The sequence below is a fragment of the Dipodomys merriami genome, unplaced genomic scaffold (genome assembly GCF_024711535.1).
Source record: "Dipodomys merriami isolate MVZ:Mamm:240054 unplaced genomic scaffold, mDipMer1.0.p SCAF_1, whole genome shotgun sequence".
Lineage (NCBI taxonomy): Eukaryota > Metazoa > Chordata > Mammalia > Rodentia > Heteromyidae > Dipodomys > Dipodomys merriami.
In genome coordinates, this window is record NW_027202270.1 from 41,977,657 (window position 1) to 42,032,829 (window position 55,173).

Sequence of the window (55,173 nt, forward strand, 5' to 3'; positions counted from 1 at the left end):
TTTTATGGCTAGGGATGTTGAACATTTCTTCATGTGTCTATTGGCCATCCTTCTTTCTTCTTCAGAGAAGCTTCTCTTTAAGTCTTTCGCCCACTTATTTATTGGGCAGTTGTTTCTTTGAGGATTTGTTGTTGGGTGGTTTAATTTTTTGAGTTCCAAGTATATTTTTGATATGAGACCTTTGTCCGTTGTATGGCTAGTAAAGATCTTCTCCCAATCGGTGGGCTTTCTATTGATCTTGCCAGCTATGTCATTTGCCCTGCAGAAGCTCTGCAATCTTATGCAATCCCATTTGTCCAACCTTTCTTTGATTTGTTGTGCTTCCGGGTCTCTATTCAGAAAATTTCGACCTGAGCCAAGGAGACCTAGGGTTTCTCCTATTCCATCCTGTAATGTTTTCAGAGTGTCTGCTTCAGACCTATAATTCTTGAAACTAAGTGTTGGTGGTTCCTCTGAGGGCTAGACTCTGGTGATACATGAAATCTGTGGCCTAAGGACTCCCTAAACTCAAATTTTCCTTCTAAATAGAATACTAACCATGGGGGTGGAGAAAGGGGGTTCAGAATATGGCCTGAATAAAAGCCAGTGATCTGAGGAGCAGGCCTTCAGATTCCTGGGCTATTCCAAGTGGAGAATCTGAAAGTGGCTAAATCATGAATGTGTCAGTCTGTTTTTCCTTAGGAAGGAAACATGGTAAAAATAAATAAATAAATAAATAAATAATATACTGGATTGTGAGGAAGGAAGAGACCATCTGCCTCACCAGCCAAGGCATCTTTATCAAGTTCATTACCCTCACATCCAGAGGCCACCCTAGCCAGGGTTGCAGTGACACCAGTGACATTTCTCATAGTAAGAAAAGCCGCTCCTGGGGATGAGGGAAATCCTCCTTGTAAGCCAACTTATCAGTCACCTGGCGAGAGGGAACTCCTTCCTCCCACAAAGGGTGGTACTACTCAGCCCAAGGCAGCACCACACAAGTCACAGCTTTGAAAACAGATAAATTCATTGCCATGGAGACCACTCCTTTGCTAGGAGGATTGTCAATCAGATAATTTGTGCATGCAGCAGAGTCTTATAGAAGTCTGATTTGGCTAGTACAAGCAATAGTTCCCAGCAGGTAACAGCTGGGAGGTTGTGGCTGGATGCTTATTCTCATCAGCTTGAGAGGGTCCTGACGATGCTATTCAATGACCCTCTGAGTCTGATAGGATGGAGCACAGTGTACAAGTGAGTCAAGTCAATCCCAGGTGGGCACCACTCGGTATCTGAGGCAGTGCTGGGGTCAGGTAGAAGACAGTAGGGGATAGATGCTCACAAAGAAGTCCAAGAGCAAAAACACAAAACGCAACAACCAGCTCCAATATTGAGCCAAGGACTTGAGGAAGCAGGTGTGTATAAGAGACCAGAGCAAGGTTCACCTGTGGGAATACCTCCCAGGAGTTTCTTGCAAAGATTTCTTTCTTTGAGTTGGTTAGGTGTTTCTATTAGACCTGACATAGAGCTTTAGAGTAACTTTTGCTCAAGGGCATCTTCAAGGGCCTGATAGACATTAAATATATGATAAACATATCCTCGTCAGACATTTTATAAACATATGTCTATAGCAAGAGTGATTACTGGCTATTAGGCCACTTATGCTGTGGGCCTTATCTCTTCAATGCATGAAAAATACATTGACTTTAAGATAAATTTATGTTTTCAGTGGCTGATACTACTCTGCTAGCTTCTTTGGACACCATTTTATCGATCTGAAATCTCTTTGTACATTCATATTTTATTTGTTGAAGGTCTTTTGATCTCAATTGTAGCAGAAGCTGTGAAGCATTCTTCTCTGTATTGGTCAGGAACTTTCTATACTTTAGATCTAGAGTGAAGCTCCAATAACAAATGGGAATTTAAAATAACAACTTTAAGAGACATTTAACTTTAGAAAAAAATGTAGGTGAATATTGTTATGACCTCAATGTAGGAAAGATTTCTTAAATAAGATACCAAATGTACAAACTATAAAGGAAAAGATTAGCAAAAAGCCATATTTTAGAAAATAACATCTCTGAAGAAAGATAAGAGGAATTATGATTGTTTCTCAAAAGCTAAAGCTTTAAGAGATGGTGAAATGATTGCACTGTTTTCCACAATGTGTTCAATGTATTGGCTTCATTCTTGAATGTGCCAGAAAATGACTTCACCCAGTTTCACCCACAACATGAACTTTCTAACTGGGATTTGAAAATGGCACCATAGTGAAGAGAGTGTGTACTTATAAGAAATGAAGGCAGTGATCACTTTCACTTTGTTTCACTTTTCCCTACAAAAGAAAAACCAAAAAAGAAATGGGAACAGCTACTGAAATGGATTTCTGAAGATGCCAAGTTCAATGTGCATTTTTGCTATAATGAGAACACATCCCATAGAGCACTGAGACTAGAAAATTTTTGCCTTCCTCGTACACAAATATTCCTGCTTATCCTTAAGACAGAGTGATAATTTCTAGTTTATTGCCAAAGTGAGTATTTCCTAACCAAGAATTTTCATTAGAATGTGAAAAATCTGATATGGAGAATCTAAATATATATGGAGAGACAGACAAGCACATCTTGCTGTTGATTTAGAATATCTGCCTGGGACCCCAGAGTCTATAATTTTAGGAATTATAACCCTGGATGGTTGCAATCTGAATGCCTGGTTGAGAATTAATGGGACAGACATTTGGGTTCCTGGCTGAAATTGAGAATTCTGCTTAACTGTAGTCCTCAGTCCTTACAACTGCTCTCCACTCCCATCTTCTTTCTTCTATTTGCAGTAAGCACACATGCAAATCAAATTGAACAAATGCTGTGCACCACATGGTAAATATGGGCTTTACCACTGATCTACATCCCCAAAGCAGGGCATGAACTTTTAATAGTAATTTTTGTTTTGACAAAAGCCTAATGGGTTTAAAAACAAATAAAATCCAGTCAGGTGTGGTGGTGCATGTCTGTAATCTCAGCCTCTCAAGAAGTAGAGGTAGAAAGATCTGGACCTAAGACTAGTGTAAGCAAAACCACGAGACCCTACCTGAAAAACAAACAGAAAACAAAGGGGCTGGGGGACATGGCTCAAGTGGCAGAGTAACTGTCTAGCAAACACAGAGCACTGAGTTGAATCCTAATATCACCATCCAAAGAAAGGGGGGAAGGAGGAGGAGGATGAAGCAGAAGATGAGGGGGAGGAGGAGAGAATTTTTTTTTACTAGCTACTAGGGAAACATATGAAATACACACTTTAAATAGTTTTCTAGTATTACTATGAACATTGTCTCCAAATAATAAGCCTATGTTGGAGAGTCTGAGTTAAACCATACTTGAGGAAATAGCCAACTACAATATTAGCTATAGGCTATGGAAACCTAGACCTCAATTAAAACTGCATCAAGAAGCTTACTTTTATCAACTTTAGTTTCCAATAATGGTCTGTAAACCAAGTGCCAGGCCTGTTGGCCACTAGGCCTGGGTAATGTTTTTATAGTTCAGAAATCATGAGTTTTCTTTCTTTTATCAACTTTTCATAACAAAAAAGTCTAGGGAGAGCTTGAATAGAATTAGGGTAAAAGAAAGCCTCAAAAACTTTTCTAATTCTAAGGACATTTATAGAATTAATTATTGGGACACTATTATATTCAGCCTATGTCACAATGGATGAAAATTCCTCATCATTTATTCTGCTTTAGCCACTGTCAGTTACAAAAAAATGATCTTGTTACTCTGCTACTACAGAGAGACTTGAGTTCAGGCAATTTTCTGTCAGCTCCACTCCTTGATAGTAAAAGAAGTGGGCTAAGAAAGTGCAGGTGTTTCCTTTTTGTTTCTCTAAATTTAAAAACTTTACAAACTCAATTTCAAACCTTAGGAGGTCAACATGTATTTATGAAGGGCCTACTACATGCTAAGCACTAGTCTAGGCAATAATAATACTATGGAAATCAGTACTCAGAAGGGACTTTCCACTTCAGCCAGGAAGGAGACTGGAAACCCCAAAGTACTCTACTAAAATGCTTCTGGGGTCTGGGAAGGTGGCTCAGTGGTAGAGTGCTTGCCTCCCATGCATGAGGCCCTGGGTTCCTCAGCACCACATAAACAGTGGGGGAAAGCCAGAAGTGGTGTTGTGTGGCTCAAGTGGTACAGTGCTAGCCTTAAGCTGAAGATCTGAGGGACAACACCCAGGCTCAGAGTTCAGGCTCCACGACCAACAAAATAAAATGCTTCTGAGGTATGATGATCTGAGGTCTTCCTACTCTCTCCCCCCCTTTCTCCTTTCCTTTTTTCCCTCTCTCCTTCCCTTCTTCCTTTTTCCCCTCCCCCTCTCTCTGTATCCATCCCTCCTTTTTTCCCTCCTCCTCTTCCTGCTTCCTCTCTCTCAATAGCTCTCAATCTGACTCCTCCAAAGTCAAAGTTAAAAGCTGAGGTTTTTCTCTGCTTCCTCTTTCTAGTGTACAATGTTGGTTCATATTTAATCGAAATACTATTCAAATTAGAAAATGTGCTGCAATCATAGGATTTTTTTTTCTTTTAAAATTGCCTATTAGAGCTGGAGACATAGCTCAGTGGTATAGTGTGAGGACCTGAGTTCAGTCTAACACACACACACACACACACACACACACACACACACACACACACACACACACACAGCGCCAATTAAATTTGAGAACCCACTTTTACATGAACAAACTAGGAGTAGAAACAAGTGTATTTTTTCTTTCATTTTCATGTTCCTGTTCTTTGACCTTTCAAAAACAAATGGTCCAAACAAAACCACAAGTCATGAAATAGATCACCTGTACCCCCAAAACTATCATGCTTTATCTTCTTGTTTCTGTACCCTGGTTTATCTAAGACACTGGTTTAACTTGTAATTTTATAACCCAATTCTGTTTTTTTATTGTTTTTCTGCTTAACTTCTCATGTGCTGGCCCAAACAGAAGCCTATGCCTATTTAACTATATTTGAGCTGGCAAAGTTTCACTTCTTTACACTGCTTTCACGTGACTGTTTCAGTAGTAAAATGAAAAGGAGAAGGAAAAAGTATGCACTGCATACATATATATGCATATATTAAGATAATTTCTGATAGCTCAAAAATTGAATTACTGGCAGGGGGGAGATGGGAAAAGAAAAAATTGAATTATCCTAACAGATCAGAAATTATTTTTAATACAATAAGAAAAAGTTATTGGGCTATAAACATAGCCCACATTTTTTGAAAAGCTGGAGTAAATGAGAAATCCAGTTACTATAAAAGAACTATATCATAGTTGTTTGTTTACAGGGGTAAGAATTTTATTTCTTCCAAGGGCTATTTGGATATTTATAATATCATCAAAGGCCATACAAAATTATTGAAATAATTGTCTTATCTTCAGGTAATAGAATGATAGAAAATAATGGAATTTTAGTATTAGAAAGAATATTAGAAACTCTCTACCAACTTCTTTTCTTTATTGCAGATGAGGAAATATATAGACACTTATCAACTCCTTTTCTTTAGCCCTGCCAGTGAGTGCTATCAGCTGTTTTGTAATATCTCTTAACCTGATGCCACATTTTCACTGCCATCAATCCAGAGTAGGTCTTCATTTCCTTATGCCTTGATTCTTTCCAAAGTCATCATACTCTTTTTCCTGCCTTCAGTCTCTCAACTAATCCTAGGAAAGATTCCAGATCACACATCCAAAGACACTCTGATCATTATGACATGTTCCTCCTGGGTGTTTGGGGGGGATGAATGGGAATGTAATGGTTTTACTGTGGCCAAGGGATAAGGTCCAAACTAACTAAAGGAACTTCTTACAGGTTGACACTAACTTAACTTCCAGTAGTCCTCTATAAGTCAAAGCTCACTAAGTTCTTGAGTTAATCTTCCTATTTTCTGTTTAGCTTAGAGATAACTGAGATGCTCAGAACTTTTTTTTTAAACTCAGGTTCAAGGGAAACAAAACCATTAAAAGTGAAGAAGACAAAAGAACAAACAAGCAATCAGGAATAAGATGTATGCTTTTTTCTATAGTTTCAGTTCTCCTTTTCTCTTGCTAATTTTCATATCCTTTAGCCTATCCTTAGCTGCGATTTAGCTTACTGTGATTTTTCTCAGTAAGCCATATAGTTTTGCATCTTCACTGAAAATGCCAAGATAATAGAAAGATATTATAGTTGCCAGGCAGAACAGTTAAAAGCACAAAGCAAGATTTTTTTTTAAAAGTGCTTGTAGAGATACTAAGTGGGATCAGGCTATAAACATTTAAATTTGAAATCATTTTTATTCCAGAAGGCTAATTACAGCGCTGCTTCAGTTGTCAAAGCGGGGCACTGTATATGGGATCTCTTCATTGCAGGAAGTTCTGGAAGTCTTCCACCAAATACGGATTCCTCTAAGAATGGTGTGGGGATATCCCCACGGTCTTCCCCACAATAGAAATACAAGCCATCACCCACACAGCCCTTACTCTAAACCCAGATCTGGTACTGAACTAAAGCTTTACCCTTTATAATCTTTTGATTTACAAAGTCAAGGTCACACCACTGAGGTCAAGGTGGGAGGCAGGATTCGACCCAGTTCAGCTTCTTTTACCCTCGCTCCTGGGCAAAGACGAAACTAACCAGGAGAGGACTGGCAGGTCACTCCAGGCTGAAGATTAAACAGAAGGTTGAGGGACCTGAGCCTGAGTCAAGGAATTGGAAGGGAAGCCTAGAAACCCCACACAGCGGCCGCCATCTTGCGGTAGCAGGAGGAGGGGGGCAGTGGGCCGGAAGTCCCGCGCTGAGGGGGGGAGAGGGGGGTAGCTTCTGGGCAGTGCCCGACGATGGGGCGTGGTCTGAGGGCAGGGTCACGTGGTTAGGCATCTCAGACTGGAGGCGGGGCCTGAGGGCGGGGAATTAAGGAGAATGGGCGGTACGCGAGAGAGTCTTAGGTCAGGGGCGGAGTCTGGGAGCGGGGCGGGGATGTGCGGCTCGAGGGTTGTGGGCGGGGCCTGCAGGCGGGGCATAGGCTAAGTAGTTTAGGCCTCGAGGCCAGCCCGAGCGGGGCCTGTGGGCGGGGCCTGGAGGTGGAGCGGGCTCTGAGACAGCAGCAGGGGCGGGTCCTGAGGGCAGGGGCGGGACGGAGCTGACAGGGCCGCAGCGGCTTGCCCAGCTCGCATTCTCCGAACGTGCCCGGGCTGCTGCAACCCGCGCCCGGCGCGCTCGGAGAAGAGGGCGATGGGCAGGAGATGACCGGGATTTCCCCGCTGTTTGGCCCTCGAAGAGCACCTGCTCCCTTCTCCTGGCGGTTCCAGGGTTGCAGACCTAGCAGGTGAGAGAGACTCCCGGGGCGAGGACCTCCGGGGTCCGGACTCGGCCTAGCGACCGTGGTAAACCCCCACGCCCGCCCTTCGGGTCCGGGCAGGTGGGCAGCTCCCCGGCGCCCGGCAGCTCAGGCCCGCCGCCCGCGCCCGCCCACCGGGGGCCTGAAGCACTCTCCCGGGGCACGCAGGGACCCCCGGGGAAGGCTTGTGCCCCTCCGGGGGCCGGATGCGCCCCAGTGCGGGGAGCGCCCACCCTGTCATCCTGGGACTCGTCACTGGAGCGCCAGAAGGGCTTCAGTATCTGCCCGTGCCCACAGCCTCTGCTCAGGTACCTGGAGCGTCCAGCAAAATTTCTCCCTCCTTCCCCCTTTTCGGAGCAGGTTAGTCACCCTACGTTGGGACTCCTGGGGGCTGGAAGGGGACCAGCTACCTTGCTCCGAGCCCAGGCTGCCTTTCCACTTGACTCTGGCCTTCCCGGGCTTGTATGGCAACTGCGTTCTGGGCGGTCTTATTAGGATAGGGACTCCCCCTCATTCCTTCTCTTAGAGGGCCAAAGTCTGTCCCTGTAGATAAGGGGAAAGGCTGTGCTCAGCGCTCCCATCATGAATCTCTAGGGAGGACATTTGGTCCCCTGCAAGTAAGTGGGAGTGAATGAATGGGGTGACTGTTGATGTTGGAGAGGGTTTTAATAGTGCCACAGTGTATTGGGCTTTTCCCACGGGATTAAAGGACATCAAGTGTTTGGGGGGAAAATGGACAGCCTACGTACGAATTTAAAGCTTTCTTATTAAAGTTAACACCTCCTCCCCACACATTCATTTCATAATAGTTACTATTTTAGTGATTTGTTGACATATCCCCTAAGCCAACCGACTGTGAAGTGCCCAAATGATTTGTATACATTATATACCCCAGGGACCCGACTTTTACTGTGACAGACCAACTTGTTTATTATGCAATAAGCCTTGTTTTATAGATAAAGAGACTGGATGCACTTTTAACTTTCTTTGTTGTGGTTCCTGTGCATTTAAAAATATGCTGTAGGAAGCATAATTTTGTTCATGTTTATCATAGGAGTAGATAAAACTTTAGAAGTCATTTTTTTATTATTTTGACTCCTTTACCTAGTAGATGTACTGAACACATGAAAAGAAACTTGGAGAGGGACAGGTTACTTTCAAAAGTTGCTCTTTTAGTTTTCAATTAATTGAAAAGTAAACCTGGACATTGCTGCACCTTTTTGACAATCATCTCGAGAAAAAAATGAAGAGCTCTTCCTTCACTGCCAACAACCATTTAAGATCCAACTGAATTCAACTTTTCTTCATTGGTTGGTGTGAAACAGAAATGGTCAATAGTATGGCACAGCTTGTTCCTTTATATCTGTTGGAGAATTCTGAATGCCAAGGAAGTCTGGAGAACAATCAAAAGATAGTGAATCTTATTTGCTTTGTTACCATTCTTGTCATTATCATCAGGACTAATAGTTCTAATGGTAACTGCTACCACTTTCTACAGGCCTACTTTGTAATAAGCTACACATAAATCCATTCCACATAATAGTAAGGAGGTTGTTATACTTCTTTCAAAGTTGAGGAAACTGAGGTTTAAGGAGGCAAAGAAGTGACCCAAGGAATTAAGGCTAAGAATCTGTTATATTCTTTTCACTGAACTACTACAAGTTTAGTTAAAACTGTTGGTTTAAAAAATTATTGGAAGGCTGGGAAGGTGGCTCAGTGGTAGAGTGCTTGCCTTGCATGCATGAGGCCCTGGGTTCAATTCCTCAGCACCACATAAGCATAAAAAGCCTGAAGTGATGCTGTGGCTTAAGTGGCAGAGGACTAGCCTTGAGCTGAAGAGCTGAGGGACTGTGCCCAGGCCCAGAGTTCAGGCCCCATGACTGACCAAAAAAAAAAAAAAAAAAAAATATATATATATATATATATATATATATATATATATATATATATATTGGACTACGTTGTTATGCCTATGCAGTTTAAATAAGAGGCTTCACTATGAATAATAATTTCAAGCAAAGAAATACAAGGATTTTTTAAAGAGCAGCCAAAAGCCAGATTCATTTATTACCTTCATCTTTACCAATATATTCCAAGTACCCAATCCTTCAGTGCTCGAAGTGCTAAATATCTTCCTTTAATTGTTTATCAGCTCCTTCAAGTCTAGGTATTTGTATCAACTAGTAGCTTTCCCAGGACATAATTTGATGGTTGTTTGGTAAACTGCGGGTTTTGTTTATATTGACTGCTCCTATCTAATACAGGTAGAAAAATATTTTTCCTAATCCAGATTAAATACAAAGTTTTTTTTTAAGTGGTTTAGTTTATGCAAGGGAAGCATAGAGAATATTCTCTCACACCCCCATGGATTAGTTGATGATATTTGGCCTGCCATCTGAGTCTTTTTAGTATGATGTGGGTTTCTGAGAACTCAACCTGGTATTGTACATTTCAGGAAGCACAAATGTTTTTACTTTCTACCTTATATAAAGCCACTTGAGATGGTAAACTCAGAATATAATTATTCAAATGGACAATTGTCATATTAATTTCAACTTACTAATAAGAGCTGATTAATTTAGAAGTGTCCAAGCCTTGTGTTCATTGTGTTCCTGGCAGCTGGAGTCTGATAGTTATTGTCTCAGTAGCATACAGAATTTGTTCTTTAGTATTTTCTGAACATCTTTAGAACATTTTGCCACATAATTTGTGTTCTTTAACATTTTCTGAACATCTTTAGAACATTTTAGAGCACATTTGGTGTTTTTTTTTTTTTTTTTTTTTTTTTTTTGCTGGTGTGGAGCTTGAACTCTGGGCCTGGGCACTGTTCTGAGCTTTTCAGCTCAAGGCTAGCACTCTACCACTTGAGCCATAGCACCCACCTCTAGCTTTTTCTGTGTATATGGTGCTGAGGAATTGAACCCAGGGCCTCATGCATGCAAGGCAAGCACTCTACCACTAAGCCACCTTCCCAGCCCCACATTTGGTGTTCTTGAACTTGTTGTTATAGTGAAAAACCTTGTCATTCAGAAATATAGTCAATCCATGAACTAGGTAGTGCCTGAATGAGAACATTGATCCACGAAAGGCCAGGAGATTTATTTAAGTGCAGTTATTATTTTATAATTCATTAGGAAAGTTTTTTCTATTGTCTTTTGCGTACTATGCTAGATGTTAGGAACACAACAGTGAGCGAAAACCATTCATAGTCTTTGCTTCTGGAATATATACAGTCTAGAGAATGATATAGTAGTACATCAAATCACTCTAATGCATAGTACAATTGAGTAGAAAAGTGGCCCAAAGGTAAAGATCATGATTCTGTTTGAAAAAGAATTGTGGCATAGCTATGGAACTAGAGAAGCTATGGAGCTAGAAGAGACAAAACAACCCTGAACTATATAATTGACTTTGGAGGATGAAGAAGGGTTAAGCATGTGAAGGAGTAATGATTAAGTAGAAACCATTTTGGAGTGAATTGTATATTAAAAATTCCTATTGGCATAATGAGACTGTGTTTGTATGTTAAGAGGAAGGTGCTGGAATACCATCATTTTTTTTTCTTTCAAGGCTTTCTTACATTCTACGAAAGGTTGTGTTTGGCTTTGTTTGTCATTACTGTGTGCCAGATGTGATTCAATTATAAGAACTTTACTTGAATAATATCAAAAGTTTCTGTGATATAAGCACTAATATTACTATTAGATGAAGAATTCTAAGCATAAGAAAACTAAAATTATTGGTTCAGAGATGATGTGATACCCTATTGTATTTTTTCTTACACTCAAGTATGAACACAGGCTGGAAGGGACCCTGTGGCTCCAGTGTGACTTGTTAATGTAGCCCTGAAAACTTATAAAATTTCCAGAGTCGGGGCTGGGAAGGTGGCTCAGTGGTAGAGCGCTTGCCTTGCATGCCTGAGGCCCTGGGTTCGATTCCTCAGCACCACATAAGCAAAAAGAAAATAATGCTGGAAGTGGCGCTGTGGCTCAAGTGGTAGAGCGCTAGCCTTGAGCTGAAGAGCTGAGGGACAGCGCCTAGGCCCAGAGTTCTGGCCCACGACCGGACCCAAAAAAAAAAAAAAAAAAAAATTTCCAGAGTCACTGGATGCAGGGATGGATACTCAGCAGACTCTTGAGTCTCTGCTCCTGAGCTCAATGGTGGATCACACAGAAGAACAGAGTATCACTGCAGCCATAATGTCTATGGACCTTATCTTACCCATGTCTATCATTTAACTATTGAATCGCAGCATCAATATTTGAACTGGCCTGTCTTTCAGAGGAAAGAAGCTGTTGGTAACATCACTTCACTAATTTTTTCCATTGTATTTTTCCCTGGTGGTAGTTGAAGAAAGTGCAGATGTTTATTTGGCCATTTAACCTGTAAATAAATGTAGATTTCAGTGTTTACTTTCAGCTAGACCTGTTGTTATTGATTGTCATACTGACTCTTTCTCTTTCTCTTTCTAGAAATCTGGTTGGAATTGGAAGTAACAAAAAAAAAAGCCAATGGATTCTTTTCCTAATTTATCTGCAGAGAACTCAACTATTATAGTCAATATGACCAATAATTTGTCTACAACAGTAACATATGGATTGAATTCCACTAATGACTCGCCTTCAATGTCAATAACAAGGCTTTTCCCAGCTTTACTAGAATGCTTTGGCATAGTACTTTGTGGCTATATAGCAGGAAGGGCTAATGTTATAACATCAACCCAGGCCAAAGGACTGGGAAATTTTGTTTCCAGATTTGCACTACCAGCTTTATTATTTAAAAACATGGTCGTACTTAATTTTTCCAATGTGGATTGGGCTTTTTTATATAGTATCTTAATTGGCAAAGCTTCTGTATTTTTCATTGTATGTATATTAACCTTATTGGTTGCCAGTCCTGAGAGTCGATTTAGCAAAGCTGGACTATTCCCTATTTTTGCTACACAAAGTAATGACTTTGCATTGGGATACCCTATAGGTAAGTTTTTTTTTTAATTTTCAAGTTTCTAAACAATGCTAGTGTTTTAGAAGATAACAAATATAAGTTTTGGTTGAAGTTAAATTCTTGTATAAGAACAAAATCATAATGAAGAAATATTATATGCAAAAGAAGCCAATCTGAAAACTGCATACTACATAGTCTAGTATATGCCAAACATTAGAGGAGAGAGATGGTTGAATAGATAGAGCACAGAAATGTCAGGGCAGTGGAAATACTCTGCATGGCACTGTAATGGTGGATACAAGTCATTATATATTTGTTTAAATCCATAGAATGTATAAAACCCCTAATGTGTGGGCTTTGGGTGATAATGATGTGTCAGTGTAGGCCCATCAGTTGTGATAAATGCCCTCTTCTGATGGAGAATGTTGATAATGGTTGAAGCCATGTAGGTACAGAAGCAAAAGAAGTCCATGATTCTGTGAATCTAAAACTGCTCTAAGACAAATAGTTCTTATTTAAAAATAAATTTTGAGCCAGGTGCCAGTGGCTCATGCCTGTAATCCTAGCTACTCAGGAGGCTGAAATCTGAGGATTGCAGTTCAAAGCCAGGAAAGTCTGTGAGACTTATCTCCAATTAACCACCAGAAAACCAGAAATGGTTCTGTAGCTCAAGTGGTAGAGCACTCGCCTTTAGCTGAAGAACTCAGAGATAGCACCCAGGCCCAGATTTCAAGCCCCACAATCAAAAATTAATTAATTAATAATAAATTTTGATCACTAACCAAAAAAAAACCAATGAGGACATTTTTGCCTTTCCAGCACTTTAAGCAGCCTAATTTCATTTCTATGAATATATATTTTTCTGACATTCTCTTGGAATTTCAACAATGTGTAATGTTGGAATTTTCTAAAAAGAAACATTGTACTTTTCAGGACACTTTTTTGTAAAGAAAATATATATCTAGTAACTAATTTTTATATTTTAAAATTTCAGTTATGTGCTTTTTGGTCATGCATTATCATGTGAAGACCTGACTATTCTGGATATATTTATTCATTCACTTACAGGAAATTGTTCTCTACCAGTGACTGAGCCAGCTACTGAGAATACTTCTGTAAACAAAACTCTTACACAGTGAATTTACATTTTCATGGGCCAAATAATAAAATTAAAATTAAAATCCAAATGGATGGTAACAAGGGCCATAAAAGTAAATAGTGTAGAGGAATGAAGAGATGCTAGTTGAGGTAGTGTGGTTACTTAAGACTTCTCTGATGATGCATCTCTTCTGTGCAGGCTTGAATGGAATATTGAATTGACAATTCAAATCTACCATTAACTTTCTGCTAACTAACTTGCTTATATTCTTCCTTCTTCATTTTTTTTTGGCAGTTCTAGGGTTGAAACTCAGGGTCTCATGCTTGCTAGGTGGGTACTCTACCATTTGTGCCCTGCGCCCTCTTCAAGTTTCTTTTTTAGTAGTTTTATCTTCTTCTCCCACTCCTAATTTACTTCACCACTGGCACCAAAAATATTCCAGTGAACTATACCTTTTGCTTTTGTCCACCTTGGACCTTCCACTACCTTGCTTAACAGAAAGAGAAAAATGCCAAAGAAATCCGATAACTGATAAGTAAAGCAGGAAGCTTAAGATGGAAAATACAATCTATGCTATTAGGTAACTAAGCTATGAATAATAAGAAAGTAGGTATGTGTTCCTTTAAGGTTACTAAATTTTAAGATGAAATAAAGACTTTGGGAAGTAAGAGAATAAAGAGTTTGTATGTTTGTCTATTTCTTCAAGAGAATTAATCATGTAGATTGGCCACTGTGTTTGTAGTTTAAGGAGATGTGCTCAGTACCACAGCATTAAATATTCCATATTGTTATATCTTACTTTAGACATAAGCTAGAAGTATATTGTGATGCTCTCATAGACTGGTTCACTCTTAACTATAGACTTTTTGTGATGGTACTAGGGTGTGATGGAACTAGGGCCGTGTATTTGCTGTTTCCAGCTCAGTAAGCTCCTAACTAAATAGAATGAACATTTGTAACCTTATAGTTTACAAAATACTTTCTTATATACTTATCTCTAAATAGAACTAACATTTGTAACTTTATAGTTTACAAAATACTTTCTTTTATACTTACCTTACTTGAATAGGGCAGATATTATTATCCTCATTTTCAAAGATTGTCTTATCCAAGATTATACAACTAATAGGTGAGACTTAAACCTAGGTTTTCTTGTTCTAAATCCTCGGCACTCTTTTATGCCACAGTTACGTAACATGCTGAGTGATCTTAGAATACCCAACTAGCCCTTGTAATACAGTAGTTTCAGGCAGAATAAAAACACTTCGGCCTTGCAATATTCTAACAATATTCCATAAAGTGAACTATAGTAAGAAAATATCTAGGTAAGTTCATTTTCATAACAAAAAAGATTTTCCAAATAAAAATTATATAATCAGCTATTTTTATCACTTTGTTTTTGTTTTTTTGTTTTTTTGCCAGTGCTGGGGTTTAAACTCAGGGCTTCATACTTCTGGTGTTCTTCCACTTGAGTAACACCTTCAGTCTGGCTTAATGGCTGGTTATTTTGAAAATGGAGTCTTTTGGACTTTTCTGCTCCAGATGACCTTGAGTAGGATTACAGGTATCAGCCACCAGCATCTGGTTCATCACTATCTATGGGTGTGCATGCGAATGTGCGTGTATGCATATGTGTGTGTATTCTGGGGCTTGAGCTTTTTTCTCAAGGCTAGTGGCTCTACATAAGCCACAGCTCTACTTCGGGATTTTTGGTGGTTATATGGAGATAGGAGTCTCATGGTCTTTTCCTGTCTGAGCTGGCTTTGAACCATGATCCTCATATCTCAGCCTAATGATAGCCAGAATTACAGCCAATGCTTCTTAGCCACTATTTTTCTTATATCCCATATTATATTGGTGAATCTGGTAATAATATTCCTAGCAGTATGCTAACCTAATTTTCCCAGAGTATGTTTGTCATTTTGGGTTATAATCTTTGTTGTTTGTTTTTACTCACAAGGAATAAGAACTCTTGCAAATATCAGGTTGTAGACGCCAGTGTTACTAAAAACTAGTAATATAAACAACTTTCTCATATAGCTGGAAATTGGAAGGTATGGTACAGAACTGAATGCCTGAATAGCAGTTCCTAGTGAACTTATTTATGATTGCTATCTGTACCCATCTTTAGGTACAGAATGAACAGAAAACTCTGTAGCTAGAGAGAATTCCTTTCTTTGTGTTTATTTCACAGCCTCTCCCAGGAAGCCAGAATCTTGCTTACAGAGGAACATCAATGATAGGTTATAATAAATGTCCTTTTTAAGAATGTATTTGGGTCTGGCAATGTCACTGAGTGGTATATCACTTGCCTACCATACTCAAGACCATGGGTTCAATCCTCAGTCTGAAGGAAGGAAGAAAGAAAAGAAAAGGAAAAAGAAATTAGACCAATTATAATGGTCTATAAAAGTACATTGAAGTGATTTATCTTTACTCAGATGACAGAGTAATACATTACTATAGGCTAAAAAGAGCTCACTATATTTTAGAATAATTCTTTTCAAAGATATTTTGAAAAATGAAAGTGCAAAAATCTGCCACAGTGAAATGTTGATTTCAGCAAATCAGAATGGATCCCTGCCTCTGTCATTAAAAGATACTAATAGGGCATAGTTAAGTCCTATAATTTATTCTTCAAACAATGCTGATAGCATAAGTGCCCTGACTAATCATAATTATGCTCTAGTGCTTGAACTGTAAACAGAAAGGAAATGAAGCATTTAACTATATGCCATTAAATAATAGAATGATCTTGTCGGGGTCTTTGTGTTATTTGCTAGAGATTGAAACCCTGCAGGAATCAAAATAGGAGTCACAGTGGGTGGTTAATTTTATCTCTTAGCTCTTCAAAGCTATATAATAACTCCTTATAATGGGATTTCCCCTCCCTTCAAGAGCCTTATTTATAATCATTAATTAATTAGAACTTAATAGTAGATGTAATGATTATAAATCTAATTTTACTTATATAGATCACTGTATTCATGTATTTTCAAATTTGAAAAGCTAGCTTCAGATTGATAACAAAAAAGCATTGTCAATGTATAGATAAAGATATAATGTTAAGTAATTATGCAAATGAATGGCAGAAATAGACTAAAATTCTTGTGTTGGATCCTGTTCTTCAGTAATTTTACAAGTATTTATTTAATCATAGTTATTTGCTCTCCCAATAGACTACATTTCTTTTGCCTTTGTATACTTGCTCAGCTAAGTTAAAAGACTACAATTGCATTCTGTCCTATAAGTATTCAGAATGTGTACAAAAGTAAAAAATAAAATACAAAATTTCAGTTAGGAGAAGTAAGGTCAAAAGATCTGAGGATTACAGTTAGTAACAATGTCTTATACTCTTGAAAACTGCTAAGAGTAGGTTATACTTATTCTCAACACAAGAAAGTGATGAGAATGTGAGGAAATTAATGTTAGTAACATTGATTTTTCCCATCCTATAATGTGCACTTTAAAAACAAGTCATGTATGTGTGTGTGTGTGTGTGTGTGTGTGTGTGTGCGTGTGCGCGCGCTTGAGTGCGTGTGCCAATAGGTTAGTTAATTCTATTCAGCAAGTATTTTCTGATTTTTCCCAGCACAATGCTAAATATAAAACTAAGCCTTCAAGGAGTTTAGAATTTCTTTAAGAGTACTAATATAACACAAAGTAACCTAGCATTCCAGAGAAGGAGAGATTAATGAAGCAGATTGAAGATTTGGTGAAACAAGAACTATGAGAAAGAAACTTGCCTTATGTAGTAGGCACATTCAGATAAGTAAGAAAAGATTCCAAAAATAGAGGGTGATGATAAGATCTGCTCATAATCTAGTAGTTGTGAGCATGGTGTTTGGTGTGACTATGAAATTAACAGCAGATGGAGTCTTTGCATTATGGAGTAATAAAGGATGGGTTGGATAAATAAAAGGCCAATTGTGAAGGCTGGCTTTGTTCAAAAAAAGGGATGGGGGAGCGATTTATAACTCTGGGGAAAAGTTAACTTTTGGAAGATAATGACTTTTTAGTTACTATTAGCAGTAGCTAAAATGGATTAAGGAGGTGGTTGAGAAAACCCAGAAGAACACAGGTTAGTGAACACATTAAATGATCTAATTTTGAGATTTTTTTATAACAATAGAAGGAATCAAAAGGAAAAAACACAAATGCATCCTGCAAAAGAGGTTAATTATAGTAATTCTCTTATCTGCCAGGACTATATTACAAGATCTCCAATGGATAGGGCTGAACACTAGACACATGGTTTTGTCTTATATATACATATGTACATAACTGATGAGGTTTAATTTATAAATTAGGCACAATGTGAGATCACCAATAGCTAATAGTATTTCATTGTACAACATTGATCCTTCTTGTTGACTTTAGGTAACTGAACTTATGGAAAGTAAAACCAAAGATAAGGGAGGACTACAGAATAAAAACTGATGCCCTAGATATATTGAGCTCTTTTAAAAACTGAGAATCTATTATGAAGTGATGATTACTAATGTGCCAGGAAAGTAGATTACTGGAAAGGGCATAATATTAGGGACTCTGATTAGAAAACAGAACTGCAGCTGTAAGTTGTCAAAACAAACCTTTGTATCATAGTGAAACCACTGAGGAAACATTCTTGAAACCAAATGGAAAACACAAAACATTTCTAAAATAAATACTCTGAAATTAAGTGGTAAGCAGGTATGGACAGCTTTATCTTAGAGAAGGAAGATCCAATCAGAAGGGTAGCATCTGGGAATAATTGACAAAAGCACTGATTTTAATTTAAACAAATCTTAAGAAACATGAAAGAAAACTATTAAGAGGTATAAAACTAGCATATCTAATTTAGAAATGAGTTAAAAGAATTCATGAAATTTTATGTAATCAAATACGTTTTAACTTCTGCTTTATTTTGCGATAATATAGACCTACATATGTGCTTGATTGGAAAAAATATGACCTTATAAAAGTAGATTTGGCTAATGAGATTAAGGTGAACTTCTAAAGGTTATATAATCTGGTTATGCAATGTTAACAAGTCACGTGGATGACATTAACTCTACTTATGTATCCCAGTAAGTAAACATCCATTTTCCTACCTATGTCACTTTGTCTCAATGTAAATTGAGAAACCTAATATTTACCTTTTTTCACATGATTGAGTCTCTCCTTGGAATCACTTGTGGCAGTTCACCTTTTATCTTTGTCAACTTCAAATCAGTTATGAATCAACTTTTGTGTGCTTTGGATTGTGTAATTTCGGGACCCATGTCCAAAAACATGCCTAGAAACCAAGTTGTTTATTCCATAGCTGTAAGTTGCTGTGCGCCCTTAACCTAGCAATCCACCTTCATCTCCACCAGGTAACTACTAGAAGTTTAATTTAACACACTTCCCTTTACAGGTGGGAAATATCTGGCCCTTAAAAATCATTTGATTGTGCTGGGAAGGTGGCTCAGTGGTAGAACGCTTGCCTTGCATGCCTGAGGCCCTGGGTTTGATTCCTCAGCACCACATAAGCAAAAAGAAAAAAGGCAGAAGTAGCGCTTTGGCTCAAGTGGTAGAGCGCTAGCCTTGAGCTGAAGAGCTGAGGGACAACACCCAGGCCCAGAGTTCAAGCCCCATGACCGGACCCCCAAAAAAATCATTTATTTTTATACAGAATAGACATGTAATTTTTCATTAGCCACACATGGCAGTTGCTTTGTATTGATAATTTTGTATTGTCTTCAAATGACATTTTCTGAATGGCCCTTAGCAGAAAAAAGCGCCAGCCTGGCAAACACATCTTGTGCAGTCATTAGATTCTAAAGCTATCATGTGCTCTTCACATGCTTGAAAAGTCTCTTACATCACCCATATAATACAGCATATATACCTTATGTTATACCATTTCTCAAAAATCTAACACATATTTTTCTCTCAAGCATTGTTCCTCAATGAACACCAAGGAGAACAATGAGTTTGTACTTGGGAAAATTCTAAGAAAAACAAAATGAAGTTTGTGTGTTCCTTAGAAAGTATAGTTGAATTTGCATTAGATACACCTTTATGTGACTCCATTCTTTTCTCCTCCAGTTTTTTTTGTTTTGTTTTGTTTTGGGTCCGGCCGTGGGGCCTGAACTCTGGGCCTGGGCACTGTCCCTCAGCTCTTCAGCTCAAGGCTAGCATGCTACCACTTGAGCCATACCACCACTTCCGGCTTTTTTTTTCTGCTTATGTGGTGCTGAGGAATCAAACCCAGGGCCTCATACATGCAAGGCAAGCGCTCTACCACTGAGCCACCTTCCAGCCCCGAGGCTTTTCTTACCTATAGCCTATATACCATATGCACAAAGGGAGTTAAGACAGGCCTCCTAATCCTCCTAGCGTCCTTGTACTCTAGGCTATTACTCTGTACTCTTTTGTTAACAACTATTTTGAACGTTGTACCGGTTTGCTAGTTGGCTGATCATTTCTGTTATATACTGGGATTGTAGTCATTCCCTTTTATTCATTAGAGACTTTAAGGTCTGGCTTTGCCATTCTCTTGTTTGACTTTTAGCATCCTTATCAATTATCCAGCAATTCTCTATCCTTTCAGTTCCTTAGTCTCTTCATCTCCAGTGATGTCTTTACTTCCTTTCAGCCACAAATTTACAAGACCATGTCCTCAGCCTAGTCATCAGGAAAAATACATAATTCAGTAGCTCACTGACTAATTAACACCTAAACTCGCAACTGTACTGAATTCTTACAGTTCATAGGAGCCTCTATCTAGTCTCTTACCTTTCTCCTTTCTGTAAGCTATCTTCCATCTTCATGTCTATTCTTACATAGTGTGGACACCACTTTGATGTTCATTCTACTTAAATGCTTAGTTTATTATTTACTAGACTTTTATTTTGAATTTCTTTTTTCAAAATTTTACAATTCTTCCCTTCTTTTTGAAGACTAATCTTAGCCTCTACAAATTAGGTGGGTTTGGGGGGATATTTTTTGTTTTGTTTTGTTTTTTTTGTCGGTCATGGGGCTTGAATTCTGGGCCTGGGCTCTGTCCCTCAGCTCTTCAACCCAAGGTGAGCTCTGTACTACTTGAGCCACAGTGCCACTTCTGGTTTTCTGGTAATTAAGTGGAGATAAGAGTCTCACAGATTTTCCTGCCTGGGCTGGCTTTGAACCCCGATCCTCAGATCTCAGCCTCCTGAGTAGGTAGGATTACATGCATGAGCCACCAGCGCCCTACCACAAATTAGGTTCTACAAAAGATAATTTTTAAAGTTATCATTTTATAAACTAGATAAGATTTAATATAGTAAGTTTTTTTCCTTCTCAGTTTTGTTACTAATAGTGAGATTATTAGTACTATTGAGATTAATTTGCAATATTTTATAATTATGCAGAGAAAATGTTATATACATATTATATATTTCTGTGTAATCTTTTTAAATTAATTTCAATTCTTATCTTGCAGTTGAAGCTTTGTATCAAACTACATACCCAGAATATCTTCAGTACATTTATTTGGTGGCACCAATATCTCTTATGATGCTAAACCCTATAGGGTTTATCTTCTGTGAAATCCAGAAATCTAAAGAAAATCAAAATGCTTCACAAAACAAAGTAAAAATTGTGGGACTTGGATTTCTACGTGTGTTACAGAACCCAATAGTATTTATGGTCTTCATTGGCATTGCTTTCAATTTTATTCTTGATAAAAAGGTGCCTGTATATATGGAAAATTTTCTTGATGGACTTGCAAATTCTTTTTCTGGATCAGCCCTATTTTATCTTGGTCTTACAATGGTAGGAAAATTAAGGAGATTGAAGAAATCAGCATTTGTTGTACTAACTCTTCTCATCACAGCTAAACTGTAAGTTTTGCTTATTCAACCTGGAAAATTGTACTTTATAAAATCCTTGTTTAGCCAACTTATTGGGATATGTCTGCAACTGAAAATTAATCTTTCCCTATACAGAGGTTGTGATTTAAAGGAAAATGAGATATTGATCTATGGTTAAAAAAAATCATTTCTTTGTCCATGTAGATTATTCTTTCCTTTTACTATCAAGATTATAGAATACTAGTGTACCTTCAGATTTTTTTTAATCAGTCATGGGGCTTGAACTCAGGGTGCTGTCCCGGAAATTTTTTGCTCAAGGCTAGCGCTCTAACACTTTGAGCCACAGCTCTACTTCTAGTTTTTAGGTGGTTAATTGGAGATAAGAATCGCATGGCCTTTCCTGCCCAGGCTGACTTTGAACTGTGATTCTTAGATCTCAGCCTCTTGAATAACTAAGATTACATACATATGAACTACCACCCAGATACCTTCAACTTTTTTATTTTTACCTTTTATATAAAGTATGCTTAATATCTCCTACTGTCCCAGTTAAATCTCTTACTTATTTCCTTATCTACTTATTTATCTCTTTATACATGGTTGGGGATCAGACTCAGGCTTTGCACATGCTAGGTAATCACTCTACCACTGAGCTACATCCTCATTCCCTTGGTCATTTTTATGTGTATGTATGCTGGTTATGGGACTTGAACTCAAGGCCTGGGTACTGTCCCTTCATTTCTTTTTTGCTAAAGGTTAGAGCTCTACCATGTGAGCCACAGCTCCACTTTTGTCTTTGAGTGGTTAATTGGACATAAGTCTACAGACTTTCCTGCCTGGGTTGGCTTTCAACTCCTATCCCGTATTCTCAGCCTCCTAAGTAGCTAGAATTACAGGCATGAGCCACTGGTGCCCAGCACCCCAGGTCATATTTTTAAAAGAATTTCTCAGGATTCCAAAATCCATTAATATCCTAAAGTTAAAAGCATTTTAATTTATGAGTAATAATTTTAATATAAACTCTTCTTTAAATATCTGAGTGGCTGAGCTTTCCAAAAGTATAGGCAAGTCAATATGAGTATCATTAGAGATCAGATTCTAGTCTGGCAAATGATGAATTCTTTTTAGCTCCCCTGTTAATAATACTTCAGCTGACTTGGCTCATTTGCTCTAGATTTATACTTCATGGCACAATTGACATAATTTTATTATGGTGTTAACCCAAAGTACTTGAGACATACTTAGCTATAGAATTCAGCTCTTGAATAAACAGTTAAATCATACTGAGTATGATTTGTATTTATGTTTCTAAAATAAGAATCAACTTAAGTTTTGAAAATTATTTATGATGATGCTATGTTTCTTAGAAAGAAAATATTAATTAGTGCTGCCATTGTAAAAACATTTATAACAATAAGAGTATTATCAGCTTCAATTTATAAGTATTCCAATTAATTTTTTTCTGAAATGGAGACATTGCTGAATTATTAGCGTGCTTGTACAGTAGATTCAATCAGTAGAACAAATCCTGAGTTCAATCCCTGGTACTGCTAAGATTTTTTTTCCCCTGAATCTTTGATTTTTATAGACATTAATTTCTTTTTTAATAAAAAATGCACATATAAAAGTAGTTCTTTACTCCATCCTGAGCTTCTTTGCAGATGCTGCTAGGAAATATTATCAACCAAATTGTTCTGTTTTTAAAAGAGGGTCCATTAGTTTAGCTATTTAGTGTTATACCCATGGAATCATGAAGAATTTAATAATTTGCATTTCTCATTTTTGTTCTACCTCATTGTTTTGTTTCTTTTACTAAATCTTGCTTTTAATTCACAAAGAACTAATTGTATTATATTTTTCTACTGTTTTTGGAGAATTTTATTGAGAGGGATTGTTATTAACTGTAAATTTTTTTTTTTATTATTTTTATTTTTTTTGTCGGCCATGGGGCTTGAACTCTGGGCCTGGGCGCTGTCCTTCAGCTCTTCAGCTCAAGGCGAGAGCTCTACCACTTGAGCTACAGCGCCACTTCCGGTTTTCTAGTGGTTTATTGGAGATAGGAGTCTCACGATCTTTCCTGCCTGAGCTGGCTTTGAACCGCGATCCTCAAATCTCAGCCTCCTGAGTAGCTAGGATTACAGGCGTGAGCCACCGGCGCCCGGCAACTGTAAATTTTTTAATCTAGGGGCTGGGAAGGTGGCTCAGTGGTAGAGCACTTGCCTTGCATGCTCAAGGCCCTGGGTTCGATTCCTCAGCACCACATAAGCAAAAAGAAAAAAGCCGGAAGTGGCGCTGTGGCTCAAGTGGTAGAGCACTAGCCTTGAGCTGAAGAGCTGAGGGACAGTGCCCAGGCCCAGAGTTCAGGCCCCACGACCGGACCCAAAAAAAAAAAAAAAAATTTTTTTTAATCTAAATTTTCCCCTTCTAGTTCCTGAATGTTGTTACATTTGAAATGGTTCCCAACTGAGTTCTTAATTCTTTCAACAAAGTGTCCAGAGGCACAGTCATATGCAGAATATCTACATACAAATATATATATATATATATGTATATATATATTTATATGAGAACATACACCTCTGGGCAAGAGAAGAAAAACAGAATGTTATTCATTATAGCAATCTACTACTTAGGGACAAGAATGCTTTAACACCAAGTAAATTATACATTTTTTTTTTCTTCAGCCTGGTGCTGCCACTTCTGTGCAGAGAAATGGTGGAACTCTTGGACAAGGGTGACAGTGTAGTGAACCATACAAGTTTATCGAATTATGCATTTTTGTATGGGGTCTTCCCTGTAGCACCAGGAGTGGCTATCTTTGCAACACAGTTCAACATGGAAGTAGAGATTGTATGTATATACTACTTTCTACGTTTGATTGTTTCTGTGATAAATAGATGATCTTTTAAAAACATAAAACACAATATTCTTCTAAGGAGAATTTGATACCTCTAAGCTACTTCATTGTGAAGAAGGTGGCATCATGTAACATTATATAACAAGTTATTTAATCTGGGCTTTTAATTCATCCATGCTTTTTTATTATTCTCAAGTACTTTGTTTCTATTCTTACATTTAAGTTTTAAAGTTATTTATAGGAGGGTAACTTTTGAAACTTTTAGAAAAAAACTTTTATTTATTTATTATTAAATAGTTGTACAAAGGAGTTACAATTCCATAAGTCAGTTTATAACTATAATGCTTCTTAATTAATGTCACCTCTTCCTCTGTTCTTCCCATTTTCTCTCTCCTGTCCCTACCCTCATGTTACATAATTCTATTATTTCTTGATAATTCAGTCATCAAATACAAAATAGCACACAATCAACTGCAGCAAACAGCTAAAATCAAACCCAAATTATTAACAGTGACTAAGTGTATTATACATACTACCTATGACAATAAGGATTTTGAAATGTAATATTAAGGAATTAAATTATTTGGTAAGGTCAGTTTCCTTATTTAATGTGTAAACTATTTGTACAGTCATTTTTCTATTTGCAAATTGCTTTTTTTGCCCTATATTTTATGAAGTGGTATGGAAGGAAATTGTTCATAAGTTTAATCGGATCTATACTTTCTATAGCCTAGAAGATGATTATCAATAGTGACACTTCTAATGTGTTTCTTATGTGTAAATAATGTGGAGCATCAATTAGAAGAGGAAAACTTACTGCAGTTTCTTTTAAGGATTTTCAGAAAGGAGAAATATTAGACAATATGCTGGATTCTATAATGTCTTGTCAGAGTATATGGCAGGCATTTAAGTTTAAGGTGATTGTGTAAGTGAAAGTGTGACTCCTCAGTTTGGTCTCATTTTTCACAGATAACTTCAGGGATGGTAATAAGCACACTGGTGTCTGCTCCAATCATGTATGTTTCTGCTTGGTTACTGACCTTTCCCACTATGGACCCTAAGCCACTGGCATATGCCATCCAGAATGTCAGTTTTGACATAAGTATTATCAGCTTGGTCTCCTTGGTGAGTATATTTCCACTTAAAATTTAATGGAAACCACAGAATGAGTCTGAGAATGACTGATAATTGATAAAGATTTAAAATCTAGTTTTTCAGGTCCTGTCTGGGATGTGGGTACTAGTGGGAGGGGAGAGGACAAACAGGGCAAACAAGAGCAAATACAATCAAAATACTTTATGTACTTGTGTAAAGATAGAACCATGAGGAATTAGAAGATTGAACAACTGAAATTAGTTTGGGAAGGAGGGAAAGGGATAAGGAAGAGTGATGAAGGAGGTAAGCCTGATCAAGATATATTGTATACATATATAGACGTGTCAAAATTAAACCCTTTTGTAAAACCCTCTAATAAAAATGTGGAAAAACCAGCCATGCACTGGTGACTCACGCCTGTAATCCTAGCTACTCAGGAGGCTGAGATCTGGTGCAAAGTCAGCTCCAACAGGCAAGTCTATAAGACTTTTATCTCCAATTAATCACAAAAAGCCAGAACTAGAGCTGTTTCTCAAAGTGACAGAACACTATCCTTGAGCACAAAAGTTCAGGGACAGCAACCATGGCCCTGAGTTCAAGCCTCTAACTTTTTTTTTTTTTTTTTGTCGGTTGTGGGGCTTGAACTCTGGGCCTGGGCGCTGTCCCTCAGCTCTTCAGCTCAAGGCGAGTGCTCTACCACTTGAGCTACAGTGCCACTTCTGGTTTTCTGGTGGTTTATTGGAGATAGGAGTCTCACAGTCTCCCCTTCCCCGGCTGGCTTTGAACTGCAATCCTCAGATCTCAGCCTCCTGAGTAGCTAGGATTACAGGCGTGAGCCACCAGCGCCCGGCCAAGCCTCTAACTTCTTATGAGATACAGAAAACTAAAGCTTGTCCATATGATACGATATTTGATTAACTCTGAATCACGATACCATTGTTAGCTGTTGGTGATCATGTAGATCTCAGGAGAGATCTTTGGAATGATGTTCAACTACATATTTAATACTAATTAAACTTTCAATAACTTCTCTAATTAGATATGCCTAACTGAAATCAAGCATTTAGCAACTAGGTCTTCTTATAGATCAAATTGCCTATTGAATTCAAGCAGTATTCTGGATGGGAAAAGGACAATATTTAATGTTAAATGAAAGGAGATGGGAAGGAATGTGCATATTGTCAACAATAAATGCACAATTAGTGAAAAATTTAACACTTAGTGAAAATTTTCAACATGTGTGTCACATATTCTTAAGAATATATGACACTGATGGGCTGGGAAGGTGGCTCAGTGGAAGAGCACTTGCCTTGCATGCCTGAGGCCCTGGGTTTGATTCCTCAGCACCACATAAGCCAAAAGGAAAAAGCCAGAAGTGGCGCTGTGGCTCAAGTGGTAGAGCGCTAGCCTTGAGCTGAAGAGCTGAGGGATGGCGCCCAGGCCCAGAGTTCAGGCCCCACAATTGGACCAAAAATAAAATAAAATAAAATAAAATAAATGTGAAAGAGTGCTTTTAGTATTTTGAAGTAAGATAACCTAGAATTTGGATTCCTCATCAACCACTATGGTAGAAACCAAAAGAGGAAAAATTTAGCTACATCTCCCACTAAGATTCCTTTCCTGACTAATTGGCTGTGATCCTTTGTCCCAGTCTAGCCACTGAAAGTACACATACTATGAACATAATCCTGGTAAGGTATTAGTTCTTAAAGACTTGTAATTTTTGGACAGTTAGTTTACCATGGTATCCCCTCATGCTTTTTTATTTTACTTTGGATAGATAATTTACTTCAACATTCTTTTTTTTTTTCTTTTCTTTTTTTGTCCATTGTAGGGGCTGAACTCTGGGCCTGGGCGCTGTCCCTCAGCTCTTCAGCTGAAGGCTAGCACTCTACCACTTGAGCCACAGCACCACTTCCGGCTTTTTCTGCTTTTTTTTTTTTAGTTGAATATAAGTTTATTTCATACCGAATTACATTTTCTGAGATAAACTACATTTGGGTCAAAATACAAAGAAAGAGGTACAGAGTTCATACAAAACAGTTTCATACTACAATAGAATGAAAATTGAAAATCATAATATAGAGATAACTACACTAGCTCCAAAGATTCTGGAATTAAGCAACATATCTGTACATAAATTGTGAATGCTTATGTGGTGCTGAGGAATCGAACCCAGGGCCTCATGCATTCAAGGCAAGCGCTCTACCACTGAGCCAACTTCCCAGCCCTACTTCAACATTCTTTTGGAATGTTTCTTTTAATATAGGTTAAAATAAATAACATAATAGAATTTCTTTCTGAAGTAAAATAAAGAAGATTCTTTAAGGATATAGTCGTGAGGCTGCAGATATAGCTCCAAGCCCTTGCTTAGCATGCAGGAGGCCCTGGGTTTGATCGAGTACCTCTAGATAAAATAGTGTTAATTAATGTGTAGTTAAGAATAATTATAAAGATTCAGAAGCAGCAATAACTTTTGAACCTTTTATCTTTAAGATCTGGTCTCTGGCTATTCTTCTCTTGAGTAAGAAATATAAACAGCTTCCTCATATGCTTACTACTAATTTGCTCATTGCTCAGGTTAGTATACCTGTAGATATTTTTAAACCTATGGGACTATGTTTTACAGGGAAACTATTCTACTGAACAGGAGAAAATTCCTTTGAAATGTTTTTTTCAGTTATAAAATTGGAAAAATATACATACAATTATACTCTGATTATAATCTGCTTATGACCGGTAAATTAAATACTACAGTAAGTCTTAAATAATAAGAAGGCTAATAATGGAAATTGATAATCATTGCATTTTCATACAAATTGCATTTTTAATCAAAAGCTGAACTCAATCTTACTTTTCTAGTTAAACCTTTACATCTTTCAAATCATAATAAAAAGAAGCTTAGCAATTTCTATGTAAACCATTACTAAATATAAAGTTGATATTTAGGATATAGTCATTATCTGCTTTTATTGAATACATACTTTTATGTAATTTTAGTATAACTGGTTTGTAATATTTTCTGTGAATAAAACTTTTATGACTAGCTTAAAAGTTATTTTGTTAATGCATTATATGATTGTATTAGCTATTTACAAAGTCTTTTAATAATTTTTTCTCTAGTCCATTGTCTGTGCTGGAATGATGATATGGAATTTTGTTAAGGAAAAAAATTTTGTTGGACAAATTTTGGTGTTTGTTCTATTGTACAGCTCCCTGTATAGCACCTACCTGTGGACAGGTAAGTTGGATCATGAATGAAATACTAAAATCTATTCTCCCCTCTCTCACCTCTAGAAGGCCTCAGATTCTAGTGACCTATTTGAAATCAAATGGTACAGGATCAAAGTTTTCACTCAGGCCACTATGGCTGCAAAGCTGAGTTCTGTTTCCTGAGTGCTCTATTTCTGCCTGGGCTCACAGCCCTTCCAGCCACATAGTCCTTTCCTTGCGGTCATCAGCTCTAGTCCACTCTCAGCACAGCTCCCTTTTGGAGGCACTAAGAAGATAAGTGCTGAAGGCAGGTGAAGAAAGGCAAGAGTAGACAGAAGCATAGGAGGTATTTTCCAGAGCTCACCACTAAAATCCTACAAAACTGGAAAACTGTTGCTTTGCCTTATACAAATTACCTTGTAGGGCTTCAGTTTCCTTACCTATAAAATAGAATTACAGTACTATATAGTGTTATTTTAAAGGTAAAATGAAGTATGGGGATTTATGTCTGGTGCATGGTAGCACTCAGCAAGTGGTGCTGTATTCATTAATAAACTGAGGGGGATGTAATTTGAGAACAAGCAAAGTAGAAAAAACAAAAGGTTCTGGAAATAGGAGAGGACCCAATGAGAATGTGTATTCAAAATGTTTTAACTCCTTTTATTTTGAAATAAAGCATATTTCAATGCAGACATTATGGTATGTTTGTGAAAAATTCTGTCTGGTTATTTTGTATTCATACCACAAATTTAAACCTGTAAAATATTGCAGAAAGAGACATTGTAGAATGCTTAGGAGGCTAGTGTCTGGACGTAGCTACCAAAGGCAAACCTGATTTCATGTCTTCAGGATCAAAAACAAGTCCCATTTTGGTCAACAGCCTTTTGCTGTGAGGCAACAATATGATGAGGAATCACAGATGAAAATTTAGTGCAAGCCAATGATGCTGTGTATGTTTATGTGTGCATGTGTAATAGTCATGGGACCTGGGTGCTCCAAGGCTAGCATTTTATCACTTAAGCCACAGCTCTACTTTTGGCTCTTAGGTGGTTAATTGGAGATAAGAGTCTCACAGACTTTTCTGCTTGGGCAGGCTTTGAACCAAGATCCTCAGATCGCAGCCTCATAAGTAGCTAGGATTACAGATATGAGCCACTGGCACTTAGCTTTCTTTGTGCTTTTTACAGGCAAGTATACCTTGTTAAACCTAAGAGTTCTTATGGGATGGCAAATTAAAAGAACCTAGAGATTATCATTCCAAATATCAATGGCCCAACTTGATCTCTAATACCTAAGTTTGTTCAGATAAAATTTACCACAAGAGTAATAGAACAGTAAATAGATCAATTATCAAAAGCCCCATCTTGCTCCAAACCCTGTTCAAACATGCACACTAAAATCTATTCAAAGTTGTTCTGAATCCCTTGACCCCAATGAAGCCTCCTTATAACCTTCAGAATACTATAGTACAGCAGAAGCATAGGCTCAAAAGCATATTTTAAAATTGCATGTGCACTCATTTTTAACTTTACTCATTTGAAAACATTTCACCCAATTTTTGCCCTATCTGCATACCACTTGTATAGTTTTCTTAAAGTTGACCTAGTTTTTAAACTTCAATCATGGAGTCTATGTCAGTGAAGTACAGGTTTCACATATTAATTAGAATTTTTTCAAATGCACATTAAATGTATAGCTAGTCCAAAAATATCATGTTTGTTAAACAGATTTAAGCAGGAGACCACACAGCTACTTCCATGAGATGCAGGACTAGAGTCTGCCTAATAGTATTTGGTTCTCTTCACAAGGCAGGAATGATAATCAGTAGAATCCTGAAGAGTGCCCTAATAATAATTGTAACACAGTTGGCCCACATTTGTGCTCTGTCATTTGTTTCTCTGGTACTTTGAAGAACTAACACTAGAAAGTGAGATGACCTTGTACATTGATTTATGTTAATTCTAGCAGTGTTATTTAATCTGTACAATCTGAAATCTAGGTATGAATTGTTTATAAAAACATCCATTCATGGGTTATATTTAAATGAAGTTGCTAGCCCAGTAATTTTAAATAGCAGTGTTAATAAACATAACAAAGGCTCTTCTTTTCTTTTTCTTTTTTTTGGGGGTCCAATCCTGGGGCCTGAACTCTGGGCCTGGGTGCTGTCCTTCAGCTCTTCAGCTTAAGGCTAGCGCTCTACCACTTGAGCCACCATGCCACTTCCGGCTTTTTTCTTTTTGCTTATGTGGTGCTAATGAATTGAATCCAGGGCCTCAGGTATGCAAGGCAAGCGCTCTACCACTGAGCCACCTTCCCAGCCCTCCTCTTTTCTTAATATACCTCATAGCTTGAAATGTAAAATGGAATTTACTTCCTTGGTTTTTAGTTTGACTTGTCTTTACCTCATATAAAGAGTTTTGATGTGGTGTATTACTACTTTTCTTTCTTCAAACTACCACAGAACTTTTATTTGTGTGTTAGGATATCATTTAGCTTTCCCTACTCAAATTTATTAGAAAGCCAAATGTAAGTTCTGAAATCACCAGGCTATTAGGTGAGCACACACACACCACAAACAGGCTTCTGAGATTTAAATCTATTTACATAAATTGAAGAATAGAGCTTAGGACCCCCAGGGATCCCGGATCTGAGTCAGAAAAATTGAGCTGCAGAACGTCCCCTGTGTCAGGCTAGGTTTCTAGACCAGCAATGCCCTCTGCTGGTTATATGACTTGGGCAAACCCTTGTTGCCTTATCAACGAAAATATGTTAATTTGTTAATTTGAAACATGGCCCCTTCCAATTTTTAGTTCTGAGATTCTATAGTTCTGTAGAATGTATTAAATAAGGTGTCACTTGTATAAATTATTGAGGATAAGGTATAAGGAAAGTTCAAGAATTTAAAAACACTGATATGTGTGTTACACTTATACCATGTTTATATTAAGCTCCATCACTATACTACACTTGAGGCATTTTCTAAAAATACAACCTGTAGCCAGGCTCTAGTGGCTCACCCTTGTAATCCTAGCTACTCAGGATGCTGAGATCTAAGGATTTCTGTTTGAAGCCAAGCCTGGCCAGGAGTCTGTGAGACTCTTATCTCCAATGAAACACCAAAAACCCTGGAAGTGGAGCTGTGGCTTAGGTGGTAAAGCACTAGCCTAGAGCACAGAAACTCAGGGACAGCACTCAGGCCCTGAGTTCAAACTCCAAGACTGGGAAAAAAAAAGATGACAAAGAAGGAGGAGAAGGAGAAAAAGAAGAGGGAGGTAGAGGAGGAGGGAGAGGAGAGGGAGGATTGCTAGAATTTCTTAGCACCAATAGAATGGAATCTTCGTAGAATGCTTCTATTTGTAGTTAATTTTTTTCTTTTTCTTTTATATGATTTTCAAGTAGTTGCACATGGGTTTCAATTCAACATGTCATTTTGTGAGTATAGTACATCTTGATTAATGTCACCCATCTCTCCCAACACCACTCATCCCCTCAATTTACCTGGTTGTATTTTTACATATATACATTAAATATTATGATTGCATTGTTCAAGGGAGTTGCACAATTGGAATTCTCCCCTGCATCTACCTTACATAGCTTAAATGTTTTTAATTATACTTAATTTATTACTAGTCAAACGAATAAAATAATCGGAGCTTCTGAAAAAAAATCTTCTTTGACGAAACACAATTTGAGTAAAGAAACAATACAGAAATGGATACATGATGGTTTTAAACTGGGGAAACTTGCTCCAAAATATTTGGGACAGTATTTATTTAGCAAAAGGAAAGTTTTGGGCAAGTCTATACTTAATGCTGAAATAAGGTGGCAGGAAGGAGAGAGGGAGAGGGAGAGGGAGAATGAACTGGGTTCTGCTGGCTCACACTTATAATCCTATAATCCCAGCTACTCTCTTTCCATCTTTGTTTCTTATTTTTAGGCCTTCTGGCAATTTCTTTATTTCTTTTGAAAAAACGAGAGAGCATTGAAATTCCTGTTGGAATCATCATAATATCTGGCTGGGGGTAAGTTGGTGGTTTTCTCTATGTTCACTCATGTTTCCATACTTATACAAAATTGCCATTCATTCTCTCTTTTCTCTCAATCACCCTTGTTATTATAGAATTCCTGCTCTCCTTGTTGGTGTGCTTTTGATAACTGGGAAACACAATGGAGATAGCATTGACTCAGCCTTCTTTTATGGAAAAGAGCAGGTGGGAGGAGTTTATTGGCAGTTATGTTCTTGAGAATGTCTCTTTTTAGCTTGCTAATGTACCTTCCTATACTTAAAGTGAACTTTGAAAAAATCTAATTTCGTGTATAGCACACTAGTGATCCTATATCCCTTTGTCACACCCCAAAATATGCTGACCATTTGACATGTAGGTATTTTTAGCTGAGAATTTCTAAATGCTTGAAACTTAATGGATTTTTCTTTAAAACATTTATGTTTCCCTTACCGGAGAGAAGACCTGTTGACTTAAGGCAACTTAATAAGTAAGCAAGAATGGTAAATGTCAAATTCTTGACTTTTAATCCTTTTAGAATTATAAAGTTCGGGAAAAAATGTATCTGAAGTGTAGTAGAATAACGTTAAGGTAGACATACTGTCTACAGGACCTGCTGAATTCTTTAAGATAGGATCAAAGGATATGTGTTTTTCAAAAACCTCTTCCAATGACTTTGATTTCTTACCCTTTTTCTCTGCCTTGCAATTTTGAATTTAATTCTATTTTTGTGACAAAGATTTACATTAGTGCTAGCTTCTCATTAGTTCTAATAAATGCTAGCTATAATGCCTTATTTTTACTATCATTACCATAAAGAAGCTTCTAGTTGAAGTATGCTTGAATGACTTGCAAAATCTTAGTAGTCAAGAAAAGGTCTACAAATATTCATTCTCATCACTAATAAAAGAAACCAATGGCTGTAACACTAACCAATTTTTGTTCAGCAAAGCTTTTAGAAAAATGTATGAGTACAAGTAAGCCCTAATTTCTTTGTAAGTAATTTACATTCCTTTCATCTTGTCCAATTTTAAGACCCACTGTTATATTTGAAGCTATGCCAATTTCTTTTCTGTCAAAATTATTCTTGGGGTTGGTGACATGATGGCTCAGGCAGTGAGTGAAAACATCAGATACTGAGTTCGAGTACAGATCTCAGACACACACACATACACACACACACACACACACACACAAACAAAAAATATACTTACTCTACTCTAAGATTAGCAACATGATGGGATTGTGAGAAAAAAAAACAATGAAACCTAACATCATTTCCAAATGCCGGCAGATGATCACCACAGCAGTCACCCTGTTCTGCAGCATCCTGATGGCGGGTGTGTCGCTCATGTGCATGAACCGCACCACTCAAGCTGGACACTATGAAGGCTTTGGCCAGCAACAGAGCCACAAACCAGTGGATCCTGGAAACACTGCTTTTGAGGAGAGTTCAACACCAGCAAATGCACCAGAACTTTTCACAAGTTCTATCCCAGAAACAAGTATGATCTTTACTTTTTTTTTATAGACTTGGCCCTGTCTTTACAGTATGTATCATAGGAGTTTTATGTAAAGGACATTTTTTAATTATTCTGAATATCATAGGTATTTATTCTCATATGCACTTAAATCATGGTCATAACAGGAAGAGCTTCACATTTATTTGTTAAATTTTTCTTTATAAATCTATTTATGAGTATAATCTTTTGGTAAGTTCTAAGACATTCCTTAACCTAGCCATGCCTTGCTCTGACCCTAATTTTCCCCCTCCCCTCTCCAGCTCTCTCCTGTCTGCATTACTGAACCCTCTATGCTTGGCCCCAGACTGTCACTCACACCTTTCTTTATTTCACTCTAAATCCAAGCTTACTGATTTCTCTGTTAGCTCATTTCTAATGTTGTCATCAGAATTTCATTCTTTTGAGCTTTTTGACTGTTTTCCTTTTCAAAACTGAGCTCAGGGATTATATCATTTAGTAATATTAGAAGTTAAACCCAAGACCTCAGTGCTTACTAGGGGAGTTTACACCCCCCTGATCCTTTCACTGAAAAATTTAAAGCGGCTTTCCCTAAGTCTACAGTACTTCTCTGATCATGTCCAACATCTTTCTCTTCCTAACTTCCATTGCAGACTCTCATATTTATCCTGTAAACAGCTTACTGTTTGATTTGGGGTTGGGCTTGAAGACTACTACCTCTAGCTGGCTCTCCATGTCATCTTTTTCCACATGGAACTGGCTACCGCAAGCCTGTAGGAACCACTAAACAAGGATCATCAGAGACTTCTGCTGAGATCTCTTCACCCATCTTTTAAAAACAGCAAATAAATTACATAATAGAATTTAAATCCTGTCACTACCATTTCTAGCAAGAAAATGAATTTAAACCCTAGTATAAATAAATGGAGAGCCAGAAGACAGCTATCCCTTATCTACACAGGAAACCTTCTGCCAAGTTTTTACTTGTTTCTGTTTTTTAATTTATTTTTTATTTATCATCCAAGAGATTTATTAGTGTATGTACCTGGTCCTTCTCAGGGACTTTCCTGCCCAGGCTGGTTTTGAACCATGATCCTCATATCTCAGCCTCCTGAGTAGCTAGGATTACAATCATGAGCCACCTGTACCTGGCTTACTTACTTCTCTTATCTCACTTTTTTAAGTTGTTTGTATAACCCATTAGACTGTAAGGGGTCTTAACTTGTTAATTGTAGCCTCAGGACCTAAGTATACTTACTGACATTTGTTAAGTAGATGGATGAGTGGATAAGTTATATGATTTTCTGAAGTAGCCTTGGAAACTGCTATTTCAAAATGCTTATTTATTTGATTATTCACTGGTGCTTCTGGTAAAAATAGTTTTTAAACCTTGTCTGGTTATGGTTATTCTCTTTTCTAACTGCTGATCTTCTGTTTTACTAGTGGTATTAACACATAATACTGTACTTAGGTGCCCATCCTGGCTTTCTCTAATCTTCGTCATTGAAAAGGTTCATTTACCTCTGTTCCTTTCTACACATTTGTGAGAGACCTATAATTTGTGTTATTACTGTGGAATTAGGATTGAAAGGAAAATAAGCCTATTTTAATATGAGATCGGTGGTTTTGTTGGTAAAGAGAAGACTGATGTGTTATTTATAAACCCTTTGTGTCAGGCTGGGAAGGTGGCTCAGTGGTAGAGCACTTGCCTTGCATGCCTGAGGCCCTGGGTTCGATTCCTCAGCACCACATAACAAAAAAGCCAGAAGTGGCGCTGTGGCTAAAGTGGTAGAGCGCTAACCTTGAGCTGAAGAGCTGAGGGACAGCACCCAGGCCCAGCGTTCAGGCCCCACGACCGGACCAAAAGCAAAAAAACAAAAAAAAACAAACCCTTTGTGTCAGGGAGAACCTATCATAATATCTTATGATAGCTGTGTGTGCTTGTGTTCGTGTGTGTGTGTGTGTGTGTGTATGTGTGTGTGTGTGTGTGTGTGTGCGCGCACATGCATACACACATGTGCGTATGTGTACATATATGGCATTGGGATGGGCTTATATATGTGTTTTCTTAATTTTATCTTAGCTGATTTCAGCATCAAGTCTCTCAGGAGGGCTAGGTCAGATAATCTATTTTCTTTTCTGTTATTCTGTTATAACCTTGGAATGGAATCTTTATCTAAAATTTAGAAAGACATTTGTAATAGTTTATTTTAATTTTATACTTTGAAATCCTTTCTGTTTTTGAGACTATCACTGCATAATTTTAGCATGTTATCAATAAAAGGTTAAGCCTAAGAATGATTCATTTTTCTAGCATATTAAATTTTAAGTTTATCATTGAAGTTATTATTCTATTATAACCCATATCTATGTAAGTGTGAGATGTTTTAAAGGGTCCTTCATGCACTTCTCTGATTATATAGAGGAAAAAAATACAGCTCTATAGCAGATGTCTCAGTGTGACTTCTGTAAACCCTCTGGCTATAAACCAGCAAGACATTTTCAACAGTATATATTTGAAAAGAAAAAAGTATATAATTGTTTTTAGTGAATCTTCTATACTAATAGGATACAGGCTCTTGAAAGAAGTGAATTGTGAGCTGCACTTAAAGGAGAGGATTTGATCAGCCCAGGCACAGATGAGGCTTGTTGAGGACTCGAAAGAATTGTCTTGAAAGAAGAGAAGGCTTTTCATTGAATAAAAGGTCTGGGCACACAGGTAGGGAGAGAGGCCAAGTCACAGAATGAGAGCTTTCAGATTTCGGCCAGCAAGTTTGAATTTTCCACAGTAATCATTAGTGCATTGATGTATATTTTTTTGAGGACTGATAAAATGTTTTAGGAAAATGTTTGAATTCTTAGTTCTCAAAGCACAGTGGAAGTGAAACAGCATGTATAAAGGTATTTTTCCTTGTGTCGTGCAGTGAGGAGACAATGTGTAAAGGAACTGATCATTGCCTGAACTATTTAACTGTAAACTTTTGTATAGGCAGATTTGGCTATTTCTTGATAGTTATCATGTGGAAACATTTCCATGTATGAGTGGGACTCATTTTTTTAGTTTTGTCTGTCTGGCATCTTTTGAACTTGTCCATTTCTATGTGGTTGAGATCCACCTTCACATTATTTTATCTGTATAGGTTGCTGCTCTTGCTCCATGGGAAATGGTGAATTACACTGTCCATCAACAGAACCAGTAGCAAACACAAGCACTAGTGGGCCTGTGACTCCTTCGTTTGAGAAAAGTGAGTGCCTACAGGCTTCATGAACAGAAAATTGCTTTCCATATGCCTTAAGAGAATTCTGAATAGGGTTTTTCCATAGAAGCTGTAACACTATAGAATATGGTTTAAAGATATGGTTTGTCAAATAAGATAGGGAAAAGTGCTGATAAGATCATAATGTCCAGATAGAATACTCATTGAAAAAAATATGAAGTTCTGGCCAAGTGGGTATCATCCTAGCTACTCAGGTGGTGGAGATAGGAGGATATCAGTATGAAGCCAGCCCCAGTCAGAAACATGGAACCCTACTTGAAAAATAACTAAAAAGTAGAAAAGAGCTGGGGACGTGGTTCAAGTGGAGGAGAACTTTATAAGCAAGCATAAAGCCTTGAATTTAAAGTCCAATTCTGAGAACAAAAAAAATCTTACAGTAATAAATAGTATTATACACACACACACACACACACACACACACACACACACACACACACACACACACACACACACACATTTTCCAGTGAGCTTAACTCACATGGTTGAGGATGTATCTAAGTAATAGAGTGCATCTGTGAAGCAGTTTTATAGTAATAAGTAGTATTACACACACACACACACACACACACACACACACACACATACACATACACACACACACACACACACACACACACACACACACACATTTTTCCAGTGAATTTAACTTACATGGCTGAGGATGTATCTAAGTAATAGGGTGTATCTGTGAATCCCTGGGTACAGTCCTTAGGGAGTGAAAATTAATTCATAAATCCAAGAAGTATACTCTAAAGATATTACTTTTGTGGTGCGTGTGCTTTCTCTCTCTCCTGCTCTCTCTCCCTGTTCCTCTCTCCCTCTTTACCTCCTTCCCCTCCCTCCCCATTCTGTTTTAAGAGCTGAGACTTTCCCCTACTATTTACCCATAGGACCAGGACTAATTAAATGGTGCTTAATTAATTATGAATCTTTATGCTTTCTTTCCTCCTAAAATAAAGGAGAGGAAAAGTCTTTGAAAGTAATCATCTTTTAGGCCAGATGTGGTGGTGCATTCCTTTGGTCCCAGCTATTGGGGAGGAAGATATAGGAGGACCATGATTCTAGATCAGCCTGGGCAAAGACAGCATGAGACTGTCTCTGAGAAATAAATTAAAAAGCAAATAGACTGATGGCATAGTTCAAGTAGACTGTTTCCTAGCAGGCACAAAACCCTAACTGTATATATATTAAAAGTATATATAGAGAGCCACTATATATTTAATAAAGATATATATGTTAAATATATATGATGTATTAAATATATTTTATATTAAATATACATATATACATTGAGCAACTATATATTTATGCCACTTGAGCCACACCTCCATTTTCACCTTTCAACTAGCTAATTGGAGATAAGAGTCTTACAGACTTATCTGTCCTGGTTGGCTCTGAACTTAGATCCTCAGACCTCAGCTTCCTGAGTAGAAGCTAGGATTAGGTGTGAGTCAGTGCTGGAAAGGCCTATTATTTGTTCCTTCTTTCTTCCTTCCTTCCTTCCTTCCTTCCTTCCTTCCTTCCTTCCTTCCTTCCTTCCTTCCTTCCTTTCCCTTCTTTCTTTCTTTTTCCCTTCCTCCCTTCCTCCCTTCCTCCCTTCCTCCCTCCCTTCCTTCCTTCCTTCCTCCTTCCTTCCCTCTCTCCTTTCCTTCCTTCCTTCCTTCCTTCCTTCCTTCCTTCCTTCCTTCCTTCCTTCCTTCCTTCCTTCCTTCCCTCCTCCCCTCCTTCCTTCCTTCCTTCCTCCCTCCCTCCCTTCCTTCTTTCCTTCCTTCCTTCCTTCCTTCCTTCCTTCCTTCCTCCCTCCCTCCCTCCCTCCCTCCCTCCCTTCCTCCCTTCCTTCCTTCCTTCCTTCCTTCCTTCCTTCCTTCCTTCCTTCCTTCCTTCCTTCCTTCCTTCCATTTTGGGCATCATGGGGCTTGAACTCAGGGCCTAGGCAGTGTCCCTGAGCTTTATAGCTCCACTTCTAGTTTTCAGGTGGTTAGCTGGAAATAAGAGTCTCTGGACTTTCCTGCCTAGGCTAGCTTTGAACCTCAATCATCAGATCTCAGCTTCCTAAGTAGCTAAGATTACAGGGGTGAGCCATCAATGTCCAGCTCAGAGGCCCATTTTTGATAGTGTATATGTCCTGTTACAAAGAGCAGTCCAGGAAATACAAACTTTTATTTTTAGTTTGAGGGTAAGAGCTATAAAATTATGTTTTATAACTGACTTGTTTAAGACTGGACATTAGTGTATTATGTAAAAATATTTTTCTTTACTTTTACTGACATATACAGTGTAGTAATGAGGTTGAAGTTTCTTATGAAAGTTCCCTTACTTCTGTTTCAGGATAGATAAGGATGATTTGGGATTGGTTTTATATGTGAACAAAATGCAGTATATAGTATTTATTTGGCAGCTTAAGGGCCCTTTCTAAGGCAAATTTTAAATTCTCATAAAAGATAATAGTAATAGTACATTTGATTACTGTCAGCCAAAATAGAGTATAATAGGGCACTTGTGGCTCAAATGTAGATTGATCATAGGTGACATATGAGTTACTAATTTAACTTTTTAAATTTTATTTTATTATACATTTAGTTAAAATATTAATATACAACAAAATTATATAGCATAAATTATGCAGATATAAAATTGCTAAATTGTACAAAAGGAACTATTACTTGTGGGGTTTTTTTTTTTCAGGTAAAAACATTCTGACTAAAACTCTCCTAAAACAACATGAGAAAGCTCTTCTCCAAATACATCAGAAATTATATACTGATACTTAGCTAAATATGCTTTCTTGTTGTTTCTCTTAGGAAGTCATTATAAATTTAAAATGCATTCAAATAAACCACTCTGATTACAAATTGTGCATTCTGTTTCACAGATGATCACTGTGTGAGCCGCTGTAACTCCCAGAGCTGCATATTAGCCCAAGAGGAAGAACAGTATCTGCAGAGTGGGGACCAGCAACTGACAAGACATGTCTTGCTGTGTCTACTTCTCATTATTGGCTTGTTTGCTGTAAATGTTTCATCTGTTTTTGTTTGAGGGCTATTTATTAAAGTTACTTTATGGAAGTGTGGTAGATAGGCCATCTGAGTTCTAATTTGAGCCATAGGGTATTCACACCACTCTGCTGTCTAAATGCTCCATTCAACTGTTCTGTTTTCACTCACTCATTTCTCATTCTATGCTTTGAAGGTGGGATTTGGCAAAAACATGTTTCTCCACATTATGTGCAAAGTCACTCCTAATGTACTTGACTGACCAAAAGTAGAGGACAGGTGGTTACAATATCTCTCACAAAAAGTAACTAAGCCAGGCTCCTATGTAGCTTGGAATGACAGGCATGCACCACTGCACCCAGCTGTGTGTTGAGAAGGGATCTCTTGGACTTTCTGCCTCTTCCAAACCTTAATTTCTTAAGACAGGGGCTTACTAGGTAGCTCAGATGGGTCTTAAACTCTCTATGTAGCCCAGGTTAGCCTCAAATTCTAGATCCTCCTTTCCTAGCCGCTTCAATGCTAGGGTTGAAGTGCTTACCACCACTAGATCTGACACTCTAAGCTCTGCTTATATTTAAAAAAAATTTTTTATTGTTACTATAAAAGTGATATACAGAGTCTAATTTTTTTTTGGGGGGGTCCAGTCGTGGGGCCTGAACTCTGGGCCTGGGCGCTGTCCCTCAGCTCTTCAGCTCAAGGCTAGCGCTCTACCACTTGAGCCACAGCACCACTTCTGGCTTTTTTCTTTTTGTTTATGTGGTGCTGAGGAATCGAACCCAGGGCCTCAGGCATGCAAGGCAAGTGCTCTACCACTGAGCCACCTTCCCAGCCCCTAGAGTCTAATATTTAACACATTTTTTCATTTTAATTATACATGCAGATTTATATACTTTTTTTCATTATTTCATGTTGCTGCGTAGTGTCTATAACCATTGCTTTAAATGGCTTTCCAGTAAGTCAAAGGAAAATTATAATTTATTCAACTACTAATTTATTCCTAGATTTTTTTCAAATTTTTTTTGTAGGACTAGAGTTTGAACTTGGTACCTTGCATTTGTGAGTCAGGTGTTCTAACACTTAAACCATGCCCCAGCCCTTTATTTATTTGTTTGTTTGTTTGTTTTTCAGTCATGGGGCTTGAACTTAGGGCCTGAATGCTGACCCTTTCGCTCAAGGATAGCACTTTACTACTATGATCCACAACACCACTTCCAGTTTTCTAGTGGTTAGTTGGAGATATGAGTCTTACAGACAGACTTTTCTGCCCAGGCTGGCTTTGAACTGTGATCCTCAGATCTCAGCCTCCTGAATAGCTATAATTTACAGACAAGAGCTACTGGCACGTGGCTTGCTTTATTTTTTAATAGGGTCTTGGTTTGTGCTCAGGCTGGCCTGGACTGTGATGCTCCCTTTTATGCTTCCTGTATAGCTAGCATGACAGGCATGTGCTACCATGAGCAGCTTTTATTAGTTGAGACAAGATCTTTTGAACTTTTTGTTGGGACTAGCCTTGAACTACTTCCCAAGTAGCTAAGATTACAGGCATGCATCACCAACACCCACAGGCTTTCAAAATACCCTAATAAATAGCTTCATGCAGTATATTTACTAATAGATTCCCAATGTTGAGAAATCTGGATCAAAGAATAGAAACATCTATGACTTGGAATACATTCTACTAAATTGGTTTTCAGAAATGTAGTCTAGATATATAAATTGCCCTGACTAGTATCAGATATTATTAAATATTTAATTTGATAATTTATAAGTGAATTATAGCACTTTATTTTGGAATGCATGCATTTCTTTATTAAAGGGTTTTAAAATAAGTTGTATATCCTCTTTTGTTAATTTTCAGTTACTTCAATATATTTTTAAAGATGGTGCAAGAGTAACTAGCTCTAAAGAGGTGGGAGATGGACCACATAACTTATAAAGTCTTTTCACACTTGGCTTATATAGTATGATATCAGCTAGCAGCACTTTAACTGCAGCTTAAGAACAAAAATCAAAAAATGAGGCATGCTGCCAAGAACCACTGCTTAGTGATATAATTGTTTTCATTGTATGGGAGTAATTTTAAAATCTGTCCTGTCTTAGGCTAGTCGGCAGTCCTGGTGTATTATGTAAGCTTCTGTATAATGTCTTCTTGCTTCAAATCTGATCAGAATAGATGCTGTTTGAATGACATCTGTCAGGAGGAGAGGTTGAAACCTCTTGTTTGAAAGACAAAGCCTTTATATTCTCTCAGTGTTTTTCCCCTTTCATCTTTCCCCCTAATTATTAAGTAGATAAGTTATTGTACTGTGCTCTGGATGGAAAGAAATGATTAGCATGCTTCAGTGAAGTACTCTCTTCTCCTTTCGTTACAGAATCTTTCCAGTTGTTTGTGGTGGTTATTCAACCAAGAGCCTGGAAAACTATATGTTGAGTTGCAGTTTTTTTGTGCTGTGTTTAACTTTGGCCAGGTATTTATTTACTGAGAACTTTGAGGGGGTTTTGTTTTCCTGGGTGAAATGATGGGCTAAATTGAATGGGTTTAGTGTGTTTGCCAGCTGCTGATATATATATATATATATATATATATATATATATATATATATATATATATACATATATATATGACAGCTGCTGCTGCTTCTCTCATAGTAGAGATGAATTATTATATTGGTTAAAGTCATCAGAGTGTACACTGAGGATTCCAGCTAGAAGTACCAAATAGTCTTTGCTTTGGTTTTGAGAAAAAGATGCAAGAACAAGATGTCCTAATTTCTTTTTTTAATTTTAGTAACTGTCCCTAGGAATACCTTCTCTAAGTCTTTAGACACTTGAATTGATAAATACCATTTGGCTTCTATTTCGATGTTTCTTGCAAAATAAGTATATAATGTGACATGTAAATAAATTTTGACCAAGGATAATAGTTACCTTCACTAGAGTTTATGGTGGACCAATCATTGTTAACCATTATCTCAGTGAAACACTAGAGCAATGCTTCCAAGTAGATATCATCATCTCCAGTTTGTTTGTTTTTGTGCCAGTACTGGAGCTTAAACTCAGGTCCTCTTGCTCCTACTTGGTTTTTCCATTTAAGGCTGTCAGTTTACCACTTGAGCTCTACCACTGTGCCTTTTGCTGGTTAAATGGAAATAAGAATCTTAGTTTTGGGCTGGGAAGTTGGTTGAGTGGTAGAGTGCTTGCCTTGCATGCATGAGGCCCTCAGTTTGATTCCTCAGCAATACATAAGCAGATAAAAGCCAGAAGTGGTGCTGTGGCTCAAGTAGTAAAGGGGCTAGCCTTGAGCTGAAGAGCTGAGGGACAGTGCCCAGGCCTACAGTTCAGCCCCCATAACTGACAAAAAAAAAAAAAAAAAGAATCTCAGTTTTCTGCCTGGGCTGGCTTCAAATCTCACTCCTCAGAGCTCAGCCTCCTGAGTAGCTAGGATTATAAGCATGAGCCTCTAGCACCCAGCCAGCCCAGTTTAAAATGGATGTTTAATGCATAGAATGTTCAAGACTCTCGGATTGATTCCCAGCACAGAAAAAGAAGTAGTCAAGGGAAAATGATAACTTTCCTATTGAAAATTGTATATGCAAATTTCCAATTTTAATCTTCTCATTAATGCCTTCTTTTTTTCTGTAGTACTGGGGATGGAACCCAAGACCTTGCACATGCTTGGCAACATCCCCACCTAAAGTTTTTACTTTTTGATTTAAAAATATTTGTCCATAAGTTGATGAATATCAAGTGAGGATCATGTTAAACTGTAAGATACTAGGTTGAAAAACTAGTTTCCCTTAGCATTTTGTATTCAGATAGTCCATTGACAGCTGACCTATCCTAAGACAGAGATTGAGAAAGCGTCACTCCATAGAGGGTTGTCATGAGCAGAACTAATGCCAGGAAGACTGCACTTAAAATGCTGCCCACATAGCTTATGTCTCAAGTGGTTCAAAGGAGTGAAAGAAACACACACCTCACTCCCATCTCATTTTTCTTTGGGGGAGTTTATGTAGTAGTAAGATACTCTCTTACTGTTTGTAGTTAAGGGGTGAATAAATTAGGCCCTTCATGTATATTTTGCATGTAAAATAGGCAATACTGCATTTTCCAGCCTACCCGCTACTAATCTGCACTCCTATATGCCTGCCAAATGTCAGCTAAAAGCCACTCTCTCCCCAAGCATCCCCATATCCTCCTGATCTGTGACTGGTACCATATGTTCAAATCCTTCACACCTGTTCTCTGGCCATGAGCCAGAATCACTTACATAAATTCTCTCCATTTTCTAAGTTAATCATAATTGCTATCCCTGTGACAAAGTAAATCAAGTTAACAGAGAAATTATTAATTTTGGCTCACAGTTTTAGAGGTTTCAGTACATGATTAGTTTTGCCCATTACTTTAGACCTTTGACAAGGCTAACATTATGGTAGAGAACTCAGAGTTGAGCAGATACTCACCCCATGGCAACTGGAGGGAAGGAAAGAGAGAGATGGAGAGACAGAGGGATGAGTAGGGGGAGAGACAAACTCTTAATGATAATGCCTCATTCTGTGACTTACTTCTTCCCACCTCATCCCCCTCCCAATACCTATGAGCTCAACAATGTGTTAGTCCATTTATGAAGTTAGAGCCTCTTGAACCAGTTACCTCTCAAAGCTCCACCTTTAACATTGTTATCAGGGATCACACCATCAATACCTGAGTTTGGGGGAGCACTTCACATCCAACCCATCACAGTTAATCTATTATAATCAGATAAATTATATGAATTATATAATTTCCAAAGTTTCAACTCAAAATAAATAAGCAGAGTGAGAAACATTTTATTTTCAAAAAGGAGAAATATACGTATAGCCCTTAACTGTTTTCATTTTTCTTCAGCAAGCTGGCATGTAAATGTGGTTGGTCAGTGCCTGTTTGTATCACCTATCATAATTAGTATGACTTCTGGCCATTGATAGCTCATGCCTGTAATCCTAGCTACTCAAGAGGCTGAGATCTGAGGATTGCAGTTCAAAGCCAGCCCAGAAAGGAATGTCTGTGAGACTCTCTATTTCCAATTAACCACCAGAAAACTAGAAGTGGAGTTGTGGCTCAAAGTGGTAGAGGATTAGCCTTGGATGAAAGAGCCATGGATAATGCCCAGGCCCTGAGTTCAAGACTCATGACTGACATCATCATCACCATCATCATCATCATCATCATCATCATCATCATAATTAATAGGACTGAATGAGGCAGCTAGGTATCATGCATGCCTCCAGGCACTGAATTTTAAGGGCCTGCCTTGTCTGTTTCATTTCAAATGTTGTTGTTATTACTATCAATTGCTTCCTCAAACACTACATTTGGTGGCTTCCGTAGTTTTTCTGACTTGAAATTTTATTGTTTAATCCAGAAAAAAAAAACTTTGTTTTCTTCCCTAGGGATTTATTTCCTTTGGAATCTTTGGATTGGACAAACATTTAATCATCCTACCTTTCAAAAGAAGGTAAATTTAGTTTTGAAATAAATTTATATCCTTCTAACGGTGAAAATCTATTCTATTAAGATACTGATATTTTCATATCTTTTTTCATAACTGTTAAGAGTTATAAGGTCACCACCTAGCCTGTTTTAAATAGGAAAGTGAATTTATAACAAGTATGCCTCTGTTTCAGAAACTGATGGTGTCCGGGTATTGCAGCTAGCTTTGAAGCAGTCATTTTAAGGGGGCAGAAAGGATTCTCTCAGTACTTTACTTTCCTTAAAAATAGACTACTTAAAAATTGTTTTTTTTTCAGGCTTGAATTTCTATGGAATAATAAAGAAACAGCAGAAAACAGAGATTCTCCTGTTTCTGAGGAAATAAAAATGACCTGTCAACAATTTATCCATTATCATCGTGACCTCTGTATTCGAAACATTGTCAAGAAAAGAAGGTAAGCCAATTACCAGTATAGATTCCAGATAATTATATTTACATGATTAATTTTGGATTTTAACAGGCTAACAGTTCTGGGGCCATTTGTAGTTTAAGAAATGGCATATAAAAAGCCATATCACTTTGATTTGAATGTCTTTTTAATTCTATCTATCTATCTATCAAATATCTATCTATCTGTCTGTCTGTCTATCTATCTATCTATCTATCTATCTATCTATCTATCTATCTATCTATCTATCTATCTATCTATCTATCTATCTATCTATCTATCTATCTATCTATCTATCTATTTTTGCCATTTCAGAAACTTAAACTTAGGGCCTGGGTGTTATCTCTGAGCTTCTTTGCTCAAGGCTAGTGTTCTACAACTTGAGAAACAGTTCAACTTCTGACTTTTGTTTTGTTTTGTTAGTTTATTGGAGATAAGAGTCTCAGGGACTTTCCTGCCCAGGCCAGCTTTGAAATGTGATCCTCTGATCTCAGCCTCCCAAGTAGCCTCCAGCACCTACCATGATTTTAATGTCCTTTAAAAGTCATATAGTCTAGAGTCTGTGGCTCACGCCTATAATCCTAGCTACTCTGGAGGCTGAGATCTGAGGATCTCAGTTCAAAGCCAGCTCAGGCAGGAACATCTATGAGATTCTTTTTTTTTGGGGTCCGGTTGTAGGGCCTGAACTCTGGGCCTGGGCGCTGTCCCTTAGTTCTTCAGCTCAAGGCTAGCGCTCTACCACTTGAGCCACAGCACCACTTCCAGCTTTTTTCTTTTTTTGCTTATGTGGTGCTGAGGAATTGAACCCAGGGCCTCAGGCATGCAAGGCAAGTGCTCTACCACTGAGCCACCTTCCCAGCCCGGTCTATGAGATTCTTATCTCCAATTAACCACCTGAGAACTGGAAGTGGAGCTGTGGCTCAAGTATAGTGCTAGCCTTGAGCTGAAAAGCACAGGGACAGCGCCCCAACCAAGACCCATGATCAACAAAAAACAACAAAAGAGTCATATAATTTTTGTTTCTATATAAATTGTAAATCTTTAAAGGGAACTCTAGAAATGGCAGAATGCCAACATTTACTTCACGTTGGCTATTCACTAATGGTAGTGTATTAGGCTATTCCCTTTCACTTTCTAGCCTCTCATACATTAGACTGCAAGTTGATTTTATATTCCAATAGTGCCATGCTATTTCATATTATTAGTGCTACTCTCAAGAAAACAAAATGGAGCCAGATGCTGTTGGCTCACAGCTGTAATCTTAGGTCCTTGGGAGGCTGAGATCTGAGGATTATGGTTCAAAGCCAGCCGAGGCAGGAAAGTCTGAGACTCTTACCTCCAATTAACCTCAAAAAAACTGGAAGCAGAGCTGTGGCTCAAAATAGGGTATCACCCTTGAACAAAGAATCTCAGGGACAGCACTCAGACAGCCCCATGACTAACAAAAAAAATTAAAGTCACATAAAATGGAAATTCTGCCTCTTAATTCTTCCACTTATCACCTCAAATCCTAACATTTAGTCCATGACATTACATTTATTGCTCTAACTGCCAAGGTTTGGAGTGAATATGCTGTAGTAGGAAATGATGAACTCTGAATAAACAGATGTTGTAATGCTAGTAGTTTTTATTGTCACGAAAGAGGAAACAAAAGCACAAAACATAAAAACCTATTCCTTTTATGTGTTTTCTGACAATAAAAATTATGAAGATTAATATCCAGGATAGTTTAGTTCCATGAACTGTGCCATTCTTTTTAACATACATGTCATTAAAATCAGAAGGCAAATAATATAGGTAGTAGGAAGTGGCCATGTTGGATATGGATTATTACAGAAATGCATGGATGTGTGATTGTAATCAAGTTCAATTCTCAAAATCTTAGCTTTCCTTTTTTTAAAAATCTTTATTTTATTTTATTTTTTTGCTAGTCCTAGGGCTTGAACTCAGAGCCTGGGCACTGTCCCTAGCCACTCTACTCAAGGTTAGTGCTCTACCAGTTGAGCCACAGCACCAAGTCTAGCTTTTTCTGAGTAGTTTATTGGAGATAAGACTCTCACAGACTTTCCTGCCTGAGCCAGCTTCAATCTGTGATCCTCAGATCTCAGCTTCCTGAGTAAAATCTTACTTTTAAGGTTGAGTTAGGTGACAAATGTCTGATGGGGCTAGCCCAGTTTCTAGAAATGACAAACTATGAAGAAAAGTTTGTTTTCTACCTTAAAGGGTTGGTTGAACACAATTATTTCAAGATATTATCAATGCATAGTTTCAGTTATTTAAAATTGCTTTTTTAAATCTGAAAAAGAAAACTACATGTTAGCTATGTCAGGTCTGTGATGCTCACCAATTGTCAGAAAGCATAGCTCTTGTCACTTGCAGGACCACCAGCCTTGGTCCCAGATGGCTGAACAGGCACCAGCTAGTTGTATGGTAGGCTGTTTTCTCCTTTCTAGCCTCTACAGCCTTTACAGTGTCACATTATCTGTCACTCTATACAACTTCATAGGCTTCTGTTACAGCCAGATTACAAGCATCAAAAAACAAATATTGGGCTGGGAAGGTGGCTCAGTGGTAGAGCGCTTGCTTTGCATGCCTGAGGCTCTGGGTTTGATTCCTCAGCACCATATAAGCAAAAAGAAAAAATGCCAGCCAGAAGTGGCGCTGTTGCTCAAATGGTAGAGCACTAGCCTTGAGCTGAAGAGCTGAGGGACAGCACCCAGGTCCAGAGTTCAGGCCCCACAACTGGACCCCCCCACAAAAAAATATATTACTCTGAGTCTGGGACAGAAGGCCTTAGACTAAAAATTTCAAAGTCCATAAGCAGAAAGAAGGCTCAGGCACAGGTCAAATATTGTAATTAAATTGTATTGTAATTAAAATGTATCTTAACCTTTTATCATTTTTACATGAAACTAATTTTTTATTTATGGCAAAATGTTTAAAGATTTCCATTACTTATTTCTCATTTCATATTGCTCTCCTATCCATTATTTCCTATTGTCAAGCACTTTAGGTGGGAAGATTCTTATTGTCTATTGCATACTTATATTAAATAGAAATAATTCATGTAATTAGGCCACCTTTATCGTTTATTTTTCACATTTCTTTTTCTTTATTTGCTCATAATTAAGGCATTTTACATTGCATTAGGAAGACAAATTTTAAATAATCACCAAGTAGATTCACAACTAAAGTACACTCTTAAAATCTTAGATTTGTAGCAATACAGAGCTTACTTATTTTTTCTTGCTTCCTAATAAAGTAAGTTCCTGGAAACACATCAATATAGTTGTGTTAGTTGCTGAGAGCAAGAAGAAAGACTACTTGTGGGCATTGTAAGCTAAAAATAAAGTTTGATTTGTGTAGCTTAGTAAAAGTAGAAAAGCAGTCATTTGTTTTTGTTTATTGGGTTTTGTTGTTATTTGTTATTTTTTGAGGCAGGGTCTCACTATTTATATGTAGCCTAGAACAGCCTTGTAATCTTGAAATCTATGTACCTCAGCGTCCCTAATTTGGGGATTACAGGAGTTACCTAACAAAGCAAATAGTGTAATCATTTATTAAATATAATATTCAACTGTCTACAAAACAGATTTTTATCATCAAAGGCCATGCTTCCATAAAAGGAATATATCTCTGACAATACATTTACATTATCTCTGTCATTTTGTATTGCTTGAGCATTTCTGTCTTCACAAGCATTAATAACATATTTTGTTTTCCTCCCAAGGATCATTCAGCATCATGTTAGCAACTCCTTTATGTTCAGAATAGTTTCATTCCTGCTATGCTTTTAACCATCACACTGTCTTTCCTTGTTTCTTTCTGTCTTTCCTTGCTTGTCCTCTGTTACGCAGTGCTGATACCAGATTTACAGAACATATGGGTGAATCATTCCTTTGACATACAGGTGTGGTGCAAAGACTTCTGCTGGGACCTTCTGTGGCTGTGACCTGGTGAACTGGCTCATTGAAGTTGGCCTTGCCTCTGATCGTGGTGAAGCTGTGCTATATGGAGACAGACTGGTACAAGGGGGTGTTATCCAACATATTACCAATGACTATGAATTTCGGGATGAGTACTTGTTTTACAGATTTCTTCAAAAGAGTCCTCAACAAAGTCCTCCTGCTACTCATTCAAACACCCCTCAACAGGAAAGCTATAAAGTAATTGAGCATTCATCCCCATCCTCACTTTCCCCTAAGATATAAATTATGAAGCAAGGAACCCCACAAGAATAATCATGTCTATCACTTTTTGGCTGTGTGACCTTGGGCAAGTTCCAGCCTCTCTGAACCTCAGTTACTTTTTTTTGTAAAACCTGGTAAGACACATCCCTACCCCAAACTGACATCATGTGATTGTATGTGTATATAAAACACATTGGAAACATAAGGAAAAGGGAAAACCAAATCAAAAGTTCAGGTTCTGATAATGAATAATTACTAGAATACTAACATGCCAACATTTAAAGTAATTTCTTCCTATAACTGCTATAATTTAAAACTCAATACTGACTATCCTTTAAACTGTCAAGTTCAGTAAATTTACTGCTAGACAAATGCACCTTAAATTATATCAGTTTACACTTATTGATAGAATTCTTTAAAAAGAATTTTAATAATCCTAAAAGGTCCTTATTCTTTTAATTTTTCCATTTCTTTGACAAATATTATTTATTTACAAACTAAAGGTATTACTTTTTAAAGTTTGTATTTCTTGCGTTTCTACACAAAATACTAAAATATATGTCATTAGGAAAGGAATACAATGGATGTGAGGGCAATGGGGCTGTGGCATCTGTTTCCCCACTGATCACCAGGATTGATTCCAGAATCTGGCTGGTGAGGCCTGGCAGGCTGCATGGGTGTCCCCTTCTTCCCTCACCACTCCATGTGTGTCCCTCCTGAAGCTGTGCAATTAGACAAAGAGGATAGCCTTCTCCAAGACAGGGAGATGTTCTTCAGACACAAGTGTATAAGTGGCTGCATTACCCAGCCAGAACCAACAAACAAGCTCTCAAAGAAGGGAATAACAACTTCAGAGACATTCATCATCTCCATAATCCTTTAACAAAAGAATAATCTGATCTTTTACTATAGGCAATTTGAACATATTCATTTAAGTGTTACTAAAATTGTGCTATGTAATGTATCATCTCTGGAATTTGCAAAATATTAAAATGCAGAATAACTCTAGCAATAATTTGTTCCCTGCAGTGAAGAAAAAAATTGTAAAAAGGAAAAAAAAACATACATACATGTGTGAAGATAATATCTTAAAATTCTACCATTCTACCACTGTTTAGAATTCAGTTTTTTTAAAGTGCCTATGTAGCTGGACACCAGTAGCTCACACTTATAATCCTAGTTATTTCAGGAGTCTGAAATCTGGAGGATCATAAAGCTAGCCTAGGCAGAAAAGTTTGCTAGACTCCATTTCCAAAGCAAGGCTGGAAATATAGCTCAAGTGGTAAACAGCCTAGCAAGGGTGAGGCCCTCAGTCCAAACCCCACTACCACCAAAAACTTTTTTTAAAATTACTTCTTAAAATTGATTACTTGTTTCTATTTTAGTCCATTAAGACTGATAAAACAAAATGGCATATGCTGGATGGCCTATAAACAACAGAAAACTAGCCCTGTAAAACACTGTAAAACAGTGAGGGCCTTGATCCTGATTCAAGTATACTAATGGTGTCTCGCATGGTAGAAGGGGAAGAACTCTGGTCTCTTTGACCCTTTAAAAGGGTGCTAGTCCCATGCTTGTGGGCTCTACCCTGTGACCTAAACACCTCCCCAAAATGCCATCACATTGTGAACCTGCAGGGAGACAGAAACATTCAGACCACAGCAATCTCAAATAAGCTTTACCTTCAAAAAATTAAAAAGTAATCCATTTACATGACATTTGAACATCAACTTAATTATTATCAGTGCTGGTTTAACTTATTTAAAACATTCAAATATTTATCTCATATGTTTAGAGTTTCATATATAAAAAACCATGTAGAAAATTATAGGGTTAGTGCCATTAAAAGCAAAAAAGAACCTGCATGGAAGCTGAGTGTAGTTAACGAGGAGTTTATTCTTTAGTGTACTATTAACATTAACATACATCAATTTTATGATTAGGGAATGGGGATATTTTAAGCAGAACAGTCTTGCTGTGAAACCTTTTAAAAATATATGACATCATGACTCTGAATGCTCAGGAGTAAGCGTAAAGCCTCGCTGTTTTACCAGGAGACTTTCATAGTTGAGCAAAGAGATAGAACTCACATGCATGCAGGCAACTCAAGTTCAAGTGGTGAGTTTGTGCGAACAAATCATACTTCATACATTCTGCAATTTGCACAATGGACTTTTTTTTCCATGGGCACACTAAAGAAAACCCTGGATCAAAATGATATGATATGCAATTTCAGATAATAAAGAGATGTTTTTAGAATTAATGATATATTAATTTTATTAAGTGAAAATATTTGTAATTGTAACTTTCTCACTGACAAAGCACGTTTCTCAATAAAGTTATCTATTTTAACTTGAATTTTTGACATCTTTGAGTAATCTGAATGATGCAGAAGCTTTCAGCGAGGCCTTTTGTAAAATAAGTTTTCAATGTCTTTTTTTCTTCAATGTTAGATAACATTTTTTTCTTTTTATAGTCTCCTTTTAAGTAGATTTTTCCTTTTGCAAGTTTTCTGTGTGTAAAATATGGATTTACTTTTCTTTTTCTTTTTTTTTTGGGGGGGGGTCCAGTCGTGGGGCCTGAACTCTGGGCCTGGGCACTGTCCCTCAGCTCTTCAGCTCAAGGCTAGCACACTATCACTTGAGCCACACAGCACCACTTCCAGCTTTTTTCTTTTTGCTTATGAGATGCTGAGGAATCGAACCCAGGGCCTCGAGCATGCAAGGCAAGCGCTCTACCACTGAGCCACCTTCCCAGCCCTGGATTTACTTTTCTTTTAGTGGTGTTTTTAATTTTTCTAAGTATTGGTCTTGGGAAATTTTTTTTTTTTGGGGGGGGTCTGGTCATGGGGCCTGAACTCTGGGCCTGGGCGCTGTCCCTCAGCTCTTCAGCTCAAGGCTAGCGCTCTACCACTTGAACCACAACACCACTTCCAGCTTTTTTCTTTTTGCTTATGTGGTGCTGAGGAATGGAACCCAGGGCCTCAGGCATGCAAGGCAAGCACTCTACCACTGAGCCACCTTCCCAGCCCCTCTTCAGAGATTTTTATGTAGTAACTGTCCTATCAATGTGTGATCTCATGTTGATTTGTAACTCTGAGATTTAACTGTACTTACAAAAGCACCTGCCCATATTTGAGCATTGCTAGGTGGCTAGTTTTTATATTTAACTGAAGCTCTGCCATAAAGAAAGCAGATACCTTTTGGAAACATCAACTGAAGTTTACATGGATGACAGAACATGATGGCTGAGGTGAGTTTTTAACCTCCAAACTAGGGTATTTTCCCCCCTCTCAGAATTATCTAACCAATAACAAGATTGAGCACCAACTGGGCAGAAGTAATTCTCATTCTTATCTAAGAATAGATCTGGGGGATAATAAACTTGCAAATTTTTGTTATCATTCTTCAGGAAGAGATGGATATATTATCACCTGGTATGCTAAAATCTGAAGTAATTAATTTAAAAGAGAAAACACTATAAAAGAGAAACTCACTATAACAGGCTTGTTTGGGCAAATGTTACAAAAAGGATCTAACTCCAAAATTTTAGGCCACATAATTATTTGAAAGACACATCTTTTATTGATTGTTAATAAACTGATATTTTCAGCAAAGATCAAGCAAACTAGCTTTTGGTAAAATACTCAGTTTAATAAATTATCCTTTTGGTTTTAATAAGTAATGGTGAGCATAACATCATTATAGGGTTGACTCCCAATAAAGCTTAATTTAGCTACTATATTTTTTAATATTTATGACACATGAAATTTAAGAAAACCATAAAATTTCTAGAATAGACTCTAAGGCATTAATTACTTACACAAGTATACACAACCCAGCCCAACTACCATGTTATAATTTTACAGTGAAAATATCTCAAGACTTGTATAAATTATTTCACATATTAATCACATTAGTAATCATTCTTGCACTTATCTGTGGCTTTGTTTCCATTTTTAATATAGAAAGAGAAAACTCCAGGTGGGTTTGCTACTTATCAAAGGCTACCAAGTTTTACAGCTATCTTGTCTAGCTAATTTTCCTTCTTTTAAAATATTGATTTATTTTTGCCTGTCCTGGGGCTTGAACTCAGTGCCTGGGTGTTGTCCTTGAGCTTCTATTGTTCAAGGCTAGCGCTCTACTACTTGTCACAGCACCAGTTCAAGCTTTTTCTGAGTGGTTTATTGAAGATAGTCTCATGGACTTTGATGCCTGGGCTAGCTACTCAGCACCCTGAGTAGCTAGAATTACAGGCATGAGCCACCAGCTCCTAGCTCCTTACCTTTTTTTTTGGGGGGGGGGGGAAGGATGTCCAGTCCAGGGGCCTGAACTCTGGGCCTGGGCGCTGTCCCTCAGCTCTTCAGCTCAAGACTAGTGCTCTACCACTTGAGCCACAGCGCCACTTCTGGCTTTTTTTTCTTTTTGCTTATGTGGTGCTGAGGAATGGAACCCAGAGCCTCAGGCATGCAAGGCAAGCGCTCTACCACTGAGCCACCTTCCCAGCCCCCAGCTCCTTACCTTTCTCTAGGAGAAAGCTGTGTAAATACTTGGATATTTAACAAATATTTATTGAGTATCTAGCATGTGCCAAACATAATATTGACCATTGTGCAGACAACAATGAAAACAAATGTGACTCCAGAATAAGAGATTCTAGTCTACTGTGAAAAACTGATGCTAAATGTGTAGTTTGTGATAAGGACAAGCCACATGCATGGCTCCAAGAATGTGTTAAGAGAAGAACTCCTGTCTTGGCAAAACTTTAAAGAATAAAAATATTACTTATATAAAAGGGGAGCACACAGAATGAATGGTGCAAGCAGTGGGTACAGCCATGAGGAAGGAACTGGGTATATTCAAGGACTTGAAAGAGCAACATAATTGAAATGTATAAAAGCAACAGTGAAAGTGTAATACTATATAGAAGCAGCCAGG

The 55,173-nt window shown here is 37.7% G+C and overlaps 1 protein-coding gene across 1 annotated transcript; it reads left to right on the forward strand.

The window, feature by feature from the left end:
• Window positions 1–7,143: 7,143 nt before the first annotated feature.
• Window positions 7,144–52,594, forward strand: Gpr155 (G protein-coupled receptor 155). The gene is made up of 16 exons (XM_070020671.1): window positions 7,144–7,332; window positions 11,817–12,321; window positions 20,835–21,234; window positions 23,889–24,054; window positions 25,031–25,186; window positions 27,653–27,736; window positions 28,280–28,397; window positions 32,307–32,391; window positions 32,490–32,580; window positions 33,668–33,878; window positions 36,995–37,099; window positions 40,005–40,141; window positions 42,498–42,593; window positions 45,558–45,622; window positions 45,915–46,052; window positions 49,957–52,594. The coding sequence occupies exons 2-16, from the start codon at window positions 11,856–11,858 to the stop codon at window positions 50,255–50,257; spliced, it is 2,619 nt and encodes an 872-aa protein (XP_069876772.1). The 5' UTR covers window positions 7,144–7,332; window positions 11,817–11,855; the 3' UTR covers window positions 50,258–52,594.
• The last annotated feature ends 2,579 nt before the right edge of the window (window positions 52,595–55,173 follow it).

Coding starts and splice junctions, on each gene's coding strand:
- Gpr155 (XM_070020671.1), top strand. CDS start 11,856: ATGGATTCTTTTCCTAATTTATCTGCAGAGAACTCAACTATTATAGTC. Junction 21,235..23,888: donor CTTCTCATCACAGCTAAACT/GTAAGTTTTGCT, acceptor TTTTTTCTTCAG/CCTGGTGCTGCCACTTCTGT. Junction 24,055..25,030: donor TCAACATGGAAGTAGAGATT/GTATGTATATAC, acceptor CATTTTTCACAG/ATAACTTCAGGGATGGTAAT.